The sequence below is a fragment of the Haematobia irritans genome, unplaced genomic scaffold (assembly GCF_050003625.1).
Source record: "Haematobia irritans isolate KBUSLIRL unplaced genomic scaffold, ASM5000362v1 scaffold_41, whole genome shotgun sequence".
In the NCBI taxonomy this organism is placed as follows: domain Eukaryota; kingdom Metazoa; phylum Arthropoda; class Insecta; order Diptera; family Muscidae; genus Haematobia; species Haematobia irritans.
Window position 1 is genome coordinate 1 of NW_027445800.1, and position 67802 is coordinate 67802.

Genomic DNA, 67802 nt, shown 5'->3' on the forward strand with positions numbered 1-67802 from the left:
AATTCACGAAACTCACGACATTTTCCATCCGGGAATGAGCAAAGATAACAAAATTCGTAAATAAATTACAGTTCGACAGCCAAATCAATTTTAGGTAAGATACGAGTAAGATTTAAATCTTGACTTTTTTTCTTTTGCAGAAATTTTATTAACGCACATTCACCAACCGATTTTATTACTACGCACGCTCACTCACGACATACTTATTTTAGTCCCATTCGTGCACATTCACGATAGTTGCTGCAGTTTTTCTTCACGACTCACGTGATTCACGCGTGTCACGACAATTTCGTGTCACGGGCACACCTCTAGTATTAATCACACAACAATTTTACTATATAGGTTCATAATTGTATATAGCCCATATAAACCGACTTCCATATTTCGCTTTAGCTTCTCTTTTACCGCTAAAGAACTGAAGATTTTTAATTTGCCTTTTTTTGCCAAATATATACACATTAAAATTTTTTTCTGATTCAAACACGAAATTAATTGATCCAATTTATTTTTTAATTGAAATGCCTTCAATTACAGAAATGATAGTAAAAAATTAATTGAAAGTCAATTAAAAAATTAATTGATCCAATTAAAAAATTAATTGATATTATTAATTTTTGCGATTGATTTTTATTTCAATTAAAAAATTTATTGAATAATAAAATTTTTAATTGAATTTGTTTTAACCCAATTAAGACTTTAATTGGAAACATTTTTGTGAAAATTTTTTTCTGTGTACCCCATATGGACTAACTTCCAATTTAGAAGACGATGTTAAGAAGTTTTAAAATACCTTGCCATCGACAATTATTACCACAACCCAAGTAATTTGATTGTGGATGACAGTCTTTAGTAGGTGTTTCTACGCAACCATGGTGGAGGGTGCATAAGATTCGGCACGGCCGATCTTACGGCCGTATATACTTGTTTATCTTTAAAATAAAGATTATATATCTCAGATAATTTAAATATTACTTCTAAAATGTTTTTCGTTAATTTAAGGAAATTTTGCCTTATTTCAAAGACGTACGACTTTAACGGATGCCAATTTCAAAGATTTGTGGCCTCAGTTTAATGAACCAAATTTTTGAAGCAAAGATTATAAACTTGCTTTTAATTAAAGTTTCATTATTTTCAAGAAATTGTGTAAATTGCATCATCGTTCATATTAAGTCTATATATTGTTTTCAGTCTATATTTGCATATATAAAACAGTATCGAAGTAAGTGGATTCCGATATCATCTTTAGCATTGAACTAGTCGTGAAATAATCTAATGGTGTCTGTATTAGAAGATGAACATCTCCTCTTTCTGATTAAAGTTTCATTAGCATGTAAAAATAAACTGCTCTAGTCCTAAGTACTATGAATTTTTCTCTTCCACCTACAACTTGTTTTCGAAAATCTTTTATACACTACCTAGATGTAGGTAACCGGAAGCCAACAAGAAAAACAGACCATAATAGACAACGAGAAAAAAGGATATCTCCTTAAAAATGTCATAGTAAAAACTTGTTTGTGTTTGTATACCATAATGTTTTACCAAAATATTTTCACGCTTTCTGGCAATTGTCTATGGTTTCCTTGTGGGGTGTTGCATTTGCATCAGTTACCACAAACAGAAAAGGTTTTTGTTTGTGGTTACCAGACACACAAAGATAGAAAGACCAAGAATTTGCAAAAATATGTGAAACCACAATGAAAGTGTAGAAGAGGATGTAAATGGTCCAAAACGGAAAGACAGAATATGTTCAACATATAGCATATGCCACATGGGCGAAATTTACCTAGTCTAAATCGGATTCATTTGTGAAGGCGATAAGTTAATTCAATATGTGGAAAGGCGTCAGATGCGTTTCGAAGGAAGGGAATTTAAGGTATTAATGGCATAGAGAGTTTTAGTTAACTATTCACCTGTGTAAGGAATTAAGAATAAAATAAAAATAATAAAAAATAGTCCAATATGGCCCATTTACAATACCATGCGATCTAAATCAATGACAACTACTTGCGCCAAGTTTCAAGTGAAAAGCTTGTTTCGTTCGGAAGTTAGAGTGATTTCAACAGACAGACGGACATCGCTTGATCGATTCAGAATTTCACCACTACCCAGAATATATAGACGTTGAGGTGTCTGAGACCAATATTTCGGTGTGTTACATACGGAATGATAAAATAACTATACCCCCGTCCAATGGTGGAGGGTATAAAAAGGAGATGTAAATTATTTTTTGTGCATGAAAAAAATTTAGGAATTATAGTTGAATGTGGTATTAAAAAAAAATTAACGAAAAATAGATCTTTTTGCGTAAAATTTATAGAGTAAAAACAAAGAAAATGAGTAGTAAATTCATTTTACTCCTGTTGGGGCAGATCGTATTTTATGTCATTTATATTACTTTAATTTATATATTTATTAATTTATTGTTTTTATTTTATTTATTCTTCACTATTTATTTTATGAGTCGTTTAATTGTTCTTTATTTAAATTTTATTTACATCCCTTTAATGTTTCCCCACCCTAATATTTACTTTCAAATTCATTTCGTTTATTTACTTTACTCTCTTTTAGTTCTATGACCTATATTCGTTTTTCGTTTGTTTTCGATCATTTAATGTTACATTAGTTATTATAGTTTGTTTTGGTTTGATCGATCTCTTCCCACTGCTTATGTTGGTCGTGGGTATAGTTGAAGAAAACAACAACAACAACAAAGCATAAATATCGTTTATGCTTTTGCTTGTTATTTGTTTTTCATAATGCTTGCAAATTTGATACATTGGTTGAATGCATGTATGTATGTACATACATACATATCAATAACTGTCATCTTTTGGTTCTTTTCGTGGTTCAGTGGGAAGAGATGATCAAAGTTAAAGTTAGTTGTCGATTATTGTTTGTCACCAACGCGTTGCTCGAATAAAGGAAAACAATGTTTGAACTTGTTATATTAAAACAAATAGAATATTAACTCTTGTTGTTCGGCATAGTTACATTGAAAATAATTATTGTAATAAAACAAATTATTTAAACTGAATTTTTACTCGGTCGTTGGGTTTTTAAAAAGGCAATGTTTGAACGGGTAAAAATATAAAGAAAATCTAAGTTGTTCTACGGGCGACATATCAACTTTGTGGTTCTGTGCAAACATTTTGGCGACCGTGACAGGACGGTCAGTGTTTAAAGTTGAAAATAATTTGTTGTGGAAAAAGGTTTTCGTACATTTGAAGTGGTGTGGGGTATTTCATCATTGTTGTGTTATTCGTGCTTTCGTTGCCCCTACTGCTGATGTTAAATCCTGTTAGTTTTGTACCTTTGGACACCAACTTTAATTGCTGCCGTCGTAATTATTTTGAAAGAAATTCAACTCGGAGTTTCTTAGCAGAATCAAAGTGAATTGTTGTTAGGTAACAATTATAAAGCTTGGCTTGGTGATACATAAAATTCCAATTTAGTGGAAATTAGCGCCATATTTATTGGAAAGCGCTAATTGCAAAATTGTTGTTCCTGAAATATAAGAAACGCAATTTTCTCTTTCGTCGTTGACGTTCTCTTAAGTTTGCAAAATGACGAGAGACGATAATGATGCTTCTGAAGAAGCAAGTGGTGCTGATTTGTCTTCTCTTAAACAGCAACGTAGCTCTATGAAGAGGAATATCAGCAACATGCATAAAAAGGTAGAAAAAGATGGTGCAAAAGTAGATTCCACTATTTTAGAGTGTCGTTTGCAAATTTTGGAATCATACTTCAAACAGTTGTGCCACATCCAAACTCAAATAGAAACACTTAGTCCGGCTGACACATCGAGGAGTGATTTGGAAGAACTTTTCATAACAGCAAAGGCAAAAATATTGGGCCTTCTGAACAAAAGTCGTAGTTCTATACCTGGTGATACTACTTTGATGAATGCTTCAATTGCCGGAATTTCAACACAATCTCGTTTGCCTTCGTTGAAATTGCCTCGTTTTGATGGAAAATATGGCGAGTATAAAAGATTTATTTCGACATTTAACAACATGGTCCATGAAAATCAAACTATTACCCCAGTTGATAAATTCAATTATTTATTGAACTGTCTCAGTGGTCCCGCTTTGGCAGTTGTTGAAGCTTTTCAAGTGTCAGAGGAAAACTACCCGAAAGCACTAACACGGCTCCAGGAACGTTATGACAATAAGGTATTGATTTTTTTGGAACATATCAACACTCTTTTCGATATTCCGAAAATGGCAAAAGGTGATAGCTCATCATTGCGGAATATTATTGACACTGTTTCGGCTGTTCGTGGTTCTTTGTTGTCGCTTGGGTCTGAAGCAGATGTTATGAACGCAATTTTAGTACATTTGGTTTTGAATAAAGTGGATGCAGATACGAAACAGAATTATGATGAAAAACAAGAATATAAATCGTTGCCCTCTTGGGATTGTTGCTATGATGTTTTGAGTCTTCGTTGTCAATTTCTCGAAAGTCATGGAAAAAGGACAGAATTTGGTGAAAAAGCAAAACTTGTCAAGCCCAAGCAAAATTTTAATCGCACTGCCCATACTTTCGTCAATTCAAATCCAAATTGTGTATATTGTAATTCAACTGATCATTATCTGCAAACTTGTTCTTCGTTTTCGGCAATAGCAGTTCCCGATCGTTTTAATTTTGTAAAACGCGGTGGCCTGTGCATTAATTGTCTGCGAAAGGGGCATATGGTTTCAAAATGTCCATCAAAATCACGTTGCAGATTTTGTAATTCAACTCACCACTCAGTGTTGCACATTTTTAGTCCAGACAACTCGGGACAGTCAACCATTTCGAATACTACTACAGTGCAACCTTCAACTAGTAATCAAAATCCAGTTTCGCTTGTGGCTCGCTCATGTAAAAGGGCAATCATTCCGACTGCTGTGGTTCTCATCAAAGATTATTGTGGAACTTTTCAACCGGTAAGAGCTTTACTTGATTCCGGCTCCGAACTCAATTTCATTTCAGAAGAAACTGCAAAAAGGCTTCGGCTTAAATTTCGACCATATTCACAAGAAGTTTCGGGAATTGGAGAAGTTAGAACCAGAATTAAATTTACCGTGTCCGCTACAATAAAATCAAGAATTAGTTCGTTCCAGTGGTCCTCAACTTTTGCTGTTACCCCAACAATTGCATCTGTACAGCCCGGTGAGTACATATATACTTCAAATTGGAAAATTCCCACCGATATACCGTTAGCTGACCCATTGTTTTTCAAACCGCAACATATTGACATTCTTTTGAGTGCTGAAGTATTTTTTGATTTATTACTTGATGGTCGAATTTCTCTTGGATATGGTATGCCAAACCTTACCAATACTGTTTTTGGATACATTGTTGGTGGTATCGCAAGTACTGGTCAAGCGAGATCTAATTTTACATGCAATTTGATGGTCAATTCTTTAGAAGTGGATCTTGATAAAACTCTAAAAAAATTTTGGGAAGTAGAAGAATACGAAAAGAATCCCAATATGTTGTCCGAAGAAGAAGCAGCATGTGAAAATCACTTTGTTGAAAATGTTAAATTAGATTTTGATGGAAGAGTTGTGGTCCGCTTGCCATTTAAAGAAAATCCCAAATGTCTCGGCGATTCGTTCGAAGCTGCTCGAAAACGTTTTTTGTCCCTGGAAAGACGTTTAGATCGTGATCTACAATTGAAGTCAATGTATAAAGAATTCATGGATGAGTATTTGTCCCTGGGTCACATGTCGCTCTATAATCAACCGTTATGTGGTACCTATTACATAATACCACATCATTGTGTTTTGAGACCACAAAGTACTACAACAAAAATTAGAGTTGTATTTGATGCATCTTCTCGTAGTTCGTCAAATAAATCATTGAACGATATTTTGATGGTTGGACCAACAATACAACAAGACCTGATCACCACACTATTTTCGTTTCGTTTACACAAGTATGCTTTTACTGCTGATATTTCTAAAATGTATCGACAATTTCGAATAGATGAAAATGATAGAAAATATCAACTCATATTGTGGAGAAATCAAAAAGATGAACATTTAAAGGTATATCAACTGAATACTGTTACCTACGGTTTATCTGCCGCCCCATTTTTGGCGATTCGTAGTTTGTTTTTCATTGCAGATAAATATTCGCACTCGCATCCTTGTGGTTCTGAAGTTTTGCGCAACGATTTATACGTGGATGATGTACTCACCGGCGCTGACGACCTTGCAACGCTGGCTCAAAAGAAAAACGAGCTAGTAAAAATATTAAGTTTCCATGGCCTTGAGTTAGCAAAATGGAACAGCAATAACATCATGTTCGGTTCAAATCAAGATGCAGAAATCACCATTAAAACAAGTGAAGATGAAGTTGCAAAAGCCTTGGGTATGTCTTGGAAACCCAAGGAGGACGTTTTTACTTACCGATTCGAGTTACCAGATGTGATGAATCCTACAAAAAGATCTGTTTTGTCAATTGTATCAAAAATCTATGACTTGCTTGGACTATTGAGCCCCATTGTCATTCGATGCAAAATACTTCTTCAAGAAATGTGGGTGCAAAACATTGGATGGGATGACCCATTAACTGAACATCTTAAATCATTATGGCTCCAAATTAAATCGGATTTAAATTACATACATAAAGTTGAAGTCCCCAGGTATGTTTTAACCTCAAATGATACTCTTGGAGAAATTCACGGATTTGCTGACGCCTCGCAACGAGCATATGGTTGTTGTATTTACTATCGAGTTTGTCTTAAGGGAGAATACAAAACGACCCTTTTAATTGCAAAATCCAAAGTGGCCCCAATTAAGGCACAATCACTACCACGGCTCGAATTGTGCGCAGCAGTATTGCTGAATAACACATGGCTCAAAATACAACCAAAAATTTCAAGTTTTGTCTCATCGATATATTTTTGGACTGATTCCAAAATCGTACTACAATGGCTTAAATTACATTCGTCGACGTTGAATTGTTTTGTGGCAAATCGTATTTCTGAACTACAGGAGAAAACAAGAAATGTTAGCTGGAGACACGTCCCTTCGAAGAGTAACCCTGCTGATGTGGTTTCGCGTGGATGTAGCGCGGAGGAAATTTCTAATACCATTTGGTTTAGTGGCCCTTCGTTTTTGGAAGAAGATATTACAAAATGGCCCGGAACTGAAGAACAATTGAACATCGAAATTCTCGAACGTAGAAAGGCAGCTGTTTTTGTGGCAAATTCATCAGAAGTCAACATCATAGATGACCTTCTCGATAAGCATTCTTCCTATATTAAATTTATTAGAATAATTGCTTATATTTTTCGTATATTCAACAGATGTCCTGCTAAGAAAGATGTGAATATTTCTGATGTAATTCATTTGTCCCCAGATGAATTAGAAGAAGGTTTTTGGAGAATTGTGGCTCACATCCAGATGTGGTGTTTTGGTGCCGATATCAAATCACTGAGTAATGGTGGTCTGGTAAACCCATCGCTTCAAAAACTTTCACCATTTGTACATGAGATGACACTTGGAGCAACCACAGTCAAAATTCTTCGTGTTGGTGGTCGTTTGTCCCAAGCGCCCATTCCATATGATGCAAGATTTCCAGCACTATTACCAAAAGACCATCGCTTCGTTAAATTGTATATTGAGCATGTTCATCGCTCACATTTACACGCTGGAGCAAAAGTGTTGTTGGGACTATTGCGCCAGAAAATATGGATTGTAAACGCCAGAGATGTTGTACGCAAAGTTGTTCGCAATTGCGTTCATTGTTTTCATTACAAACCGAAATTGATGGAACAGTTGATGGGAAATTTGCCATCAGATCGACTTCGAGCTCAACGCCCATTTTTGATTGCTGGTGTTGATTTTTGTGGTCCATTCATGACGTCGTACCGTATCCGAGGAAAAGTGCCTTATAAAACATACATAGCTGTATTTGTGTGTTTCACTTCCAAGGCAGTTCATTTAGAACTAGTTTCGGACCTATCGACAAACAATTTCATCTTGTGTCTCAAAAGATTTGTTGGAAGACGTGGCATACCCCAAAAGTTGTATTGCGACAACGCCACTAATTTCGTTGGAGCACGTAACCAAATCAAAGAATTAAAAGAAAGTCTTTTTCGAGATGATGTGGTCCACGACATGAAATCACTTTGTTGTCAACTTGGTTTCGAATTTTGTTTTATACCTCCCCGTGCCCCACATTTTGGCGGACTGTGGGAAGCAGCCGTCAAATCTACAAAAACGCTACTTATAAAGAACGTTGGCAAAGCATATCTTACTTTCGAAGAGCTACAAACAGTCATAATTGACGTTGAGGCAATTTTAAATTCGCGCCCCATCGCTCCAATATCAAACGATCCCAATGATGGTGAAGCCCTAACGCCTGGTCATCTGCTTATTGGTTCTTCATTGGTTGCAGTTCCCGATAAACATATCGATTCATCCCAATCATCATTATTGTCTCGGTGGCAAAGGGTCTCATTTTTGAAACAACAATTTTGGCAAATGTGGTCCCGAGATTATATGCTATCTTTACAACAAAGGTCAAAGTGGTTCAAAGACAATAACAACATAAAAGAAGGGCAACTAGTTCTAATACATGAAGACAACACTCCGCCACAACAATGGTTACTAGCTCGTGTTACAAAACCTATTCTAGGCCGTGATGGAAAGGTTCGTGTGGTTGAACTGAAAACTAAATCTGGAATTTGTACTCGGCCAATTCACAAAGTGGCTCCCCTACCAAATAATGAAGAGGTTTGAAACATGGAGGTTTCAACGGCGGGAGAATGTTGGGGCAGATCGTATTTTATGTCATTTATATTACTTTAATTTATATATTTATTAATTTATTGTTTTTATTTTATTTATTCTTCACTATTTATTTTATGAGTCGTTTAATTGTTCTTTATTTAAATTTTATTTACATCCCTTTAATGTTTCCCCACCCTAATATTTACTTTCAAATTCATTTCGTTTATTTACTTTACTCTCTTTTAGTTCTATGACCTATATTCGTTTTTCGTTTGTTTTCGATCATTTAATGTTACATTAGTTATTATAGTTTGTTTTGGTTTGATCGATCTCTTCCCACTGCTTATGTTGGTCGTGGGTATAGTTGAAGAAAACAACAACAACAACAAAGCATAAATATCGTTTATGCTTTTGCTTGTTATTTGTTTTTCATAATGCTTGCAAATTTGATACATTGGTTGAATGCATGTATGTATGTACATACATACATATCAATAACTGTCATCTTTTGGTTCTTTTCGTGGTTCAGTGGGAAGAGATGATCAAAGTTAAAGTTAGTTGTCGATTATTGTTTGTCACCAACGCGTTGCTCGAATAAAGGAAAACAATGTTTGAACTTGTTATATTAAAACAAATAGAATATTAACTCTTGTTGTTCGGCATAGTTACATTGAAAATAATTATTGTAATAAAACAAATTATTTAAACTGAATTTTTACTCGGTCGTTGGGTTTTTAAAAAGGCAATGTTTGAACGGGTAAAAATATAAAGAAAATCTAAGTTGTTCTACGGGCGACATATCAACTTTGTGGTTCTGTGCAAACAACTCCCTTTGGTAAAATGATCGAAAATATGTTATAGCCGTTTACACATTTACCAATAACAATTTTACACCTTTCCTAACAAATAAAACATTAAACCTATTTTCTATTATACTTCTAATTAATGTTGTGCAATCTATAGTACATATACCCACAGACAAAATCGTGAAAGGTGTTTAAGTTCAAATGCCGTTTTTTAGCTTTGTTCAGTCATATAATCATTTTCAAGTGTAATCCCTCCGTTAGGATTTGTCTATGCCTTTTTCTGCCTTTCGGTACGAAAATAAGGACATTTTCTAACGTCAAATGTCATCAACCCCCGCCTTTCGGCATCCAAGCTTTTTGTCATTCTCTTTGAGACTCTCTCGCTTCTACGAAGGTAAATATTGTTTGACGAACAATAATTTATTAAATAAAGCCCATACATTTTGGTTCAACTTCTAAACCAGTGCCTTTTTATTTCTTTTCTACTTTTATGCCACGCATTCATTGGTCCATTCGAGCCGAATAATTATTGGAAAGTATTAATTCGGTGTTTTTTATTTCTTCTTCGAAGGCAAAGGCTACGCCAATCAACAACAACAACAAACGATCGACGATCACCATCCTCTACGAGGCATTTTCAATTTATTGCACATAAATATAATTATAGTATCAACAACCAAGGTATGTACTTTCAGTGATAATTAAAAAGTGAGCATATCCTTCGGTGTGAATATAAATAAAAACAGAAATAAACACTCGCCTACGGTCGCTTTACAACTCGTATTTTATATCGGTTGTACATTAAATCTCTACGAGAAAAAAATTAAATTATCCGTCGGTCTTTAATACCCGGTTACATTCTCATTAAAGTGTTGAAAAGTGCGTTTAATTCCACTTTGTTTTCATCCAAATATTCAACGTCAAAGTTGCATTTAATTTTCGCTGTATTTTGTCATTTGTTTGCGTATACATTGTTGTGTTTTTCTTTTGGTTTTTTGATCTTCGATCTGCATAGAAAAAACAAAAACAATTGCATTGGTTGTAAGCATTGGTTTGCCAATAGGCATCAATAGTAAAGTGTTATACAGTTGCCGTTCAACTTGCTATACACACGTACGCACACAGGTGTTACATCCAACATACGTTCGAACTGCATACACGTTGGTTTATTAGCGTGGGTCGCTTACGGCGCGAAATTATAAAAATAATTTTTTGCAGGTTCAATTGAGAAAAGTATTTATTGTTGATTCCTACGGATATCGGTCGTTTACTATTATCGTTCGTGTTACGTGGTAGTGTACCCTACGGTCGGTCGATACAAACAATAAAATAACAGTATTTATTATATATTATATTATCGTAATACTGACATATTTGAGTTTCCACGAAACTTTTTTATTTATATATTATTGTTGTTGTTGGACCTTACTGTTTCGTAGTGTGCATCTTACAGTCCGTGCACCCTACAATCGGTCAAGTTGACATTTTACAATTTATAGTTCACGACTTTTCATTGTCTTGTAATTTTTCCATTTGGCAAGTGATATTCACGATACACTTGCACAAATTTTGTGTATCTACGTACACTGGGAGAAATTTTGGATAATATATACACTGAGAGAAACTCTCTCGTAATATATAAAGTTTTCAATTTTTTCGATAATTCGCCACGCAAAAATTATTCTTTGTATTCTACGATACACTGAAAATATTTTTTGTATTCACGATACACTTGCAAAAATCTTTTGGAACACAGGGTACACTGGGAAAATATTGTAATATTTTCCAAATAAAGATTTTGCAGATATTTCGCCACGCGAAAAAGGGTTTCTTGTATTTACGATACACTGGAAGAAACTTTACGTGTTTTCATACACTTGGAGAAATTTTTCGCCAATTTTTACAAAAAGTTAAAATACTTATAATTTACCTTGCAGAGCTAATTTTAGCTGGTATTTCCAATACACTGTGAGGAAATTGGTGTATCGACGATACACTGTAAAAAATTGGTTGTACTCCGTACACTGTGAGAAATTTTCTGATCTCATTTTTTGTGTTGTTGTGGTAATCACGTTACCTTACTCACATTTTTAGTACTTTCGGTACACTGCGAAAAATATTGTGTGTTGACGATACAACTTTCGCATACACTGAGAGGAATAACTGCGTTTTCATTTGTTCGACGACAAATCGAAGTAGCTTTTTGGATCGATTTATACTCTTTCCGATAGTTTTGGACATCACGTGTCAATTTTTTCGCCCTTTAATTTTGACAGTACTTGGTCATAATGACTACTACACCACTGACTGCTTTCACAAGAGCAACTGACGCAGTAGTCCGATTTGAAACGAAGTTTCACAGTTTGCGAGACGATGATTTAACCGCCTATAGACTAGAATGTCATGGTTCCGAGGCTAAGTCTTTGTGGGAAAAAGTTAAGAGCTTATTCGACGAATGTCTTGACTTTGTGTCCACACAGAGCAACGCAACCGAGGCAGTCGCCGCTGCTGACAGCAAATATGACGTGGCTTATAATTGTTATCTGAATGTCATGGAGTCGATTCAACGTAAATTGGAGGAACTACGTGCACCATCTAAGCATTCTGCTAAATCGTCTCGGTTGGAGGACCAAACATTACTTTTGAATGTTTCTCATAGGTCCGATGACTCACACAGTTCTTCCGTTAGCTCTAGGGGAGACAATAGTTCCTCCCACAGTCTCAATCTGCCGCCTTGTGATATAGATGTTTTTGACGGCGATTTTCTCAATTGGCCGACATTTAGAGATTTCTTCACAGCGGTATACATTAACAATAGCCGACTTAGCGATATTGAAAAATTGTGTCATTTACTCAAGAAAACCAGTGGTGAAGCTCGCGATGTGGTTTCGAAATTTCCGCTCACGCATAGAAGCTTCGCTCTTGCGTGGAAGGCGCTAAAGGGTACTTATGATAATACCCGCCTCTTGGTGAACCACCAACTCAAATTATTATTTGATTTGCCAGTCTTGGAGTCTGAGACCAGTTCAGGACTGAAGAAACTACAACGTGGTATCTCGACATGCATTTCGACAATGTCCATCTACGATGTGGCCACTGACGATTGGGATCCCATCCTCGTCTTTTTATGCCTTCAGAGGTTGCCGAAATGTACTGTTACACTTTGGGAACAGAGTATTAAGGACAAGTCTGCTTTGTCTTCTTGGTCAGATTTGGACTTCTTTCTCACGGAAAGAATCCAGACATTGACATGTCTTCGCGATATCCGCGGCATTGACGCCAGGCCTCCGGCCAACAAAAGAATTCGCTCGCATTTCACGAATGCGAAAACGACTCGTTCCCCATCAAGTACGCCTCCTTCCTCCCAATCCTCTCCTGACAGATTATGCGTTCTCTGTCGACGACATCATCACCTCAGAACGTGTTCTAGGTTTCATAATCTTTCAGTTCGTGAGAGGATGAATATTATTAGGAGCCATCAGTGCTGCATGAATTGTCTGTCCCGCAGACATATTGCAGCTGATTGCCCCAGCGCATATGATTGCGGTAAATGTGGTAGAAGACACCACACTCTTTTGCATAGGGAAACATCGACTGGTCCCGGGACTGCTCCTATCGTTCCCGCACCAGTTTCACGGAATCCCGTACCGGTGCCAGTGGATGCCAATGAACCTTCTACATCGACAGGCATTGTGTCAGGGACGTCCAGTAGACAGGTATTCCACACTTCGCGTACTGGAAATGTATTATTAGGAACTGCAATGGTGAATATCGTTCACCAGGGTATCACGTATCCTGCTAGGGCCTTAATAGATCCCGCTTCGGAATCATCCTTTATTACGGAAGGATTGCGGAACCGACTTGGACTGAGTACGTCTTCGACTTCGGCTACAATTTCTGGTGTGAATCAAAGTGTTTCGATCACGTCGAGAGAACTTTGTTCACTTTGCATTGGTACCCCACTAGATGAGTCGCTCCTACTGGAGACTACAGCGTATGTTCTTCCGAACATTTCCGGCAACCTGCCATCCTTTTCTCTAGATCGTGACATTGTGTCTAGTATGCCAAATCTACGTTTGGCTGACCCCAATTTATTTGTTTGTCGTCCTGTTGACCTGCTTTTGGGCGCGGATCTTTATCCGAAAATGGTGTTGGAGGGCACGCGAACGAATATTACTAGCACAAAACACAGTCTTCGGCTGGGTTGTCACGGGTCCTATCCCTTCCTCGAATATTTCTGTCTACACGACTACTGTGGACCTCTCCAGGGAAAATGGTCTTCACGAGACACTTCTCCGCACTTTGGGAACTAGAAGAGCTTCCCCGACGTCCTCTCTTATCTGATTTAGATAAGTTTTGCGAGGAAAATTATAAAACGACATCCCGACGGTATTCTGAGTGAAGATACTCTTCCTCTTGAAAATTATTTCTTCGGACAAATCGGAAAGCAAGGACGGCCTGGCTGACACAATTTCTTCGAAATTAGGCATCCCTCTTGTGAAAACCATGAATTAAGACGATTCACCACGACTTTGTCCGGGGGTATATACAGTTATACCATATGAGGCCAGTTTAGGTTACGCCTACAAATGAAAATTTGTAATCTGCCTTATCGCCGGTCATCCACCGATAGAAAGACAATTTGACTTCGATTGGTTTTCACTGCCTTGAATGACATTTTTACACGTCGGTCCGACTCAACAATCAGACTTGTTTCTCGTCGTTTTGAGGTGGAGGTTGTATAAATTCGTATACAATTGCGATATCACACAGATGTATACAGACATATATATGTTGACCCGTCCTAGACATTTCTGCATTGAATACAGTTAAGATATTCTCTGCAAAATATTATCCGGAACTTTTAGTTACAGACAGTGACTTGGACAACTTTTGCATTTGGCTGACGACACGGAGAATGGGTTTCCTCTTTATGTACAAGTCCTACGGAAGAGCATGTACGTTGACGACGTATTGACGGGGTACCATAATTTGAATAATGCGTCTGGTTCAAGGGGCAATATACACCATAATTCTGAGCTGTCTTCTCACATAGAGCGCGACGCTATTTTACCACTACTGGTTTTGACAATGAGATTATGTGGAATGCTTTACAGGTCACGCCTTGATGATAACCCACGGTTATATTTACAAAACTGTCTGCTTTTCTACGAAAGCGGTAACTTTACATGCTACTTTTGATTTGTCCACGACATTCTCGACGAGAACTATGACTCCCCACTACGTGGAAATTATGTCGTATTCGCGATGTTCATCCGGGTACTAACGGTCGTCGTTTGTTCAAATGGATTACATCCTTGTCTTTTAGGGAGTTAACATAGGTCTATCTGTCGCGTTATGCTCGCGTCCTCCCTAGTTTTTGTTACGTGAAAAATCTTTGGGTTGATGGCCGCGTTCGAATCGCAATAGATCGGACTACAAGTTGTAAGGCGACCTACGGTTTCTGGTCACCCTGACCATTATGTTAATTTGGTTTTCCGTTCCGAAATCTTTCTATATTTTCATAGATAGAAAACATAGCAAAGATGGCTGCTACCCTTCCAGAGTCTGAGGACGACGTCCCCATGTTGGATGAGGAACGGGAGATTAATTCTAGCATCGCACCCCTTGCCGATGAACATACCATCAGTACGACTACTGATTCTGCCATTCTGGCCGACAATGTTGCAACAGCAACCAATAAAAAACCGTTGACGACGGCTTCTGGGGTTCATCCAGGAGAATTGTTTGTGGCTTCGCCACCCCATATCAAACTTGGGTGTAAGGTAGTCTTCAACTGCCTTCTGACTTTACGAGTCCTCGACACCCGGCTCTTACGAGTCAAATTTATTGAAATTTAAAAATCGATCGGGCTTAACGAGTCCATTTACGATCGCGTGCTTGACGAGCACATTTGTAAATATGAATTTGTGTTTTGGAAAAAAAAATGAATGAATTGGACACCATAACAAGAGAAAAAAAAAGAATTGAACTAAAATAAAATGCTCTTTTTTGTAAACTGAAATGTACATCCTGTATACTTTCATTATGTAACATGTAAATATTATTTAACTTATTTTTAAATTTTGCAACATGGCTGGATGTTGCAAGGCGGGCGGCAATGTTTAAGTTCAAATGCCGTTTTTTAGCTTTGTTCAGTCATATAATCATTTTCAAGTGTAATCCCTCCGTTAGGATTTGTCTATGCCTTTTTCTGCCTTTCGGTACGAAAATAAGGACATTTTCTAACGTCAAATGTCATCAACCCCCGCCTTTCGGCATCCAAGCTTTTTGTCATTCTCTTTGAGACTCTCTCGCTTCTACGAAGGTAAATATTGTTTGACGAACAATAATTTATTAAATAAAGCCCATACATTTTGGTTCAACTTCTAAACCAGTGCCTTTTTATTTCTTTTCTACTTTTATGCCACGCATTCAAAAGGCGTGAACGTTTAAAGACGATCCGTTCATGAAAGTGAATCAACACGCAACTAGTGTCAACCGAAGAACAGATAGTGTCAATATGACGGTCATAAAATGACACCATGCGTTGTCAAAACAAAAACCAGCGTAATGGTAACGAATTTATAATCAGACATGCACGATTTATATTTTTTCTTAGGGTGTACCCTTTAGAAGTTAAATCGATCTATATTGATGCCTTCCCAAATGGACTGGTAAAAATTAATGCGATACAGATTTTTGAGGGTCTAAAATTCCAGTATATTTACATTTTTGGGCAAATCGGATAAAAACGGGAGATCGGTCTATGTGGGCTCTATACATGGGTCGACACACACCATATTCGGCTGACCTGTTTGTGGTCAGCCGGGTTCTAGAAATCCTAGAAATAAACTCGGGAAATAGGTCTATATGGGGGTTATACCAAAACATGAACTAATATTCGCCATTTTCGACACGTCTCTTAATGGTCCTCAAATACCTCTAGAATTCCAATTTCAGACAAATTGGGTAAAAACTACGAATTCTAGAAGCCCAGGCAATAAAATCGGGAGATCAGTCTATATGGGGGCTATATCAAAACATGGACCGATACACCCCATTTGCGACACAGGTATTTGTGATCTTCAAAAAAAAAAACACTAGATTTTAAATTTCAAGCAAAGCGGATAGAAAATATAGTTTCTAGATGTCCAAGAAGCAAAATCGGGAAATTGGTCTATATGGGGGTTATACCAAAACATAGACCGATACGCCCCATTTTTGGCACACCTTTTTATGGTCCTAAAAAACCTCTAGATTTTCAATTTCAGGCAAATTTGATAAAAAACTACGGTTTCTAGAAGGCCAAGAAGTATAGTCGGGAGATCGGTCTATATGGGGGCTATACCAAAACATGGACCAATACACCACTCTATGGTCCTAAAATACCTCTTGATTTTTAATTACAGGCAAAACGGATAGAAAATACAGTTTCTAGACGCCCAAGGAGCAAAATCGGGAGATCGGTCTATATGGGGCTATACCAAAACATGAACCGATACGCACCATTTCCGGCACACCTTCTCCTAAAATACCTGTAGATTTTCAATTTCAGGCAAATTGGATAAAAACTACTGTTTATAGAAGCCCAAGGCCCCAAATTGGGAGGTCGGTTTATATGGGTACTATATCAAAAATATAGCCCATCTTCGAACTTGGCGAATCTGTGCCAAATATCAGGACGATAGCGCCAATAATTGAAGACTGTAGGGTGATTACAACAGACAGATGGACATGCTTATATCGTCTTAGAATTACTCCCTGATCAAGGATATCAACTTTATATAGTCGGAAATCGATATTTCGATATGTTGCAAACGGAATGACAAACTTATTATACCCCCATCACTATTCTACACAGAAAAAAAAATTCCGTAGTTAAACTAACGATAAATTTAACTTATATTTATTGGAAGAAAATTATTTGCTAGTAGTTAAATTTTATTATTTTTTTCGAAATTTTCTAGAGCTTAATGAAATCTTACTTTTTTAAGTAAAGGATGATACGGTCAAAATTTGGTCAAGGGAAAACGCGTGTAAATCGGTGAAATCGTTTATTTAAAAAATCAAATTAAATTTCTTTTTCAAGTTCAATTAGTATAAAATTCAGGAAAAATATTCAGTTAGGCTTTCGCTTTTCCAAATCCGAATTGCCGGGCCTCACGCTTGACACCTGCCATCAGATTTTGTACAGCCACCTTGTCCACCTTCTTCGCCGCAGAAAACCAGTTTGCCTTGAACTGCTGCTCGTCCTTAGCAGTTTTTTTTGGTCTTCTTTAGGTTCCGCTTGACAATAACCCAGTATTTCTCAATTGGGCGGAGCTCTGGCGTGTTGGGAGGGTTCTTGTCCTTGGGAACCACCTGCACGTTGTTGGCGGCGTACCACTCCATGGCCTTTTTACCGTAATGGCAAGATGCCAAATCCGGCCAAAACAGTACGGAACAACCGTGTTTCTTCAGGAAAGGCAGCAGGCGTTTATTCAAACACTCTTTCACGTAAATTTCTTGGTTGACAGTCCCGGAAGCTATGAAAATGCTGCTTTTCAAGCCACAGGTACAGATGGCTTCCCAAACCAGATATTTCTTTGCGAACTTTGACAGTTTTATGTGCTTGAAAATATCTGCTACCTTTCCCCTTCCTTTTGCCGTATAAAACTCCTGTCCCGGAAGCTGCTTTTAGTCGGCTTTGACGTAGGTTTCGTCGTCCATTACCACGCAGTCAAACTTCGTCAGCATCGTCGTGTACAGCCTCCGGGATCGCGCTTTGGCCGTCGTATTTTGTTTATCATCGCGATTTGGAGTCACTACCTTCTTGTAAGTCGATAGTCCGGCTCGTTTTTTGGCTCGATACACGGTTGTAGACGATACACCCAGCTTATTTGCGGCATCTCGGAGAGAGAGGTTAGGGTTTCGCTTGAAACTACAGGCAACTCTCTTTGTCGTCTCAGCGGCTTCCGGTTTTCGATTTCCCCCCGATCCAGACTTCCTGGCTGTCGACAAACGTTCCCCAAACACTTTAATTACATTTGTAACGGTTGATTTGGCAACTTTTAGCGATTTGGCCAGCTTTGCGTGCGAGTAGCTCGGATTTTCGCGATGCGCGAGCAAAATTTTGATACGCTGCTCTTCTTGCTTGGACGGCATTTTGACAACTGAAGAGTGAATTCCAAAATCAAAATAGGAGCAACATTCTACACATACACACCTTCAAAATGAGGGGTGTTCAGGTTTTTTAAATGCAAAATTGAAAGAAATACGTCAAGTTTATATTGACCAAATTTTGACCCTATCACCCTTTATGTCTCAAAAATTTTATGAACTAAACGTGGGTATAAAGTTCAATGACCGTACACATAAGTTCAATATGAACTAAAGCAAAAGAAGATTTTCGTACGATTCCCAAAAATAGTATATTAAGAATGAACTAGTGTATGGTTGAAATGGTGATGATTTGGCGCCAATGATTTTTTTCTTTATTTTTAGTTCATTTTTTATTCTATGAGAGGATGTAATTTCGTGAACTGCAGTTAGAAAATACAACAGGGCATTAAATTTTCCTGGTTTTAACAACGCTTTGTGGAAATCTCAAAATGTGGAGTAAAATTTAGGTCAATTGTCGTGCGAGGTAGTTCATTCTTCCTATAAAATAGTTCACTTTTTTCGGTGTTTGGTGGTGGGTATAAAAACTAAATTCTTGTATTGTATATTTTAGGTGCTACGCATTCAAATGTCAATAAGTATAGTTCATTTCATACCTGTGTTCAGACGAAAAACGAATTTGTGCTAATTACTCAGGTAACATGTAGTTGGCCATTTTCCCCAACGTGTACTAAACTCCTTAGATACATGTCCTGTCCAACACAAGATTACAAAGACCGCAAACTAACAGAATCTTCACACAAGTCTCTTGAACATAATAAGCAACAAGTTGTTTGATAGAAGCGCTCACAATGAATTTTAGTATCTGAGGCAAGCAACTGGTATCCTTTTTGGCTCTCAGTACAATAATATCAAACCATTTTATAGCAGTAGAAAATCTATACAACTGGAGAGAACGATGTTGCTCGAAAATGTATAAAGATTTTGTAGGAACACATGTTGGTGTTTCACATAGTAGAAATTGTTGGCGATGATTCTATCCCAACGTAATGCGAATATTCTGCACCTACGATTCCACTATAACTTTGTGGCTAACAAAACAGCTGATTATTAAATGTATGTTGCTAGCAACATGAGAAAATTTCCCTAATACAGTGTTTATCAACATACATACTCCAGTCTCGCTCAGAGCGTGAAGATGTGAGGTTTCATGCAGGCAGTTAGTTGAAACGGATGGAAATATGGCGAAGATGGCATTGTTGTTTTTTACTTTTTTTTTCGAAAAATGTGGGTACCAAACACATTTTCCGGGTTCTATATAGAGATTTGTGGAAATGTGACCCCATGCAAATGACATTGAAAACCTCATATTCCTTGAAGGAAATATACACAAAATAGATAATTTACATACTCTGAAGAATAATTTCGTCGAATCTGCCCAAAAAAAAAGGGTCTAGAAGTTGGATTTGTCTTTGTCCAAGATAGAGATCCTAAGCATTCGTGCCACATTCTTATATAATAATTGACACACAACCCCACAAAAGTTTTAGCTCACCTTCCACAGAGCCAGGACATGAATCCAATCCCACCTCGGTAATGCTGGTGACATTTCTGAGGGTTTCAAAGCTTCTCTAAGTGGTTTCACTGTAATGTGAAACGCCGTTCGGACTCGGCTATAAAAAGGAGGTCCCTTGTCATTGAGCTTAAGATGGAATCGGGCAGCACTCAGTGATAAGAGAGAAGTTCACCAATGTGGTATCACAATGGACTGAATAGTCTACGTGAGCCTGATGCATCGGGCTGCCACCTAACCTAACCTAACCATGGGCATACGAGGGCGATTCGGAAATTTCATAGCCTATCAATGAAAGAGAATAGTTAGTTTTTCAAAAATATTTTTATTTTTCAATATAATCTTCTGAAACTTGAACTTTCGTCAATACATGGTTTTAAGCTGCGATCAAAAACAACAATAATATTAAAAACTTATAATATTTAATATTTAAACCAATAATTTTCATTTATCTTTAGTGTAAATGTTTTTTTTTTTTTGCTATGCGAAATTAACGTTTGTTTGTTTTTGGTATTTTTTCGCTAAACCGAAATAAATCTGAATTTTCTTTCTATAAAGTAGCTGGGATCTCAATCTTTAATTAAAGGTATAATACATATATATTTACTTGATATTTTCAATATCGTTTCACAATTTATTTCACATTGTACAACTTTTTATACCCTCCACCATAGGATGGGGGTATATTAACTTTATCATTCCGTTTGTAACGCATCGAAATATTGCTCTAAGACCCCATAAAGTCCCCATGAGTCGATCTTAGCATGTCCGTCCGTCCGTCCGTCTGTTGAAATCACGCTACAAAACAAGCTATCGACTTGAAACTTGGCACAAGTAGTTTTTATTGATGTAGGTCGGATGGTATTGCAAACGAGCCATATCGGTCCACTTTTACGTATAGCCCTCATATAAACGGACCCCCAAATTTGGCTTGCCGATCCTCTAACAGAAGCAAATTGCATCCGATCCGGCTGAAATTTGGTACATAGTGTTGGTATATGGTCTCTAAAAACCATGCAAAAATTGGTCCACATCGGTCAATAATTATATATAGCCCCCATATAAACCGATTTGGCTTGGCGAGCCTCTATGAGAAGCAAATTTCATCCGATCCGGCTGAAATTTGGTACATGGTGTAAGTATATGGTCTCTAACAACCATGCAAAAATTGGTCCACATCGGTCCATAATTATATATAGCCCCCATATAAACCGATCCCCATATTTGACCTCCGGAGCCTCGTGGAAGAGCAAAATTCAACCGATTCGGTTGAAATTTGGTATGTGGTGTTAATATACAAATACCCATGCAAAAATTGGTCGAAATCGGTCCATAATTATATATAGCCCCCATAAAAAACGATCCCCAGATTTGTCCTCCGGAGCCCCTTGGAAGAGCAAAATTCATCCGATTCGGTTGAAATTTGGTACGTGATGTTAGTACATTATATTTAACAACCATGCCCAAAGTGGTCCATATCAGTGCATAATCATATATAGCCCCCATATAAACCGATCCCGAGATTTGGTTTTGGAGCCACTTGGAGGAGCAAATTTCATCCGAGTCAGTTGAAATTTGTTACATTGTGCTAGTATATGGCCGTTGACAACCATGCCTAACTAGGTCCATATCGGTCTATAGTTATATATAGCCCTCAGATAAATCGATCCCCAATCACACAAGAATTGGTCCATATCGAGTTCATAATTGTATATAACACCATATTTCAATTCTGGCTCTCTACGTACCGTGCAAAAGTCCATATCGATTCTTAATTATTTGTAGACTTACCTATACATACCTTTTTTGTCTAATATATACCACGTATGGACTAACTCACAATTTAGAAAACGATGTTAAGAAGTTTTTAGATACCACAACCCAATTAATTCGATTGTGGATGACAGTCTTTTGTAGAAGTTTCTACGAAATCCATGTTGGAGGGGACATAAGATTCGGCCTGGCCGAACTTACTGCCATATATACTTGTTTTTTGGTAATCATTGCCCCTTACATGTAGTTTGGGATTGTATAGCTCTATTTGGGACTTTTAAATTATGGTGTTGCTTACATTTTGACAATTTTTAATTTCTTATTATGGTCTTACATATCTACATACTTGAGTGAAATATGTCTAAGCTTATGCTCGATTGAGTTCCAGTTTATTCTTACTTGTTTTAACTTGAAATTTTGTTCTAGAAATTGATTTGCTAAGTGTTCATTGTAGTACTCTGACGTTTTGTTGATTTCTTCTATTATATTTCATTTGATGTTGATGTAGTCAAGTTATAGGAAATTTGGTCAAGTTATTTCTTGTGAAATGCAAGAGAGAAAATAAAAAATAGAATCAACAAGAGGTAGCCGTTTTCAATCAATATGGCATTTTTAATGTAAATGAAAGAATTTATTGAAGATTCTTAACTCCCATATCGATATTTTTTCCTTCATTGAAGATGAGACCTATTCATTTTTATTTAATCCCTTATCAACTCTCTTATATAACGAAAGTATCCCAACCATTGTATGTAGGTCACATAGAAATGTCAAATTATTTAAAAAAAAAATGCCCTTTACACTTTCCGTTCCCTCACCTCATAACTTTTAGATTCTTTTGGAATATGGTATTTAATTTTTTTCTCATAGACATACATTCATAACCATCGAAATTTAAAATTGCCAAGGTTGTAACATTTCACTTGCATGGTTACTTACCATACCATTTGAGTCTAAACTAATTAGCACTTAATATAAACAGCATCCAAACTTTAATGAAACCAAAGTTTACAGCAACGGAAGTGAAAATAAGAAATATTTTCTATTATGAAATGTTAAAATAAAAATAAAAATATTTATATATTTAATACATCGCTCGTTACAGGTTATCATGAATTCATAACGTCTACGTAATTCATTGCCATTACCGTAGTAGCTCTCACAAAACCTGAGAAAAGGGTTGGAAGAATTTGGTAGCGCTTAGGTGTGTACTTGCTTTTATAGCATATATATTCATGCATGTTATAATTTCATGATGTACTATCTACATTAAAATGTGGATAATCATTGAGTTTTAATATAAGTTCGTACACTAAAAACATAATTTTAACCCTCTAATTCACTAAAGTCAATTTAACTTTATATTTTTTCATGGAATTATTATGTTTGGAGAAAGTTTCCTTTACTCCAATAATTATTTATCAATATTTACTTATTTTTGTGATATCGGCGTGATGTCAGCGTTTGTAATACTGTTTATTTAAACTTTTCTAAAAATAATCAAAATTTTCATTCCTGGTGGTTTCACTATTTTTGGAGTATTCAAATATTCCATGTCCTTGGATCCCTACGGTGATAGGTATAGACAGTTTAATCAATGTTCCACCAAGCGTAGCAACATGTATGTCATTTTTGGCATAAAATTCAAGAGAAAAGATAATATGCTAAATCTACACAAATCATAAGGACACTTTGTGCTGGCAATAATCGGTACTGCATGGAAAAATTTTGAATTACCCAGCAAAAAAAGCGTCGCCAAAAATATTGAAAATAATCTTTTTGGATCCAGAAGTGGTACAAAATTAATGCAGAAGCGATGAATTTAACATGGGACGGATGTCCACCATTTCGATATCCTTTGCAGTGAATTTGTATCACTTTTTAAGGTGTGATCCGAAATCAGTGTTTTGGAAAATGTTATGATATTTTGCCAAATAATTAAATTTTATAACTTTTTATGATTTTTAATGCATTCAGACGCTTGTCTGAAACCCTTGATATCACATATTTTTAAAAATTCGCTATTTTTCCAGATTGGATTTAATATTTTTTTCTACAAAATTTTAATAATTTGTACCATTTTATTAATTCTTACTCTGTTTCTAACCCATTTGACACAAAAAAGAAGTTAAAATTATCCATTAAAAATATGAAGAAAGCAAGTTATAAATAATTAAATTAAAATAACTTCCTGTGTAGTTGAACTAAAGAACATCTTTGGGAGGACATTTTTGGAAGTGCTTCTGAAGGTGTGCCTTTGGAAGAACTTCCAATTTTTTTGCTGGGATATTTTATGGAAAATATGAACTAACTCCATAAGCGTAGGAAGGCCTCTGGGGAGGGGGCTTAGACCCCCCAGAAAAATTTTAGCCCCCCCCCCCAGAATTTGAAAACCTATTTACGATTTTACATTTTTCTAAAAATTAAACAAGTATATACAACCGCACAAAGTTCCGCTAAAGACTTTCATGCACAATCGAATTAATTTAGTTGTGATAGCAGTTGCCGATGGCAATGTTTGAAATCTGATATTTATAAATAAATCTGTGGTTGAACTTTTGATTTAGTTGAATAACTAAAGCTCCTTTATTATTTTATTTAGTCTGGTTTAGTCAATTTAATTAAAAAAATAGTAATTGATACTATTCTTTCATAAATTAATATCTTAATAAAGCTGCAAAAAGCATAGCCAAAAAGAAGTGAAAATCTTCTTTTTGGGTCCGGAAGTGGTGCAAAATTGGCGGAGAAGCGATGAATGTAATATGAAATTGTCATAGAACGAATGTCCACCGTTTCAACAGCCGTTGCAATGAATTTGCATCAATCTTAAGTTGTGATCCAAATTCAGTGTTTTGAATGTGAATTAAAAAAATTTGTTATATTTTCCCAAATAATTAATTTTTATATTTTTTATGATTTTTAATGCATTCTAACGCTTGTTTGAAACGTTTTCCCTCGAATATTTTCAAAAATTCTATAAAAATGTCTATAATGAACTTAGCATTTTTGTGGCAAAATTTGAATAATTGGTACCATTTTATTTATTCTTACCTTTTTTTAAAAGAAAATAAAAAATTACGCATTAAAATATGAAAAAATGAAGTAAAAAACTTCCTGTGTAGTTAAAATAATTAACTTCTTTGTGAGGACATTTTTGGAAGTGCTTTTAAAGATGTGACATTAGAACAACTCCCAATTTTTTTGCTGGGAAAATTGTGGAACTACTTTTAGTTGCTTTATTATAAATTAATTGTCGAGTTATTTTGATGTCTATATTGTTATTCATTTTTATGAAATAAAACATTAATTGAACCTATAAGTTCAGTCTATAAATTTTCAGCTAGGGGGGCTATAGCCCCCCCTAGGAAAATTGTCTAGCTACGCTAATGACTAACTCGTGCGAAAATTTAATTAAAGGGGATAAAAACAACTTGAAGCCAAAATTGGCGTCTATTCGGGGATCGATTCATATAGGAGCCATATCAAAACCTCGACCGAAATGGAATAAATGAATCGACGTTAGATATATAACAAGTATATAAAGCAGTAAATTCGGTCGGGCCGAATTTTAAATACCCACCACCATGAATCAAATATGATAGTTTACTTTGAAAATTCTTCGTCGTAGTGGGTTACTTGGTAATATATAGAATTGTAGCGGGTTTGATGACAAATCTTCTCCCAAGAAAGTCAGTTCCCGAAGACAAACTTTAAAGATTCTACCTATGAAGACCAGATCAGATTCTGGATTTATGAGAACCAATTTTGTTTGAGTTTTAGAGAAATTATAAACATATCGTGTATATGATGAAATTACGCCTTGATTTAAAATCTTAAATATGTAGATTTTTTCCCGCCATTATTTAAATACTTTGAGTAAAATCTGGATATTTTACTTTCAGTTTGAAGCAATTTTCATGATCAGTGCGCCTGCTATACTCTGAAAGAAGTGTTTTCTTTTTTGAGAAACGTAATTTTAGACAAGCAAAGTTTTCATTTGACCCAAGTTTTAGAGACAATCGTTGAATAAACGAAAATACTTTATAAGAAAAGGAAATTTCGTTTGTCTAAAATTTCATTATAGATTACTAATTTCCAGCAAATCGGATAAAAACTACGTATTCTAGAAGCCCAAGAAATAAAGCCGGGAGATCGGTGTATATGGGGGCTACACCAAAACATGGACCGATAGGCACCATTTGCTACTCACATATTTGTGATCTTAAAATACCTCCAGATTTTCAATTTCAAACAAATCGGCTAGAAAATATAGTCTCTAGACGCCCAAGAAGTAAAAATCGAGAAATCAGTCTATATGGGGGCTATACCAAAAAATGAACACCATTTTCGGCACACATTTTCGGCACACCTTTTTATGGTCCCAAAAGAACTCTAGATTTTCAATCTAGATCTAGATTTCCAATACATATAGATTTCCAATTTCAGGCAAATCGGATGGTAAATATAGTTTCTAGAAGCCCTAGAAGCAAAATCGGGATATCGGTCTATATGGGGGCTATGCCAAAACATGGGCCTATGGGCACCATTTTCGGCAAACCTTTTTATGGTCCTCAAATACCTCTATATTTCCAATTTCAGGCAAATTGGATAAAAACTGCGGTTTTTATAGGCCCAAGACTCCAAATCGGGAGGTTGGTTTATATGGGGGCTATATCAAAACATGGACCGATGGATACCGTTGTCGACACACCTCTTTATGGTCCCAAAATACCTCTAGATTTGCAATTTCATACAAATCGGACAGAAAATACTGTTTCTAGACGCGTAAGAAGCAAAATCGGGAGATCGGTCTTTATGGGGGCTATACCAAAATATGGACCGATTCGGACCATTTTCGACACACCTCCTTATGGTCCTAAAATACCTCTAGATTTTCAATTTCAGGCAACTCTGATAAAAACTACGGTTTTTATAGGCCCAAGACCCCAAATCGGGAGGTCGGTTTATATGGGGACTATATCAAAACTTGGACCGATATAGCCCATCTTCGAACTTGACCTGCCTGCAAACAAAAAACTAATCTGTGCCAAATTTCGGGACGATAGCGCCATTATTGAAGGCTGTAGCGTGATTACAACAGACAGACCGACAGACAGACAGACGGACAGACGGACATGCTTATATCGTCTTAGAATTTCTCCCTGATCAAGAATATATATACTTTATATAGTCGGAAACCGATATTTCGATGTGTTACAAACGGAATGACAAACTTATTATACCCCGTCACCATTTTATGGTGGTGGGTATAACAACTATAATATACCCTGCACAACTTTGTAGATCTACATTTTCGAAACCTTCTCAACTCTTTCAACCATGTTGGGTGCCACACACAAAGGTACATATATTTAAATCTAAACCAATTTTGTTACCATTGTGTAGAATTATGGAAAATCTCAAGACTTAAAATTTAAATTGGCTTATGTCTTGGGAGGGAGTACAATGTTTATAAAAATATGGGAAATATTATATCTAAATCCATTTCTATAGCATTTTAGCAAAAGTGGAATTGTGATTTATCGGTCGATACACGCAAAGAAAAGAACGTTTGGAAAACGGGTACTGAAAACGTTTTTCTTTTGTTAGAGTTTTTTGAATTTCTTCAAACATTTTAAACTTTTATCACAAAAAAATTCGTTTGTTAGTAAATTTTTATTTTTGCAATAAAAAAAATATTTTTGAACCAACAACACAGTCCGTTTCGTTTATATCAAGCAATGTTCTTTTCTGACTTTAAGTCTTTAATAAGACACACTTTACAGTTTCATAGTAAAAATTTAATGTAATGTTGAACACCTATTTGTAATCTTCCGAACATATCTGGAATATATGTAATAAAAAATACAAAACAAAAAACTTGTTTGATATTTGGTCGAAGCAGGGATCGAACCCAGAACCCTTGGTATGCAAGGCGGACGTACCAACCACTGTTCCACGGTGCCCAAATAAATGTATGTTTCTGTTAAATAAAATTTGTTTCATAAACTCGAGGGCGCCACAAGCTATGCTACATAAATATAACTTATAACGATCATTTTCTATTGATGATTATAACAGCTACGTAGCCCAATGGATTGTGTGTTGGTCCTCGGTTCGATTCTCCATCCAGGCGAAAGGTAAACTTTAAAACATTATAATATTAAATAATTTTTTCTACAATATTTGTATTACAGAAAAAGCTGCTAAGAACTAAAAAACTTCGTGGAAGTGAGAAAGATGTGAGGGAAATTGCAATTAGCCAGAATAGACTGTTTGTTTTTTTCTTAGTTAATCTTTATGAAATTGTCCTGGAAAAGAATAAACGTTTGTCACAAAAAGTATACACTTATCTTCCAAATCAACTTCCTTACAGAGAAATGCATATGAGAAACGATCTTTGTTTGTCTAAAATTTCGTTTGGGTGGAAAGAATTATTTTTTTTGCGTCTAGATATGTATGAAAGGTGTAGAAAAACGTTAACCACTTAGCAGTGGAGATTTCACAATGAAAGTGTATGTCTTGTTGCCACATTTACCCAAATCGCCAGAATATATATGGGGGCTTTTTCTCAATCTGCGCCGATTTTGATCAAATTCGGCACAGCGTGCTAAAATGTTAACTGTATTTTCTGTGCAAAATTCCAAAATATTCGGAGTAAACATTTGGCTTCTATAGTTATATGAGTGTACATTTGGTGTAAGATATATATGTGGGGCCAATAAATAAATATGAACAGATTTCAATCAAATTTGAAACACCTTACAATGCTATCAACTGTACACCCTATGCAAATTTAAGGCAAATTAGGGTAAAACTCTGGCTTCTGGGGCCATTAAGTGCATATCGGACCAGATATTTATAAGGTAGCTATATTTCAATCTGCGCCGAAAGATATCGGACGAAAGATGTATATGGGAGCTATATCTATATCTGAACCAATTTCAACCAGATTTGACGTGCATAGAAAGAATGTTATTGCAAAATTTCATGTAAAGGGTGATACGATCAAAATTTGGTCAAGGGAAAACGCGTGTAAATCGGTGAAATCGTTTATTTAAAAAATTAAATTAAATTTCTTTTTCAAGTTCAATTAGTAAAAAATTCAGGAAAAATATTCAGTTAGGCTTTCGCTTTTCCAAATCCGAATTGCCGGGCCTCACGCTTGACACCTGCCATCAGATTTTGTACAGCCACCTTGTCCACCTTCTTCGCCGCAGAAAGCCAGTTTGTCTTGAACTGCTGCTCGTCCTAAGCAGTTTTTTTTTTGGTCTTCTTTAGGTTCCGCTTGACAATAGTCCAGTATTTCTCAATTGGACGGAGCTCTGGCGTGTTGGGAGGGCTCTTGTCCTTGGGAACCACCTGCACGTTGTTGGCGGCGTACCACTCCATGGCCTTTTTAACGTAATGGCAAGATGCCAAATCCGGCCAATACAGTACGGAACAACCGTGTTTCTTCAGGAAAGGCAGCAGACGTTTATTCAAAAACTCTTTCACGTAAGTTTCTTGGTTGACAGTCCCGGAAGCTATGAAAATGCTGCTTTTCAAGCCACAGGCTTGCCAAACCAGATATTTCTTTGCGAACATTGACAGTTTTATGTACTTGAAAATATCTGCTACCTTTCCCCTTCCTTTTGCCGTATAAAACTCCTATCCCGGAAGCTGCTTATAGTCGGCTTTGACGTAGGTTTCGTCGCCCATTACCACGCAGTCAAACTTCGTCAGCATCGTCGTGTACAGCCTCCGGGATCGCACTTTGGCCATCGTATTTTGTTTATCATCGCGATTTGGAGTCACTACCTTCTTGTAAGTCGATAGTCCGGCTCGTTTTTTGGCTCGATGCACGGTTGTAGACGATACACCCAGCTTATTTGCGGCATCTCGGAGAGAGAGGTTAGGGTTTCGCTTGAAACTACCGGCAACTCTCTTTGTCGTCTCAGCGGCTTCCGGTTTTCGATTTCCCCCCGATCCAGACTTCCTGGCTGTCGACAAACGTTCCCCAAATACTTTAATTACATTTGTAACGGTTGATTTGGCAACTTTTAGCGATTTTGCCAGCTTTGCGTGCGAGTAGCTCGGATTTTCGCGATGCGCGAACAAAATTTTGATACGCTGCTCTTCTTGCTTGGACCGCATTTTGACAACTGAAGAGTGAATTCCAAAATCAAAATAGGAGCAACATTCTACACACACACACACCTTCAAAATGAGGGGTGTTCAGGTTTTTTAAATGCAAAATTGAAAGAAATACGTCAAGTTTATATTGACCAAATTTCCATTTACATTGGAGTACAACATTGATTTCTGAGTTCAAATGATTGTAAATCGAGCGAAAGATATATAGGAGAGCTATTTATAAATCTTAATTGATTTCAATCAAATTTGACACAATTTACGACACTATCAATTGTACTCCTTTTGCAAAATTTAAGGTAAATTAGGGTAGTAAAACTCTGGTTTCGACTCAAAGGCCGGCCCTGCGCAATATTGACACTTTGTGTCTATCTCGTTTCCTTATTGGTGTTTCAGACATATGCACTAACTTATAATACCCTGTTCACACAGTATGGCGCAGGGTATAACAATACATTTTCGGATACACTATGCCTCTGTGTTTCATATCAAGTACCTGGTGTGGTATGCGTAACGAAATCACTCCCACTTCGTCTTTCAACAACAATACGTATACGACACCCAATACAATTTAAACTGTTCACTCCACTTGCAATATTCGATCAGAAACTAATTTATTTCACAAGGATTCATTTTGATGTTTAGCACAGTGTTTATATTCATTCGAAAGAGCTCTTTCTACTCGAGCCAAAAAAAAAAAACGGCAGTAGATGCTCATCAAATATGCAAAAAATTGGTTCGCGAAGTTCAAAAATGGTAACCGTGACCTCGAAGAGAACAACATGCAGAATTCGATAACATTTCACTAACTAAACGGACGAAAAAGATTGCTTTTAATATGTTTCGGTGTAAATGTTATATTCTTGGAACTCCGCCAACTCCATTTTGGAAGAAAAATATTTTTAAAAACAAAATGTTTCGGTCGGTCTCGCAAGGTTTCTTGTTGTGAATATTTTTGACAACATAAACATATACATTTTTGCATTTTCACTCAATTTGTCCAATGGAACGAAAACGAAAAAAACGAACACATGACAGTCTTTTCTTGCAGAAACAATTTAATGGGAGAAACAAAATTTTGTTTAAATTACTCTCGTTTCTGTTTCATATACCTACCACCATGGAATGGTGATGGAGCTATAATAAGCTTGCCATTACGTTTGTAACACATCGAAAAATTGATTTTCGACTATATCTTCTATATATATAAAATTCAATCTATGTTTGTTTATTTGTTTGTTTGTTTGTATGTACCGAGTTGGCTCCGAAACGGCTGAACCGATTTACTTGAAACTTTCAGAGATCGTAGGGGGCGTTCATGTGGTGAAAATAGGGTACCTCATTTTTTGACACCTGGTCGCGGAGGGGGACCTCCCCTTCGTCGGACTTTTTGAAAATTGGACCAAAGTTGACCGATTTGCTTGAAATTTTCATTGAAGATTGGGGTTGGCATCTAGACAAAGATCCGCTACTTTTTATTTCGATATGTGGTGGCGGAGGGGGGCCTCACCTTTGTTCGACTTTTTTTTAAGTACAGTGAAAAAACTAAAATTCTCTAAATTATCTGAGATTTACAGAGAACGTGTGGTGAGGTTATGGAATTAATATGGCGTACCCGATGATTTCATATGTTGATGGGGGGGGGGACCTCCCCCTTGCCCAACTTTTTGAAACTTGGAACAAAATTATGCGATTTGCTTGAAATTTTCATTGAATGTTGGGGTTGGCATCTACACAAAAATCACGTACATTATTTTTCAATATTTGGTCGGGGAGGGGTACCACCCCTTTGCCCGAATTTTTTTGTTTGAAAGTACAAACAAAACTAAACTCCCCCGACTGAAATTTTATGGAAAAAATGGGTTATGAAATTTATATCAGGTTCTCGATTTTTTAATAAAAATAAAAGGTCATAGGGAGACATCCGCTTCTCTTAAGTACATACAGAGAAACAATTAAACTTTTACCGAGTTACTTGAAATTTACAGAGGACTGGGGAGAGGTTACGATATTAATAGTTGATACCTGATTTTGTGATATTTGGACGGAAGAGAGGCCGCCCTTTTCGGCTTATAATTTGCTTGACATTTTCTGGGACGTTTACAAAAGATACGCTACATCACGTTTCGATATTTAGTCGGGCAGGAGGTCCTCCTCTAAAACTGCAAAAAAAAACAACAATTCTTAAGTTTTCTTGAAATTTACATAGGCAGTGGGGGAAGGTTATGAACGAAGAGGCAACCTTCCTTGCCCCACACTTGAAGGAAAGTTTCAAGAATTTTCAGGGAAGGTTAGGGGTGCTATTCACTACGGTGTTTGTCGAAAGTGACGTCTTTTTAAAACAATAGAGCAAAATTTAACATCGCCGATCTACTTGAAATTTACAGGGAACGTGGGAGGAGGTGATTAAATTTATACATGATTTTTAAATTAGTATATGATTTTTCGATATCTGGTTGGGGAAGAGGAAAATTGAAATAAACTTTGTCGATTTACTTCGATAGAATTTATAGGGACCATTGAGTAGTTGCGAAATTAATATAGGGTACGTGATAGTCCGATATCAGGTCGGAGTGGAGCGAAGGTGGGGGGAGGGTTCCCTTTTGTCCGTTTTTTTTTTTTTCTTAAATTGAAAGTAGAGGGTTGTCCGTAAATGGGAACTCGGTACATAATTTTATGATTTTTGCACAGGCTTCTGCCAGACTTTTTTTTAGTAAAGAACTTAAATTTACATGAAATTGGCAGCCAACGTAGAGGGTGCATCATTTTCCAACATTTTGGCAAATGTTAATGTGGTAAAATTTGTTACTATTTTTGCTTTTTCCGATTTATTGGATGGGAAACAGTAATTCTTTGTATGTTATTATAATATAGTGCTTAATTTTCAGATATGTTGAGGAGAAGGGTACCTTTCCTTGACAAGCCACACTTAAAATTCACAAGAAATATAGAAGAAGGTACACCCTCTCCCGCCGTATTTGTACCTATAAACGAAAAATCAAGTAGTCCGATTTGTTTAAAAGAATTCAAATCTTTTCGAATTTGTTTTCAGCACGAAGCATATAGTTGACTAAGTTAACGCAAAATGTTCCTCCAAATATGCTTCGGAAGGCGCAGCGAAGCGGGCCGGGTTACGCTAGTAAAGTATATATATTCTTGATCAGGGAAAAATTCTAAAACGATACAACCATGTCCGTCTGTCGTTATGTCTATCTGTTGTAATCACGCTACGGCTTTCAATAATGATTCAATAATTGGTTGTAGCTCCATATAGATCGATCTGAAATTGGAAACCTAAACAACAAAGAGGTGTGCCGAAATTGGTGCCTATGGTTTCATATTTTGGTATAGACCGATCTTGGGCTTTTAGGAACCATAGTTTCTATACCACTTGTCTGACATTTTAAATCTAGAGGTATTTTATGACCACAAATAGGTGTGTCGAAAATGGTTTATATTTTGGTATAGCCCCTATATAGGCTAATCTCTCGAGTTGATTTATTGAGTGTCTCTATACCTGAAATTTGAAATATAGACACAGAAAAAAATAAACTATGTGATGGGAAACAAGTAAATATGGCCGTAAGTTCGGCAAGGCCGAATCTTATGTACCCTCCACCATGGATTGCGTAGAAACTTCTACTAAAGATTGTTATTCACAATCGAATTACTTGGGCTGTGGTAACACTTGCCAAGGTATCTTAAAACTCCTTAACATCGGCTTCTAAATTGGAAATTAGTCCTTACGTGGTATATTTTATGAAAAAAAGACAGATTAAGATTACCGGTCAAGAACTGAATTATGTAGGTTTAATTCAGTTTTTTTAAGTGTTTCGAATTTGGTTCATATCGATCCATACTTTAAGACATGTTTAAGGACCCTTTATATAGCCCGATCACCCGATTTGACTTCTTGGCTTATTTGATATTACAGACCTAGACCTATTTTAGGTCCACATTCAGGTGCGCCAAAAATGGTGTGTATCGGCCCATATTTTGTTATATCAATTTACGCAATATGCATATGAAATAAGTTCAGATTGTTTTTACATTAAGAACTTTCACAATCTTCTTCTAAAAGTGGGAAAATTGTAAAATTATTTTTTTCCATAGCAATAGCTCTTAACTGACCTAAAATAACTTCTGATTTGAAATTTGAAGCAACTTGGATGAAATTTGCGATTTCTGGTGTCCATTCTGTGAAATGGTTTTTATGGGGGCTATATCGAAACATGACCTAAAATAGCCCATCTTCGAACTTGTACTGTCTACATGCAAAAGACAAACTTGTGCACGATAGTTTTATTATTGAAGGCTGTACAGTGAAGAAAATATTGTCGAGAGGCGAAGGATTTCGTGTCTTTAAAATACGAACGCGAATTTTGCTTAGCATAGCAGACGCTAAAGTTTTTTTTTCCTTGTCCAAAGTCGATAAACTTTTCAATGAAGTCGTTTTGTCTTTATAATTAAGTGATTTTACTTAAAATTGGGTATCCTAAAATGAAAGAAAATTTTGTTTGTCTGACGTTTCCCGAAGATAAATTTGAAGATTCTACCTATGAAGACTACATAAAATTTTGGATTTATAAGAACAAATATTGTTTGAGTTTTAGAAAAATCATGAATATATCGTGTAAATGATGAAATAACGCCTGGATCTGAAATCTGTAGATTCTTTTCGCAACTATTTAAATGATTACGAAGAGTAAAATCTGGAAAATTTATTTTCAGTTTCAAGCAATTTTCATGATCAGTGCGCCTGCTATACCCTCACAGAAAAAAATATCACCAAAATATTTCCAATTAAAAAGTTAATTGAAGTTGAAAATGTTTTCAATTAATAAATTAATTGATACAATTAACTTTTTAATCATGATAGAAACATTAAGTTAATTAAGCCAATGATTGAAAAATTTAAAATTTTTAATTCAAAAATTAATTGATACAATTAACTTTTTAATCAAATTCGGAAGACTAATTCAGTTAAAAAAAAGTGCTGATTTTTTTTTAATTTTTAATTAAAAATGTATTTCAAACAATCATTTGTTAATCCAAATATAAACTCTAAGTCAATTCAGAAAGTAATTAAAAATAGTTACCTTTTTAAATTAATAAATTAATTGAGTTTTGCAATCAACATCAATTAAATTTTTAATTGAATCAATTAAAAAATTAATTGAAATTTGCTGAAAAAATAAATTAATTTTTTATTCAAGAATTTTTTCTATGCCCAATTAAAACTGTGATTGATACTATCATTTTCGTGATTGAAGACATTTCAATTAAAAAATTAATTGGATCAATTAATTTGGTGATTGAATCAGAAAAAATTTTTTTGTGTGCTGAAAGAAGAGTTTTATTTTCTGAGGAAAGAAATTTTAGATAAGCAAGGTTTTCTTTTGACATAATTTTTAGAGACAATTGTTGAATGGCTTATCAAAAATTCGGATTAGTTTGCTCTAAACGAAAATATTTTATACGAAAGGGAAATTTCGTTTGTCTAAAATTTCATTCCGGAGGAAAATATTTTTTCTTAGGGTATACCCTTTAGAAGTTAAATGGGTCTATACCGGTAAAATTAAATGCGATACAGTTTTTGAAGGGTCTAAAATACCAGTATATTTACATTTTTGGGCAAATCGCATAAAAACTACGGTTTCTGGAAGCCCAAGGATCGGGAGATCGGTCTATGTGAGCGCTATAGATGGGTAGATACACACCATATTCGGCTGACCTATTTGTGGTCTAGAAATCCTAGAAATAAACTTGGCAAGTACGTCTATATGGGGGCTATACCAAACATGAACAAATACTCACCATTTTCGACACACCTCTTAATGGCCCTCAAATACCTCTAGAATTCCAATTTCAGACAAATTGGGAAAAACTAGAAGCCCAAAAAGTAAAGTCGGGAGATCGGTCTATATGGGGGGCTATACCAAAACATGGACCGATGCACCCCGATTTCGACACACCTAGTTGCGGTCATAAAATACTTCCAGATTTAAAATTTCAGACAAATCGGATAATAAATAGAGTTTCTAGAAGCCCAAGAAGAAAAATCTGGAGATCGGTCTATATGGGGGCTACACCAAAACATGGACCGATACACCCAATTTTCGAAACACCAATTTATAGATTTTTAATTTCGAGCTAATCGGGTAGAAAATACAGTTTCTAGACGCCCAAGAAGCAAAATCGGGAGATCGGCCTATATGGGGGCTACATCATAACATGGACCGATAGGCTCCATTTTCGGCACACTTTTTATGGTCCTAAAATACATCTAGATTTTAAATTTCAGCCATGTGGACTATATCACATGTCTGAAATTGACATGTGGACTATATCAAAACTTGACCCGATATATCCTATCTTCAAACTTGACCAGCCTACAAACGAAGCTGTGCCAAATTTCAGGACGATAGCGTAATTATTGAAGGCTGAAGCATGATTACAACTGACAGACAGACTGACATAGTTATATATATATATATATATATATATATATATATATATATATATATATATATATATTATATATATATATATATATATATATATATATATATATATATATATATATATATATATATATATATATATATATATATATAGTTGGAAATCCAGGAATGATAAACTTATTATACCTACATCACCATTCTATGGTGGTGGCTATAAAAAAAATAAAGAAACGAATAAATTAAATATTGTTTTTTAGAATTAAGCATGCAGAACTTAAATTTAAAAGTGATTTTTGTCTTAAGTTTGTCCTTACTTACTTCCATTCTGCGCTTCTTTGGCTCGGAATACCAAATCATGAAAGTAAAGACAAAATCTCTGGAATCGGACATGTTCTTTTTTCAATGTAGCGTGAATCAAATATATAGACAGATGGACGTCTTTATATCGTCTTAGAATTTCCATCTGATGAAGAATACAGTGGGTGATATTATAAGAGCTATAAGAAAATTAAAACAATTGTCCGATCCTGAACGTAAAAAAAATGTTTACCAAACTTGCCGCTCAATAACTCCATTGTTACGCGTGCTGTGTGCCATAAGGTCCCCGGCTGGCTGATCTTCAAAAATCTCCCAGATAAAAACTCAAAAATCACCCATTATAATATTTTGCTTTTGTGCACAAATTAATAATGTAAGGACTACAAAGTATTGTACAGTGTTACTGGTTACACGGAATCGCAAATAACACAGAAAGAAAATGTCATTAAGGTCGAGCCAATGACTATTTTTATACCCTGCGCCACACTGTGGAACAGGGTATTATAAGTTAGTGCATATGTTTGCAACACCCAGAAGGAGACGAGATAGACACATGATGTCTTTGGCAAAAATGCTCAGGGTGGGCTCCTGAGTCGATATAGCCATGTCCGTCTGTCCGTGAACACATTTTTGTAATCAAAGTCTAGGTCGCAGTTTTTTTTTTTTTTTTTTTTTTTATTAATATTATTTGTTATTCTATTAAAAACTTTACAATTATGTTAAGGCCTCAGCGCCGTAAGGCATTTTTGAGGCAAGTTGGCAAATATGTGACAAAGATAAATGTTTTTAATATATTATAATTTTTAAAAATATAAGTACGAAATTAAAAAATCAAAAAGAAAGAGAAAAAAAAAATAATAAAAAGAAATTACAAAAATTAATCCATACCATAAACTATATATTTTGAATGTAATTTAAGCTAGAAGTATCTCAACATTTTCAAGCAAATATTTCTTAAGTTTGGTCTTAAACAGCGATATATTAGATGCATGCTTCACATCATGGGGTAATGCATTAAATAGGGAAGTACCAATGAACTCAATTCTCTGTTTGGTAATTTCCAATCTACACCTCACTACCCTTAAAGATGTTCTGTTTCTAGTGTTAAAAGCAGATTGATTCCTGGAAAATTTTAACGTAGAATAGCCGATATTTTTCTCAGTCTTATAAATATATAGCAACAACTGATATCTATACAAACCATGTACAGGCAAAATATTTTTTGAAATTTCCGCGTATAGTTTTAGTCCAATCGACTTCAAATTTGGCACAAGTATGTGTTTTGGCTCAGATTTTGGAAGAATTTGGAAGAAATCGGTTCAGATTTAGATATATAGCTCCCATATATATGTTTTTCTGATTTCGACAAAAATGGTCAAAATACCATTTTCCTTGTAAAATCGCCACTGCTTAGTCGAAAAGTTGAATCAATTACTCTAATTTTCCGAAACTTCTAATACATATATATGAAGCGATAAATCATAAATAAACTTTTGCGAAGTTTCCTTAAAATTGCTTAAGATTTAAATGTTTCCCATATTTTTTTTACTAACATTGTGTTCCACCCTAGTGCATTAGCCGACATAAATTTTGAGTCTATAGATTTGGTAGAAGTCTATCAAATTCTGTCCAGATCGAGTGATATTTAAATGTATGTATTTGGGACAAACCTTTATATATAGCCCCCAACACATTTGACAAATGTGTTATGGTATCGAAAATTTGGATCTACAAAGTGGTGCAGGGTATAATATAGTCTTCCCCGCCCGACTTTAGACTTTCCTTACTTGTTCTCTATTTACTTAATGCAAATGTTCATTTTGTTAATACATCAAAGGTTTTTCCAGAAGTCTAATAATCTTCCATGACATATTTGTCCCCAGAATCTTCCAAAATGTTCGCTCAATATACCATGCAATTATTGTTATATTTTAGATTTACCAAACTAATAAATTATAATTAAATTTTAACAATTAATTCATTAGAATTATGAATGTCTCAGAGTATTCAAAATTTTTAATTTAGCTAATTTATTGGTTTCCTTCATTGATAATTTATTGCTTCCTTTCATTGTTAATTAATAAAGTGTCAAACAGAATAAGGCGATTGTCAAAAAACCAAAATCGAATTTAAATGTCACTTAATACATAATTAATTGCCTGGCAATGGAAGATTTCTCCAAAAATCTAAAGGCGATGAAACAGTTTTACTTCTTCTCATTTTTCATGAGTTTCACATTTCTTGGCTTTTAATATAAAAGTATTTAAGGGATATGAAAGAAATAAGCTTCTATGATTGGGGGCCATTATGAAATTGGTTATTTTATAATCAAATTTGAATGTGAAGTACATAAATCAATTGAATTAAAGGATCTTGGGCAGACAGCACAATTATGCTGCAATCTGTTTGGCAATACAAACACTGGTCAACCATTGGGAGAAGGAAGAAATTAAAAAAGCATAAAAAGAACTGCCTGATCCTCTTGTATAGGACATTTATCATAATTGAGGACACTTTATTTTAAATTATTTCAAGATATATAAAAAAAAAAAAAGTTTAATATTTGACCACCAATAAAAGCAGAATTTCTTCTCTGGGCTACCATCACCCGTTTATTGTTGTTGCTGTTGTTTTTTTTATGTGGTTTTCCGAAGGCCATAAATCTGTTGGTTTGCCTCAGAAAAGACATTTATCTGAATCAGGGCTGTGGAGTCGAGCCAATTTTGCTCGACTCCGACTCCGACTCCGACTCCAGCATTTTTCATCAGCTCGACTCCGACTCCGACTCCGGAGTCGACTCCGGGTAATATAACTAAATCTCATTTTAATACCACTATTTTGTAGTTCTATTGTGGGGGTACCGTAAGTGGACGATATAAAGTATCGTGTTTATTTATGTGTGCCAAAAAAGATCTTAATTTCACATTAGATGCCAATGAATTCTATATTTCAAATTTATGGCAATGTTTAAAAAATAAAATAATGATATAAATACCCATCATAATATGAGAATATACCAACAGTATATGTATTTGTGGACCAAAATTATTGATACTATTTCAAATCCTTTAAATTTGTTGCGAGCTATATAAAGGTTTATATTTCCATATGCATGAATTTGAATCTGAAGACAAAATTGTATATACTTCTACAAAATCTATGTACTTAAAATTTAAATCTAACGTTATGGGACGTAACACAATTTTAACGAAAAATAAAAATGCAAGGAAAGTCTATACTCTGCACAACTTTGTATTTAGATCTATATTTTGATAAAATCTCAAATCAGACTTCTACAAAACTCGGGCAATATTTGGGAAATATTTACAATTGTATAGACAATTTCGCAAAAATGCATTTATGATTCATTCATTGAAAAATTTGAAAATTTGAGTCATTTCTACAAGCTTTCGACTTAGCAGCAATATTCAGTGAGCATACAATTTTGGAAAAATTTTTGTCTAGTAAATAAAATTTTGCAAAATTTTATATAGAAATAAAATTTTGGAACATTTTCTACAGTAACAAAATTTTGACTAAATTTTCTATAGAAATAAAATTTTGGCAACATTTTCTATAGAAATCAAATTTTGACCAAATATATAGAAATACAATTTTGAATAAAATTTTTGTAGAAATAGAATTTGGCAAATTTTTTTATAGAAAAAAAAAGTTTGAAAAAATTATCAATAGAAATACAATTTAAAAAAAATTGTGTAGCAAACAAAATTTTGCAAAATTTTCTATAGAAATAAAATTTTGCAAAATATTCTATATAAACAACATTTTGACAAAATTTTCTATAGAAGTAAAATTTTGACTAAATTTTATATAGAAAAAAATATTTCTATATTAATAAAATTTTGAATACATTTTTATAGCAGTGAGTATCAGTGAGCATCAGGAAGAAAAAAAAAATTGAGAAAATTTGCTATAGAAATAAAATTTGACAATTTTTTCTTATAGAAATAAAATTTTGAAAAAAATATCAATAAAAATACAATTTTAGAAAAAATTTTGTGTAGTAAATAAAATTCTGCAAAATATTCTACAGAAACAAAATTTTGACTAAATTTTCTATAGAAATAAAATTTTGACAAAATTTCCTATAGAAATAAAATGTTGACCAAATTTTCTGTAGAAATAAAATTTTGACCAAATTTTCTAATAAAAAAATCTATTACTATAAAATTTTGCCAAAATTTTCTATAGAAATACAATGTTGACCTAAATTTTCATAGGAATAAAATTATCAATAGAAATAAAATTTAAAAAAAAAAATTGTGTAACAAACAAAATTTTGCAAAATTTTATTTCTATAGAAAATTTTGTCAAAATTTTATTTCTATAGAAAATTTATTTATATTCTATAGAAACTAAATTTTGACTCAATTTTCTATAGAAATAAAATTTTGACTAAATTTTTTTATAGAAATAAAATTTTGACTAAATTTTCTATAGAAAACAAGTAAGGAAAGTCTAAAGTCGGGCGGGGCCGACTATATTATACCCTGCACCACTTTGTAGATCTAAATTTTCGATACCATATCACATCCGTCAAATGTGTTGGGGGCTATATATAAAGGTTTGTCCCAAATACATACATTTAACAAGTAAGGAAAGTCTAAAATTTTAAGGAAACATCGCAATAGTTTATTTATGATTTATCGCTCGATATATATGTATTAGAAGTTTAGGAAAATTATTGTCATTTTTACAACTTTTCGACTAAGCAGTGGCGATTTAACAAGGAAAATGTTGGTATTTTGACCATTTTTGTCGAAATCAGAAAAACATATATATGGGAGCTATATCTAAATCTGAACCGATTTCAATAAAATTTGGCACACTTGACTATATTGCTAATTGTTCTTCTTGTGCAAAATTTTAAGCAAATAAGGGTAAAACTCTGGCTTCTGGGGCTATATAAGTCCATATCGGTCGAAATATATATATGGGAGCTATATCTAAATCTGAACCGATTTCTTCCAAAATCAATACGGATCTATTCTGAGCCAAAACACATACTTGTACCAAATTTGAAGTCGATTGGACTAAAACTGCGACCTAGACTTTGATTACAAAAATGTGTTCACGGACAGACGGACATCGCTATATCGACTCAAGAGCCCACCCTGAGCAGTTTTGCCAAAGACACCATGTATCTATCTCGTCTCCTTCTGGGTGTTGCAAACATATGCACTAACTTATAATACCCTGTTCCACAGTGTGGAGCAGGGTATAAAAATATTTCTATAGTAATAAAATTTTGAATAAAATTTTTATAGAATTAAAATTTTGACAAAATTTGCTATAGAAATAAAATTTTGACAAAACTTTTTATAGAAATAACATTTTGACAAAATTTTCTATAAAAACAACTTTGAAAAAATTTTCTGCCAATATTCCACATATGTATATTGCCTTAAAATAAAATAAAAATAATATCGATTGTTCGAAACATTTCAAATAAATTGATATGGGCATTAAAATGGATCGATCCAGCCCATCTGCTAGTCAAACATTCTAGGAAACATAAAAAGATAGCCGTAATTGGAAGTTGATTTTCATTTACAATCATGCTGTACATTGATCGAATGAATAACGCAATGGAAACTAATTTGCGTAAAAACTTGCTTAGTTACAAATATGTTAAGTGTTTTAAAAAATTTGGTTTAGCCGGAGTCGGAGTCGAGCAAAATTTTTACGACTCCGACTCCGACTCCAGCAAAATCTTCAGACTCCGACTCCAAGACTCCGACTCCGACTCCGACTCCACAGCCCTGATCTGAATTATAAATCATGTTTATTATGTTGATGCCTTTGTTCCCGAGCCGAGCCAAAAAGCAGTCAACAGAAATATGTTCCACAATAACAGTAATAATATTTTCCGGAAATACTGGGATAAATACATATACATAAATATACATATTTATGGTTGTGTATGATATGCTGTCAGACATCAATTTTTATCATTATTATGGTCGATGGGACGACCAATAGAGTTCATGGCTTTGTCAGCTGAACTGGGCTGAGTTCTGGACTCTTGATTATGGCACACATAAATGTCATAATGGCCAACATAACAATCCATTAAAGTGCAATCATCAATCAAATAATGATAATAATGTGTCGCTTTATGCATCTCTTAATTTATACGTTCATTTTGGATTTGTTTTTGTTAAAAATATGCTTTATTGAGTTAATGCCTTTAATTTGTGTTTAAGCTTGAAGAAAAAATTATAACATAGTTCGGCCGGATGAATCTTAAATATCTACCAACATGAATCACATATAATAGTTTCTTTAGAGAAACTATCGTCTTAAGGTATATTTCTATATATTATCAGAATTTCACGTTGATATTATGAAATAAACTTGCCATATAAAATTAGTTCAAATGGTAAGTATAACGAATCTAAATTTCCACAATGCGTTATTAAAACTAGATAAATTTAATAAAATGGTACTGTGTTTTAAATACCATTTTCGAAATTATACCAAAGACAATCTAGAAGAAGACAAAGCCTGGTTCTCTGAGAGAAAGAAAACAAATGTCAAGACGTAGAGGGCTATGTGTCAATTTTCTTTCAAAGCAGCTCTGACCAGGAATTAATTAAAACAGCAATATTCTCAAAAAGTCACAATAAATATTTGCTTTATATACTTTAAACTCAACGAATTAAAGTACGAGGTGCTTGACCACCCACCTTATTTTCCTGATTTAGCTCCCAATGACTTTTACTTGTTCCCAAATCTAAAAAAAAAAAATATTGCTGGCACGCGCTTTACCTCAAACGAAGATGCAATTACAGTTGTAAACCACTATTTTGAAGACCTTGAGGAAAACTATTTTAATCAAGGTATAGAATTGCTAGAAAAGCGTTGGTCTAAGTGTATTGAAGTTTCAGGAGATTATATTGAAAAATAAAAATATTTTTGAAAAACTAACTATTCTCTTTCATTGATAGGCTAAGAAGTTTCCGAACCGCCCTCCCAGCAAAAATAAATGAAAATGAAAAAATTAATGAAAATGTTATTTTTGGATCCGGAAGTGGTGCAAAATTTACGCAGAAGCGATGAATTTAACATGGGCTTGTCATAGGACGGAAGTCCTCCATTTCAACAGCCGTTGCACTGAATTTGCATCACTTCTTTAGGTATTATACGAATTCAATGTTTTGGATGTAAATTAAAAAATTCTGTGATATTTTGTCAAATAAATAATTTTTATAATTTTTTATAATTTTTAATGGATTCTAGCTAGCACTTGTCGGAAACGTTTGAACTCAAATATTTTCAACAAAATTTTTTTCGACAAAATTTAAATGATTTGTACCATTTTATGAATTCTTACTCTGTTTTTAACCTATTTGAAACAAAAAATAGGAAAAAACCAAGTTATAAAAAATTGAATTTAAAGAACTTCCTGGGGAGTTAAAATAAAGAACATCATCGGGAGTGCACCTTCCCAAAGTGCTTTTAAGGTTGCGCCTTTGAAAGAACTTCCAAATTTTTTTTTGCTGGGTCTCGTATATATCTTTCGCCCGATATGCACTTGTATGACTTGTATGAAATGTTGCACAGAAAGTAGAACTAACAGTCTTACCATTCTTGCCAAACCTGGTTGAAAAAGGTTAAGATTTAGATATAGCTATATATGTTTCGCCCGATTTAGACTCGTATGACCACCGGAAGTCATAATTACACTCCGTTTAACATGAATTTTTTCACAGAGTGTACTGCTAACATTTTAGCAATGTGTGGTAACATTTTAGCAATTTTGCCAAAATCGTCTCAAATTTATGTAAAGTTCCTGCCATTTGAGAAAATATTGTCCAAACACCCACATTTTCCTTGTGAAATCGCCACTGCAAAAACAAAAGCTTGTAAAAATGTATAAAATTTCGACCGATAAATCGTAAAGATACTTTTGCGAAATAGAATAAAAATGGCTTAAGATTACAATATTTCCCATATTTTTACTAGCATTGTGCTCCGCCCAGGATTTAAATATAAAGTCTACACCCTCACAAAAAATCGCTTCTATAACATATACTCCCAAACATATTTTGCTTCAAGCATATACATTTTTGGGTATTGCCCAAGCATTTATATGTTTGATCTGTACCAATATATAATATGTTTGAAAGCATATTGGTCTAAACAATATATGTTTGGGTAGTCGAAGTTCCAAACATTTTGTATTTTTGCATCCAAATTCAATAATGTTGTCTTCCAAAAAACAATATGTTATTATGTGACCATATAATATGTTTGGAAGCATTTTGCACCCAAAAATATTATATGCTTAAAAAAAATTCTCCCAAACAATATTGTGCTCAAAATTTTATTTATTTATTTATATATTTACAATCATAATGAATTATGAAAATAAACAGGTAATATAGGTGCTAACAACAAAGGTTTTCGACCTGAAATTTTGTTTCTGCCCAATTGTATATTCCCCGACATCTTTCTCACTTCCACGAGATTTTTTAGTTCTTAGCACCTTTTTCTGTAATACAAACATTGTAGAAGAAATTATTCAATTTTATGATTTTTTTTTTATTTTAATTTTACGTTTTGCCGGACGGGGATTCGAACAGCGGACCACACAGTTTGTAAGGACCAAAGAAGTAGCTGACCAATTGCCCAAGGAAAAATAAAATGTTAATTTTGTAATAACAAGCAACAACCACCAACTTAATTCAATATCGCTCCCTGTTAAATAGCGCTCCAAGCTACTAAACACATATATGTTTGTAGGCTATTTCTAAATTAATATATGTTTGCATCCAAGCATATTATATTTACAAACATTTTATGTCCCAAACATAATATGTTCTAACATATTAACATATATGTCCCAAACATGTTATGCTAGTTTATGAACATTATATGCTTGCACTCAAAAATATTGTGTTTAAAAATTTGTGTTCCAAACATATAATGTTTATAGCCAAACATATGAAAAACAGTCTTTTTCATCCGTGTAGAGATGTCTAAAATATTTTGTCCAAATCGGTTCAGATTTAAATAAATGTATGTATGAGGGAAAATAAACCTTTGTATACCATATAGCACCCAATTGACACCTTAAAAATATATATGCCTACACTGAAAAAAATATTGTCGTGAGGGCAAAGGTTTCATGTCTTTAAAATACGAATGCAAATTTTGCTTAGCATAGAAGACGCATTACTCTAACATAAAGTTGTTTTCCTTGTCCAAAAGTCGATAAACTTTTCAATGAAGTCGTATTGTCCTTATAATTAAGTGATTTGACTTAAAAATGGGTATCATAACATGAAAGAAAAAATGTTTGGGCTAAGGTCAACTTGACTTTAATAATTCAGAAAAAATCTTTAAATTTAATGAAATTGTCTTTAAATTTGTTGTTTTTTTTTGCATCTTGACTACAAAGCAAAAAATCGTTCAAATATATGACATGTTTTTCAAAACTTTATTTAAAGACTTTTTTAATTGAAACATAGCAAAATTTTTACTGGAAGTCGAGTCTTAACTTGGAAAATAAAATTGTCGTTAATTTGTTTTTAAAGGACTTTGATAGCATGTGAAGCAAAAAGCTGAAAAGGCGAAAGATTAAAATTCGCATCCTTGAAGCAAGTACACAAAACCCAAATTTAAAAGAGAATTGTTTATTACACCCACCACCATAGAATGGTGACGGGGGTATAATAAGTTTGTCATTCCGTTTGTAACACATCGAAATATCGATTTCCAACTATATAAAGTATATATATTCTTGATCAGGGAGAAATTCTAAGACGATATAACGATGTCCGTCTGTCCGTCTGTTGTAATCACGCTACAGTCTTCAATAATGAAGCAATCGTGCTGAAATTTTGCACAAACTCGTCTTTTGTCTGCAGGCAGGTCAAGTTCGAAGATGGGCTATATCGGTCCAGGTTTTGATATAGTCCCCATATAAACAGACCTCCCAATTTGGGGTCTTGGGCTTATAGAAATCGAAGTTTTTATCCAATTTGCCTGAAATTTGAAATCTAGAGGTATTTTATGACCATAAAGAGGTGTGCCAAAAATGGTGAGTATCGGTCCATGTTTTGGTATAGCGCCCATATAGACCGATCTCCCGATTTTACTTCTTGGGCTTATAGAAACCGAAGTTTTTATTCAGTTTACCTGAAATTGGCAATCTAGAGGTATTGTAGGACCACAAATAAGTGTGCCAAAAATTGTGAGTATTGGTCCATGTTTTGTTATGGTCCCCATATAAAACGACCTCCCGATTTGGGGTCTTGTGCTTATAGAAACCGTAGTTTTTATCCAATTTGTCTGAAATTGGAAATCTAGGAGTATTTTAGGACAATAAAGAGGTGTGCCGAAAATGGTGAGTATCGGTTCATATTTTGGTATAGCCCCCATATAGACCGATTTCCCGATTTTACTTCTTGGGCTTCTAGAATCCGAAGTTTTTATCCTATTTGCCTGAAATTGGAAATCTAGAGGTATTTTCGGGTCATAAAGAGGTGTGCCGAAAACAGTGACTATCGGTCCATATTTTAGTATAGCCCCCATAAGAACGATATCCCGATTTAACTCCTTGGGTTTCTAGAAACCGTAGTTTTTATCTGATTTGCCTGAAATTGTAAATATTCTGGTATTTTAGGCTCACAAAAACGTGTATCGGATTAAGTTTTTATCGGTCCATTTGGTAATGCCTCCATATAGACCGACTTCACTTCTTGAGGGTGTAGAAGGCGCACTGATCATGAAAATTGCTTGAAACTCAATGTAAAATTTCCAGATTTTACTTCTACAGATTTAAGATTTCAAATCAAGACGTTATTTTATAATTTTCTTACACACTTACAAGAGATGTTAATGATTCCTCTAAAACTAAAACAAAAATGGTTCTTATAAATCCAGAATCTGATATAGTCCTCATAGGTGAAATCTTTAAATTTATCTTCGGGAAGTGCCTCAAGCCCTCCTTAAATTTCAAAGGAAACCCTAATATTTGGTTCATGGTGGTGGGTATTTAAGATTCGGCCCGGCCGAACTTAGTGCTGTATATTCTTGTTAAATGTATCTTTACTTGTATTGTCCGCTTCTTTGGCTCGGAATCAATACCAAAATTTTTACAGTAAATACAAATTTTTTGGAACCGGGCATGCTTTTTTTCGGTGTAAGGTGGGAGCCACCGTGGTGCAATGGTTAGCATGCCCACCTTGCATACACAAGATCGTGGGTGCGATTCCAGCTTTGACCGAACACCAAAAAAATTTTCAGCGGTGGATTATCCCACCTCAGTAATGCTGGTGACATTTCTGAGGGTTTCAAAGCTTCTCTAAGTGGTTTCACTGCAATGTGGAACGCCGTTCGGACTCGGTTATAAAAAGGAGGTCCCTTGTCATTGAGTTTAACATGGAATCGGGCAGCACTCAGTGATAAGAGAAAAGTTCACCAATGTGGTATCGCAATGGACTGAATAGTCTAAGTGAGCCTGATACATCGGGCTTCCACCTAACCTAACCTAAGGTGAAACATAATATGTTTGAGCAATACAAACAATATTCTGTTTGCACAAATCATGAAAGTATATCTGATGGAAGCAGAATGTGTTTGGGAGTACAGGTTACAAAAGCGATTTTTTATTGAGGCTGTATACACTGAAAGAAATATTTACATGAAATTTACAAAATATTAAGGACAATTTTTTTAAAATAATGAAATTTCAATTGAAATAATTCAATTTTTTTTTTTTATTAAATTTGGGACACAAATTTTGTAAATCTGCGTCCCTCCGTTAAAGTCACATGTCTTTTAACTAATGCTATTTTTCTTTAAAGTAAAGAAACATATTTTTGATTTAAAGAAATTGTCCTTAAATTGACTGAAATATTGAAACCTTAGATTTAAGATAAAAACGCTTCAAATATAGGCTAAGGCTTATTTGAGGATTTGGAGTCATTGGTCTAATTTTCTTTTTTTTTTGAATTACGAAAACATTTTTTACTTTGAAGTATCCGTTATAATTTGGATTTTTAAACTGGCATTTGTGTGTACGTGGGTACCTTTATTAATAAACCGCGAAAAGAGAAAGAAAATTTGATAAAGGAGATCTGTATCCTAAATTTAATTTTATTGTTCCTAGATTAAAAGCCAGATAGGTCGCAAAAAAATTCTTTATTTTAAAGAAGTCGCATCTTTGACTCGGAATCAATACCAAAATCCTTAAGGGAAGGTCAAAATCTTTGGATCCAAGTAAACTTTTTTTTGAGTGTACAAAAATAAAGAATTTATTTGTTTTATGGAGTTTGAAATGAAAATTAAACGGAGTTTAGGTGCATCCCCATATTCCTTAAATGACAACACGCAGAGAAGAAACATGATTGTCACAATCATATTCGAAGAGCAAAATAATATGATAGGAGCTATTTTTGCGGCGACCATGTAACATTTTAACCTGCAACCATGTTGGATCAGTGAACATGGTTCTAAGAAAAATATAATTGTCCTCATCTAAATTGTTATTATATTCATAAAAAGAATTTTGTTTGGATGAAAAGACAATGGTCACGATTTACAATGTTATGATATTCATTCAAAATGTTTTTCTTCTAGTTAAAAGAACATGGTCACAACCTAAAATGTTTTGATCTTTATGAAAAAACTTTTTTCATCGTCGAAAAAAGGACGCCACTTGAGAAAAGAAAACACAAAATTAACTTTATTTATTTGTTTTTATTTATTTATAAACTAATTCATTGTTTGTTTGTATTTATAATGTCGTGCAAGCAAACATCACATATTTTTACACACACTATTTTATTTCAATTTCAACAATAAGTAATCATTCCATATTTACATGGACTTTTGCACCGTACGTAGAGAGCCAGAATATAAATATGGGGGCCGCTTATATGGGGGCTATATAGAATGATGAACTTGATATGGATCACTTTTTGTGTGATTGGAAATCGATTTATCTGAGGGATATATATAACTATAGACCGATATGGACCTAGTTACGCATGGTTTTTAACGACCATATATTAGCACAATGTACCAAATTTCAACTGACTCGGATGAAATTTGCTCCTCCAAGTGGCTCCAAAACCAAATCTCGGGATCGGTTTATATGGGGGCTATATATGATTATGGACTGATATGGACCACTTTTGGCATGGTTGTTAAATATCATATACGATCACCACGTACAAAAATTTCAAGCAGATCGGATGAATTTTGCTTCTCCAAAAGGCACCGGAGGTCAAATCTGGGGATCGGTTTATATGGGAGCTATATATAATTATGGGCTGATAGGAACCAATTCTTGCATGGTTGTTGGATACCATATACTAACATCACGTACCAAATTTCAACCGAATGGGAAGAATTTTGCTCTTCCAAGGGGTTCTGGAGGTCAAATCTGGGAATCGGTTTATATGGGGCCTATATATAATTATGGACCGATACCGACCAATTTTTACATGGGAGTTGGAGGCTATATATTAACACCACGTACCAAATTTCAACTGAATCAGATGAATTTTGGTCTTCCAAGAGGCTCCGGAGGCCAAATCTGGTGATCGGTTTATATGGGGGCCATATATAATTATGGACCGATGTGGACCAATTTTTGCATGGTTGTTAGAGACCATATACTAACACTATGTACCAAATTTCAGCCGGATCGGATGAAATTTGCTTCTCTTAAAGGCCTCTCAAGCCAAATCGGGGGATCGGTTTATATGGGGGCTATATATAATCATGGACCGATGGGGACCAATTTTTGCATGGTTGTTAGAGACCATATACTAACACCATGTACCAAATTTCAGCCGGATCGGATGAATTTGCTTCTCTTAAAGGCCTCGCAAGCCAAATCGGGGGATCGGTTTATATGGGGGCTATATATAATTATGGACCGATGGGACCTATTTTTGCATGGTTGTTAGAGACCATATACTAACACCATGTACCAAATTTCAGCCGGATCGGATGAATTTGCTTCTCTTAAAGGCCTCGCAAGCCAAATCGGGGGATCGGTTTATATGGGGGCTATATATAATTATGGACCGATGGGGACCTATTTTTGCATGGTTGTTAGAGACCATATACTAACACCATGTACCAAATATCAGCCGGATCGGATGAAATTTGCTTCTCTTAGAGGCCTCGCAAGCTAAATTTGGGGGTCCGTTTATATGGGGGCTATACGTAAAAGTGGACCGATATGGCCCATTTTCAATACCATCCGACCTACATCAATAACAACTACTTGTGCCAAGTTTCAAGTCGATAGCTTGTTTCGTTCGGAAGTTAGCGTGATTTCAACAGACGGACGGACGGACATGCTCAGATCGACTCAGAATTTCACCACGACCCAGAATATATATACTTTACGGGGTCTTTGAGCAATATTTCGATGTGTTACAAACGAATGACAAAGTTAATTATACCCCCCATCCTATGATGGAGGGTATAAAAACAGGTATATTTTTCAATTACACTTTCCTTTTTTGTGTTCACATAAAACCACGTGCCACTTGTGAATAAATAAATTAACACAAAACACAGTAAATCCGTATTCTCCGCCCATTCCAAGAAACAATCAACACACGACTGACGCGCAAAATGAAAATCGTGTGTACCTGCTCAATGTTTTTATAAAATTCTTTTCGCTGCGGCCATGTAATGGTTCTAGACATATCTATACTTAACCTATAAAAATACTTTTTTCCCTGTAAAAAAGTAAAAAAAAATGAGTGGTCAGGTATATGATTTTCCCGACCATTTAATAGTCTCAAATTCTATCATTTAAATGATAGAACATGTTTGCGGTATTTGATAACCATTCAAATGCTTATTGCCACCATACATTTTTCTCCGCTCGAAAACTATTTTTACAAAGACAAAATACATGGTTCTCGCGGCAATTACATGCTCTAGATAAGCATTAAATGGATGCGGCAACCATGTCCAAACATGGTTTTTCTGTGCGTGTAGTATTGGATTGTGAATTTTAATTTTGATGTCTTTTAATCCTTAATCTAGTTCTTTCAAATTAATAATAATCTTTAAAGCTTCAACTGTTATCAAGGTACTTGGAACTTCTAAAGCAATAAACCAATTGACCCAATTTCAATCTCATTAAATGTAATAAACGGTTAAGGCAAGCACTTTCACACTAATCCTTATTACAATTTATCTACATAAAATATTTTTATTACTTTCCATATTAATTTTATATAGGGGGAAATTTAAATATGAAAAGCTTGGATAACATTGCACGGGCTTGTGTTGGCCATGGATGCTGTGACATTTTTTTTTTTTCAACATGAATTAATCGACCATAAGATATGCTTTTGAATTCCGTAATAAAAAAAACGGAAAAAAAGGATATGTAAATTGTTACTCCGGAAGATTGCAGTGACCGTTTACGAGCGGCCATACATTTTCCTGCCTTTGTTAAATCTCAGATAAATTCTTGAATTTTATTCTCCTCGATGGAAATTATCTTGGGAACGATAAAAACACAATTTAAATGAAATGATTTTAAAATTGTTAAACAGATTAAATTGCCTAAAAAACACACACTTCTTTATTTTAGGTTATAACATTAAGATATAAAAGAGAATTTTTTTGAAAGGCTAATTTGAAGCTATAAAATTTCAACAGTGAATGTTGTTGTAATAAAATAATAATAAGAAATTGAGGTTTTTTGGGTGTTATTTGTTCTGCCAAAATAGAACCAATCAGCATGATTTCTAATGGTCTTTTCGAAACCGAAACTTTTTACTATTGTGAAAAAAAAATTGCTATTTTGCAGTACTCACTTCACTTTAACATATAAAACTAATTTTTATTTGTTTTGAGATAATCAAAATATTCCAAACCAGCTTGACATTTTTAAGGTACGGTACGTATTCAGAACTTTTAACATTCGACCACTATTTGTGTTGTTGGAATTAAATCGTAAATACATAAAAAATTTTGGTTTTTCTGCTTCAATCACGAAATTAATAGATCCAAATAATTTTTTACTTGAAATGTCTTTAATCACTAAAATGATAGTATCAATCACTGTTTAAAAAATATGTGATTAAAAAATAATTGTCAGGGTGTAATAAGTTTGATCTGCCAAGAAATGTGCCTACAGAAATATTGATTTTAAATATACCGATCGACTCAGAATCACCTCCTGAGTCGATCTAGCGCTTGGTGTCCGTCCGTCTGTCACACATGATTCCGGTCGTAATTATTAACCGATTTTGATGAAATTTGGTACAGGGAGTTCTTTGGGCCCAAGGACCAAGGCCGTATTCAGGGGGGGGGGGGGGTTATGAGGGGGATCAAATCCCCCCCGAAATGAATGAATGTTTTTATATAAATAAATATATATTTATATTTAGAAGAATCTTATCGAAGATGTTGAAGAAAAGCTGAAGGTTTTATTTTGAAAAACGCTTACCTATAAAACTTCCATAAATCATAGAATACTAGTTGAAAAGCCCGTCAAACGACGGTCGAAAAAAACAAATTGTTTTTGTTCTCGCACCACAAATTTCATTTTTGGAAAATGTCTTTCTGCGTTTTATGTGCGTTTGTTGTTCTTTTTGTGAACATGACTCGCTTTGTTTGGCCATAGCAACAACAACGAAACAGCCAAACACACATGAGTAAATGAAATGGTGCAAAACTGCGAAAAGAACCTGCCTAATTCAGCGATGGAAGCACTTGGAGAGTGCAATAAAGAGATATTTCCAAACGTGCATATTCTTTTAAAAACTTTGGTCACTTTGCCAGTTACTCAGGGATGGAAAATACAATTTTTAAGGAAGTACAAAAAAGGTATTTTTTGAGCGGAACGGTACTTTTTACTAAATTTCAACAAAAATTTCACTCGAAGATTATTGTCAAGAGACTGAATTTTAAAGAAAATAAAATTTTGACAAAATTTTCTATAAAAATAAAATTTTGCAAAAATTCTATATAGAAATAAAGTTTTGACAACATTTTCTACCAAAATAAAAAATCGATAATATAGAATCGCATCGAGATTTTCTTCCCACATGAACATGTCTGTATTGCCATATTTGTAAAAGGCTAGTAGGAAATAAGGTTGATAAAGACTTTCTCAAAATATTAAAATATTTTGTCAAAGCTATTGTACCATAAATCTGATATCGACTCAAAAATGTCTACACAAAAGGTACTAAATCCTTCGCGGGGGTACTACGGTACTGACCGGGGTGAAAAAGTATTGCAAAAAGTACTATAGTACTGCATTTTCCATCCCTGCAGTTACTACGTGCTCATCCGAACGTTCATTTTCAACAATGAAGAGATTAAAGACGTATCTTAGAAATTCGACTAGCGAGAGTAGACTCAATGGTTTGGCATTAATGTCGGTTCATCGCCGAATAAATGTGCCGACTGAAGAAGTCATTGATTTATTTGCTGCCCAAAAAGCCCGTCGGCTCAATTTAATATTATAAAAATATTGTATACATACCTATGCATAAATAAAATTTTCTACACATGAGATTATATGAATATTTTTTTAAAGTTGATTCACATACCGCCCCCCCCCCCCCCCAAATTAAAATCCTGGCTACGGCCTCGCCAAGGACTATTGAATTTGGAAGAAATCGGATCAAATTTAGATATAGCTTCCATATATGTATCGTCCGATTTCGAAAAATGGGGTCACGTTGCACTTTTTTACTAACCGATCGACGTCAAATTTGTATCACCCTCTAAGTCTGCAAAATTTCATCCAAATCGGTTCAGATTTAGATATAGCTCCCATATATATGTATCGCCCGATTTTGCCAAATTGGGTCATAAAACCCTTATTTATCAACCGATCTTACTCAAAGCTGGCTAAATTTAATCTTCTATAGCACTAACTATAACAGGTTGGCTGATAAGTCCCCGGTCTGACACATAGATGGCGTCGCTAGTATTAAATGCATATTATTTCTTATATAGTACCAACCTTCAAATGATTCGTGTCAAAATTTGACGTCTGTAAGTTAATTAGTTTGTGAGATAGAGCGTCTTTTGTGAAGCAAATTTTTTTATTGTGAAAAAAATGGGAAGAAGGAATTTCGTGTTTTGATAAAATACTGTTTTTTGAAGGGAAAAAATACGGTGCAAGCAAAAACTTGGCTTGATAATGAGTTTCCGGACTCTGACCCAGGGAAATCAACAATAATTGATTGGTATGCAAAATTCAAGCGTGGTGAAATGAGCACGGAGGACGGTGAACGTAATAAAACTCGTAATACACCCGAGTTCTTCCGTCGATATGTGACAATGGATGAAACTTGGCTCCATCACTACACTCCTGAGTCCAATCGACAGTCGGCTGAGTGGACAGCGACCGGTGAACCGTCTCCGAAGCGTGGAAAGACTCAAAAGTCCGCTGGCAAAGTAATGGCCTCTGTTTTGTGGGATGCGCATGGACTAATTTTTATCGATTATCTTGAGAAGGGAAAAATCATCAGCAGTGACTAACTATTATATGGCGTTATTGGAGCGTTTGAAGGTCGAAATCGCGGCAAAACGGCCCAATATGAAGAAGAAAAAAGTGTTATTCCACCAAGACAACGCACCGCGCCACAAGTCATTGAGAACGATGGCAAAAATTCATGAACTGGGCTTGGAATTGCTTCCCCACCCAGCGTATTCTCCAGATCTGGCCCCAGTGACGTTTTCTTGTTCTCAGACCTCAAAAGGATGCTCGCAGGGGAAAAATTGCTGCAATGAAAAGGTGATCGCCGAAACTGAGGCCTATTTTGAGGCAAAACCGAAGGAGTACTACCAAAATGGCATCAACAAATTGAAAGGTCGTTATAATCGTTGTATCGCTCTTGAAGGGAACTATGTTGAATAATAAAAACGAATTTTGACAAAAAATGTGTTTTTCTTTGTTAGACCGGGGACTTATCAGCCAACCTATTATGTGCAAAAAATCATCGAAATCGGTTCAGATTTAACTATAGCTCCCATATATATGTACCGCCCGATTTTTTCTAATTTAGCCATAAAACCCTTATTTATTAACCGATCTTACTCAAAGTTGACTGTATCCAGTCCTCTATAAGACTAATGGTATGTGCAAAATTTCATCGAAATCGGTTCAGATGTAGATATAGCTCCCATATATGTATCGCCCGATTTTGAAAAATTTGCCCCTAATAACCTTATGTTTGATCATAGAGGCCTCATTTCATAACTGATCTTACTCAAATTTTGCACAAGGTAACCTTTTGTGGTGTTAATCAAACTCGCAAAATATTATCTAAATTGGTTCAAATTTGGATATAGCTCCCATATATATACATTGCTCGATTTTCCCAAATTTGGCCATAATACTCTTATTTAAGAGTAGGTTAACCAATGTTACTCAAATTTCAAATTTTGATGTACTAGCCGATTGTATTTATACATAGTTGTAGCTCTTACATATGAATATTGCTCGATTTTTACAAATTTGGATTTATTACTCACACTAATTGAGCGATTTTCTCTTTTTTAATAATGGGCTCAATATTAGTGGCATACTAACTCCATAGGTGCAATATCAACTATAGCCAGTGTTGCTAGAAGTAGGGGAAAATTCCCTATATGTAGGTTTTTTTCTAATGTTTAGCGTCTTGTAGGGCCACAATGTAGGCAAATTTTCATTCAACACAATTTGTAATAATTTTTACATTTTGATGGATCTAGAGGAGGAAATTAGAAGCCCGCAAGGATTGATCGTTAACAATGTGTGGTAACAACGGTTACCACTCGTGCCAAAGAAAAAAAAACTTAACAAAATTTGAAGATTACCGCAAATCTACCAAAAAATATTTCTATAGAAATTTTTGTCAAAACTTTATTCCTGTACAAAATTTTCTCAACATTTTGTTTCTATAGAAATTTTGTCAAAATTATATTTCTATAGAATTTTTTTTCAAAATATTGTTTCTATAAATTTTTTTCATAATGTTATTTCTATGAAATTTTTTTATCAATTTCTCAAAAAAATGTTTTTATAGAAACTTTTTCCAAAATTTTATTTCTATAGAGATTTAACAAAAAAAATTGCTATTTTTGGTAGAATTCTACCAACTGTGGCAACCGTGGTGGTAATACAAATTTATATTCTTGGTTTTATAGGTTGCATTTTCATGTTTTAAGATAATAAAGTACTTAGAACCATTTTTGTTTTGTAAAATTTGTTTAAATTTAACGAAAATATTGTAGGGGAAATTGTTTGGGAATGTATGAGGAAGAAGGGAAATTTTTTTGTCCTTGTATGGTAAACCGAACATTTTTTCTGGCAACACTGACTACGAGCTATAGTCAGATTGAGACAAAGCACCCATAAACAGGTACCCCTTAATTTTCTTAAATATGCAACTGCGGTTTATCTCATAATTTTCTTCCGAGCGATAATTTTTTTAAAAATTTATGTTTACAGAATTTTTTCATTGAAAATTCAATTGAAATTGTTTTCCTAAAGAAAATTTTGTCTAATTTTTCTTTTTATCAAAAAAAATTTTGTCAAAAAATTCAATTATTCAATTATTTTTCATTGATTCAATCAAATCAATCAATTATTTTTTCAATCAATTACACTAGCCAACAGTCGTTTTGTGAATTGGTTCTAGCATATTTTTTCTCATTGATTTTGACCTACTAAACACGAAAATGAGTTTTAAAAAATTTTCTGTCGATTGGTTTTCGAGATACAAATTTTGTAACTTTTTTTTTTTAATTTTTGGAGGTACACTTACAATTTTGAGCATATCTTTCGTCTTCTTTGGCCTACTTGATCCTACTACTACTCAAATTAAAGAAAATTGAGCCGTCTACAACTCATTCTCAGGAAAATTTTCAAATCGGGAATGAGAATGAGTTGTAGACGGCTCAATTTTCTTTAATTTGAGTAGCACTAGGATCAAATATGTCAAATAAGACGAAAGATATGCTCAAAATTGTAAGTGTACCTTTAAAAATTAAAAAAAAAGGTTCAAAAATTTGTATCTCGAAAACCAATCGACAGAAAATTTTTTAAAACTCATTTTCGCGTTTAGTAGGTCAAAATCAATGGGAAAAAGTATGCTAGAAACAAATCACAGAAAAATTTAGTTATTTGTGACCTAGTGTTATTATACCCTCCACCATAGGATGGGGGGTATATTAACTTTGTCATTCCGTTTGTAACACATCGAAATATTGCTCTAAGACCCCATAAAGTATATATATTCTGGGTCGTGGTGAAATTCTGAGTCGATCTGATCATGTCCGTCCGTCCGTCCGTCTGTTGAAATCACGCTAACTTCCGAACGAAACAAGCTATCGACTTGAAACTTGGCACAATTAGTTGTTATTAATGTAGGTCGGATGGTATTGCGAATGGGCCATATTGGTCCACTTTTACGTATAGCCCCCCCCCCCCCCCCCCCATATAAACGGACCCCCAAATTTGGCTTGCGAGGCCTCTAAGAGAAGCAAATTTCATCCGATCCGGCTGAAATTTGGTACATGGTGTTAGTATATGGTATCTAACAACCATGCAAAAATTGGTCCACATCGGTCCATAATCATATAGAGCCCCCATATAAACCAATCACCAGATTTGACCTCCGGAGCCTCTTAGAAGACCAAAATTCATCCGATTCAGTTGAAATTTGGTACGTGATGTTAATATATGGCCTCAAACACCCATGACAAAAATTGGTCCATATCGGTCCATAATTATATATAGGCCCCATATAAACCGAACCCCAGATTTGATCTCCGGAGCACCTTGGAAGAGCAAAATTCTTCCCATTCGGTTGAAATTTGGTACGTGATGTTAATATAGGGTATCCAACAACCATGCAGGAATTAGTTCCTATCAGTCCATAATAATATATAGCTCCCATATAAACCGATCCCCAGATTTGACTTCCGGTACCTTTTGGAGAAGCAAAATTCATCCAATATGGTTGAAATTTGGTACGTGGTGGTAGCATATGATGTTTAACAACCTTGTGAGTTTAAATTTGTGGATGACAGTCTTTCGTAGAAGTTTCTACGCAATCCATGGTGGAGGGTACATAAGATTCGGCCTGGCCGAACTTACGGCCGTATATACTTGTTTTTTATTGATTCAATCAAAATTTAATCGATTGGAAAACTCAAACAGTTTTTTAATTGATACAATTAATTATTTACTTCAATACAGATTTTAATTAACTTTTTAATTAAATCATACTCATAACTAGCCAGCAAAAAAAGAGTCGCAAAAAAGAGCGAAAATGTTCTTTTTGAATCCGGAAGTGATGCAAAGTTGGCGCAGAAGCGATGAATTTAACATGGGCTTGTCATAGGACAGATGTCCAAATTTCAACAGCTGTTGCACTGTATTTGCATCACTTCTTAAGGTGTGATACGAATTCAGTGTTTTGGATTTGGATTAAAATATTTTGTGATATTTTGCCAAATAAATAATTTCTATAATTTTTTTTAATGATTTTTTAATGCATTCTAACGCTTGTCTGGTATGTTTGACTTCAAACATTTTCAAAAATTCGTGATTTTTCTAGAATGAATTTTGGATTTTATTGGACTTAATAATTCTTACTCTGTTTTAACCTATTTTTTAAAACAGAGTTAGAAGTGGGTATTTAATCTAAAAAACGCACCACCATGAACCAAAAAATATAATTGTTCCCTTGCAAAACTTTTCGTCAGGTTACTTGAAAATACATATATAGAATTTCAGGTGGATTTGATGACATATGTATACTCTGCCAAGCAAATATATTTGCCACCATAGAAATCGGGAGATTTAACACATGGGAGCTTTACCAAAATATGGATCGATCCACTCCATATTCTCTACACATATTTACGGACCGAAAATACCTCTAAATTTTGAATTTCGGGCAAATCGCATAAAAATTGGATGTCTACACACCTAAGAAGTCAAATCGGTATATATATGAGGTAAATACGATATCATAAACCGATAAAGAGCATATTCGGCGTACTTATGCATAGACGCCAAATATCCTAAGATTTTGAATTTCAGGTAAATCGGATAAAAGTTGCAGTGTCTAGAAGCCCAATAAATCAAATCGGGAGAACGGGCTATATGGGGGCTATACCAAACCGTGAACTGATATACACCATATTCGGCAAATTTATTTGTGAACCCATGATAACTCTGATTTTGCATTTCAGGCAAGTTCGGTTGTCTAGACGTTCAAGAAGTCAAATTGGAAGAAAGGGCGATGTGGAGGCTAAACTAAACCATGGGCCGATACACACCATATTTCACACACCTTTTAAGGAAATACACCTTGATTTTAAATTTCAGGTAAATCGGATAAAAATTGCGGTGTTTAGAAGCCCAAGAAATAAAATTTGGAGAACGGTCTATATGGGGGCTATATCAAAACATGGACCGATCCACACCAATTCCGACACCACACCTTTTTGTGGTCCTAAAATACCTCTAAAATTCCAATTTCAGGCACATTGGATAAAAACTACGGATTCTACAAGCCCAAGAAGTAAAATCGGTAGATCGGTCTACATGGGGGCTATATCAAAACATGGACCGATACTCACAATTTTTGGCACAACTCTTTACTGTCCTCAAATACATCTAGATTTCCAAGTTCAGGAAAATTGGATAAAAACTACGTATTCTAGAAGCCCAAAAAATAAAATCGGGAGATCGGTCTATATGGGGGATATATAAAAATATGGACCTCTACTGGCCACTTTCGGTACTCTTTATTGTCCAAAATATCACTAGATTTCCAATTTCAGGGGACTTGGATAAAAACTATGGATTCTAGAAGCCCAAAAAATAAAATTGGGAGATCGATCGATATGGGGGCTATATCGAAACATAGACCGATACTCACCATTTTGGGTACACCTCTTAAATGTCTTAAAATACCTCTAGATTGTATAAAAACTATGGATTCTAGAAGCCCAAGAAATAAAATCAGGAGATCGGTCTATATGAGGACCGATACTCACCGTTTTCGACATAAAACCAAGACCCCAAATTGGGAGGTCAGCTTATATGGTGACAATATCAAAACCAGGACCGATATAACCCACCTTCGAACTTGACCTGCCTGCAAACAAAAGACGAGTTTGTGCAAAATGTCAGCACAATTGCTTCATTATTGTGGACTATAGCGTGATTACAATAGACTGACAGACAGACGGACATGCTTATATCGTCTTAGAATTTCTCCCTGGTCATACTTTATATAATCGGAAATCAATATTTCGATGTGTTAAACACGGAATGACATTATCATCCCCCCATCACCATTCTACGAGTATGGTGGGGTATAAAAACACATCAAACTGCCTACACCATCAAAAATCGCTTCTGTAACATATATAACAAACATCTTTTGCTTGAAGCATATATATTTTCAGGATTGGCCCAATCAAAATATTGTTTGTATTGTTCAAACATATTATGTTTCACCTTAGGGCATACCCTGGTAGAAAAAAATTTTAATGAAATTTACTTTGTGCGGATATATTTTTAAGGCGCCAATTGGTTACTTCCATTATTTTACTCGTAGCATACGCTCTAGGTCTCTCTTTCTAAACACATATATGTTTATAGGCTATTTCTAAATATATGTTTGCACTTAAGCATATTATATTTACAAAATGTTTATGTCCCAAACATAATATGTTCTAACATATTAACCTATATGTCCCAAACATGTTATGCTACTTTATGAACATTATATGCTTGCACTTAAATATATAGTGTTAAAAAATTTGAGTTCCAAACATATAATTTTTGCACCCAAACATATGAAAAACTGTCTTTTTCGTCCGTGCAGTGAAATAGTATTTATTGCTACTGTGAATACACATCTGCCCTTACCAGAATTAAGTGACTAACAAACAATGTTAGCAACGTCATGTTGCCACGGTTAGTCCATTAGATTCACATGTTTCTTTGTTGCCAAGCGTGAAACATCGCCTACAGTACTTACATTGACGATGTGATGTACAGAGTCTGAATGTCATTCGTATGAGTCTCTTTGTTGACTCACCTTGAGCCGGAAAGGTGTCTGTTTAATTGGATGCCAGCTTGTATCAACATTAAAATTAAGCATCTCAATGGTAAGGATTCTCTATTGGTGTTAAGTGTAGAGCAAACACCTCAATACAATGCCATTCGACATCGTTGTAAATAAAATCAACTTGAAAGTGAGATAGAAACATTGATTTTAAATGGTTTTCTACTCTTTGGCCATTTTATCAATAGTACTAGAGAAAACTAGACCATCGTTAAACTGATGCTAAAATTACAATAAACAAGTATATACAGCAGTAAGTTCGGCCGGGCCGAATCTTAAATACCCACCACCATGAACCAAATATTAGGGTTTCCTTTGAAATTTCAGGAGGGCTTGAGGACTTGAGGACACTTCACGAAGATAAATTTAAAGATTTCATCCATGAGGACTATATCAGATTCTGGATTTATAAGAACCATTTTTGTTTGAGTTTTAGAGGAATCATTAACATCTCTTGTAAGTGTGCAAGAAAATTATAAAATAAAGTCTTGATTTGAAATCTTAAATCTGTAGAAGAAAAATCTGGAAATTTTACATTGAGTTTCAAGCAATTTTCATCATCAGTGCGCCTTCTACACCCTCAAGAAGTGAAGTCGGTCTATATGGAGGCATTACCAAATGGACCTATAAAAACTTAATCCGATGCACGTTTTTGTGAGCCTAAAATACCAGAATATTTACAATTTCAGGCAAATCAGATAAAAACTACGGTTTCTAGAAACCCAAGGAGTTAAATCGGGAGATCGTTCTTATGGGGGCTATACTAAAATATGGACCGATACTCACCGTTTTCGGCACACCTCTTTATGATCCGAAAATACCTCTAGATTTCCAATTTCAGGCAAATAGGATAAAAACTTCGGATTCTAGAAGCCCAAGAAGTAAAATCGGGAAATCGGTCTATATGGGGGCTATACCAAAATGTGGACCGATCCTCACCATTTTCGGCACACTTCTTTATGGTCCTAAAATACCTCTAGATTTCCAATTTCAGACAAATTGGATAAAAAATAAGGTTTCTATAAGCCCAAGACCCCAAATCGGGAGGTCGTTTTATATGGGGAACATACCAACACATGGACCGATACTCACAATTTTTGGCACACGTATTTGTGGTCCTACAATACCTCTAGATTTCCAATTTCCGCTAAATTGAATAAAAACTGCGATTTCTATAAGCCAAAGAAGTGAAATCGGGAGATGGGTCTATATGGGGCTATACCAAAATATGGACCAATACTCACAATTTTTGGCACACGTATTTGTGGTCCTACAATACCTCTAGATTTCCAATTTCAGGTAAATTGAATAAAAACTGCGGTTTCTATAAGCCCAAGAAGTAAAATCGGGAGATCGGTCTATATGGGGCTATGCCAAAACGTGGACCGATACTCACCATTTTTGGCACACCTCTTAACGGTCACAAAATACCTCCAGATTTCAAATTTCAGGCAAATTGGATAAAAACTACGGTTTCTATAAGCCCAAGACCCCAAATCGGGAGGTCGGTTTATATGGGGACTATATCAAAACCTGGACCGATACAGCCCATCTTCGAACTTGACCTGCCTGCAGACAAAAGACGAGTTTGTGCAAAATTTCAGCACGATTGCTTCATTATTGAAGACTGTAGCGTGATTACAACAGACAGACAGACAGACAGACAGACAGACGGACAGACGGACAGACGGACATCGTTATATCGTCTTAGAATTTCTCCCTGATCAAGAATATATATACTTTATATAGTCGGAAATCGATATTTCGATGCGTTACAAACGGAATGACAAACTTATTATACCCCCGTCACCATTCTATGGTGGTGGGTATAACAAAAAGAAACACATACTAAACGATAATATATCCATTTAGGACTAAAAGGATTGAAAAGCAAAAGCAATGTAAGAAGGTAGCATACTGCAATAGTCTGGAGTAAGAATGTCTCAACTGCTTTCTTTTGTTTTGTTTTTTTTTTTCAAGATTTTGAATTTTTTAAAGCCCGTTCTCAAGAATAGGAAAAAAACTACTAACTATTGTCTGATAATTGAAATTGCGTAGATTGTGTCCAATAAAGAAAACTAATGAATATGTGGTTATCCGGATCATCTGTCTTCCTATCAATTTTGGATAACATTTTTATGACTACATAAAAACCCAGTAATAATGGACTAAGAAATAATTCATTTTCGACAATTAAAAAAAATCAGCGCCGGATTTTCCACTCTTAGTAATGCTAGCGACATTTCTGACTTTTCTTAGTGGTTTCATATATATATATATATATATATATATATATATATATATATATATATATATATATATATATATATATATATATATATATATATATATATAAACAACCATGCAGGAATTGGTCCATATATATATATATATATATATATATATATATATATATATATATATATATATATATATATATATATATATATATATATATATATATATATATATATATATATATATATATACTAGCGTAAACCGGCCCGCTTCGCTGCGCCTTCCGAAGCGTATGTGGAGTAACATTTTGCATTAACTTAGTCAACTATATCCTTCGTGCTGAAAACAAATTCGAAAAGATTTCAATTCTTTTAAAGAAATCGGACTACTTGATTTTTCGTTTATAGGTACAAATACGGCGGGAGAGGGTGTACCCTTTCCTTCAAAATATTTTTAATAATGTTAAGTATTCAAGTAGTTGGACAATCTTCTATATTTCTTGTGAATTTTATGTGGGGTTTGTCAAGGAAAGGTATCCTTCTCCTCAACATATCTGAAAATTAAGCACTATATTATAATAACATACAAAGAACTACTGTTTCCCATCCAATAAATCGGAAAAAGCAAAAGTAGTAAAAAATTTTACCACATTAACATTAGCTAAAATGTTGGAAAATGATGCACCCTCTACGTTGGCTGCCAATTTCATGTAAATTTAATTTCTTTACTAAAAAGAAGTCTGGCAGAAGCCTGTGCAAAAATCATAAAATTATGTACCGAGTTCCCATTTACGGACAACCTTCTACTTTCAATTTAAGAAAAAAAAAACGGACAAAAGGGAACCCTCTCCCCACTTTCGCTCCACTCCGACCTGATATCGGACTATCACGCAACTACTCAATGGTCCCTATAAATTCAGTCGAAGTAAATCGATAAAGTTTATTTCAATTTTCCCCTTCCCCAACCAGATATCGAAAAATCATATACTAATTTAAAAATTATGTATAAATTTAATCACCTCCTGCCACGTCCCTGTAAATTTCAAGTAGATCAGAGATGTTTAAATTGTGCTCTATTGTTTTAAAGAGACGTCACTTTCCCCGATACAATATCGACACTCCTAACCTTCCCTGAAAATTCTTGAAACTTTCCTTCAAGTGTGGGGCAAGGAAGGTTGCCTCTTCGTTCATAACCTTCCCCCACTGCTTTTGTAAATTTCAAGAAAAATTAAATTTTTTTTTGTAGTTTTAGAGGAGGACCTCCTCCCCGACCAAATGTCGAAAAGCGTATCTTTTGTAAACGTCCCAGAAAATGTCAAGCAAATTATAAGCCTAAAGGGGCGGCCTCTCTTCCGTCCAAATATCACAAAATCAGGTATCAACTATTACGGTTGACGGAGGTTACGATCTCTCCCCAGTCCTCTGTAAATTTCAAGTAAATCGGTAAAGTTTAATTGTTTCTCTGTATGTACTTAAGAGAAGCGGATGTCTCCCTATGCTCTTTTATTTTTATTAAAAAATCAGGAACCTGATATAAATTGCGTAACCCATTTTTTCTGTAAAATTTCAGTCGAGGGAGTTTAGTATTGTTTGAACTTTCAAAACAAAAAAAAAAACAAAATTTGTGCAAAGGGGTGGTCCCCCTCCCCGACCAAATATCGAAAAATAATGTAGCGGATTTTTGTCTACATGCCAACCCCAACATTCAATGAAAATTTCAAGCAAATCGCATAATTTTGTTCCAAGTTTCAAAAAGTAGGGCAAGGGGGAGGTCCCCCTCCTCATCCACATATGAAATCATCGGGTACCCGATATTAATTCCCTAACCTCACCACATGTTCTCTGTAAATCTCAGATAATTTAGAGAATTTTAGTTTTTTCACTGTACTTAAAAAAAAGTCGAACAAATGAGAGACCCCCTCCGCCACCAAATATCGAAATAAAAAGCAGCGGATCTTTGTCTAGATGCCAACCCCAATATTCAACGAAAATTTCAACCAAATCGGTCAACTTTGGTCCAATTTTCAAAAAGTCCGACAAAGGGGAGGTCCCCCTCCGCGACCAGGTGTCAAAAAATGAGGTACCCTATTTGCACCACATGAACGCCCCAAAGAGAAGCAAATTTCATTCGATACGGCTGAAATTTGGTACATGGTGTAAGGATATGGTCTCTAACAACTATGCAAAAATTGGTCCAAATCGGTCCATAATTATATAGCCCCCATATAAACCGATCCCTAGATTTGGCTTGCGGAGCCTCTAAGAGAAGCAAATTTCATTGTGTTAGTATATGGTCTCTAATAACCATGCAAAAATTGGTCCACATCGGTCCATAATTATATGTAGCCCCAAATTAAAACGGATGCCCAGATTTGACCTCCGGAGCCCCTTGGAAGAGGAAAATTCATCCGACTCGGTAGAAATTTGGTACATGATGTTAGTATATGGTCTCAAACAACCATGCAGGAATTGGTCCATATATATATATATATATATATATATATATATATATATATATATATATTATATATATATATATATATATATATATATATATATATATATATATATATATATATATATATATATATATATATATATATATATATATATATATATATATATATATATATATATATATATATATATATATATATATATATATATATATATATATATATATATATATATATATATATATATATATATATATATATATATATATATATATATATATATATATATATATATATATATATGGACCAATTCCTGCATGGTTGTTTGAGACCATATACTAACATCATGTACCAAATTTCTACCGAGTCGGATGAATTTTCCTCTTCCAAGGGGCTCCGGAGGTCAAATCTGGGCATCCGTTTTAATTTGGGGCTACATATAATTATGGACCGATGTGGACCAATTTTTGCATGGTTATTAGAGACCATATACTAAGACCATATACAATGGTTAGCATGCATACACAAGGACGTGGGTTCGATACCTGCTACGACCGAACACCAAAAAGTTTTTCTCTAAGTGGTTTCACTGCAATGTGGAACGCCGTTCGGACTCGGCTATAAAAAGAAGGTCCCTTGTCATTGAGCTTAACATGGAATCGGGCAGCACTCAGTGATAAGAGAGAAGTTCACCACTGTGGTATCACAATGGACTGAATAGTCTTAGTGAGCCTGATACATCGGGCAGCCACATAACCTAACCTAACCTAATAGTATCTTCAATTAATTTTTTAATTGATATTATCATTTCTGTGATTGAAGACATTTTAATTAAAAATCAGAAAATTTGTGTGTGTGTGTGCTTTAAACTGCTTCCAATAGTTTTTTACATGTTTCCTATAGAACACTGAACAAGGATACGCCTTAAGCTTTATATGTTATCAGTCATTTTGGTCAAGTCGTACATGAGTTCTTATCATACCAAAGTCTTCAATTTTTAGAAGATTTTTTGTTTACAAAATTCTCAAATATATATCCTAGCGGTAAACATGTGAGAAATATGCAAATTACAAAAAAGGCGTTTTTTAACATACATCCT

General features: G+C 34.7%; 2 protein-coding genes across 2 annotated transcripts; both read left to right on the plus strand.

The window, feature by feature from the left end:
- The first annotated feature begins 3563 nt into the window (after nucleotides 1–3563).
- On the plus strand, nucleotides 3564–8738 carry LOC142242554 (uncharacterized). Its single transcript, XM_075314127.1, has one exon. The coding sequence runs from the start codon at nucleotides 3564–3566 to the stop codon at nucleotides 8736–8738; it is 5175 nt and encodes a 1724-aa protein (XP_075170242.1).
- A 3085-nt stretch (nucleotides 8739–11823) lies between these two features.
- Nucleotides 11824–13848, plus strand: LOC142242555 (uncharacterized). Its single transcript, XM_075314128.1, has one exon. The coding sequence runs from the start codon at nucleotides 11824–11826 to the stop codon at nucleotides 13846–13848; it is 2025 nt and encodes a 674-aa protein (XP_075170243.1).
- Nucleotides 13849–67802: the final 53954 nt, after the last annotated feature.

Excerpts from the sequence above, each read along its gene's own strand:
- LOC142242554 (XM_075314127.1), top strand. The coding sequence starts at position 3,564 with ATGACGAGAGACGATAATGATGCTTCTGAAGAAGCAAGTGGTGCTGAT.
- LOC142242555 (XM_075314128.1), top strand. The coding sequence starts at position 11,824 with ATGACTACTACACCACTGACTGCTTTCACAAGAGCAACTGACGCAGTA.